Source organism: Macaca mulatta, chromosome 6, assembly GCF_049350105.2.
Source record: "Macaca mulatta isolate MMU2019108-1 chromosome 6, T2T-MMU8v2.0, whole genome shotgun sequence".
Classification (NCBI taxonomy): domain Eukaryota; kingdom Metazoa; phylum Chordata; class Mammalia; order Primates; family Cercopithecidae; genus Macaca; species Macaca mulatta.
This window is the reverse complement of record NC_133411.1, coordinates 44,206,192-44,260,385: the sequence shown is the minus strand read 5'-3', so window position 1 is coordinate 44,260,385 and position 54,194 is coordinate 44,206,192. Positions and strand designations below refer to the sequence as shown.

The following is a 54,194-nucleotide window of genomic DNA, read 5'->3' as shown; positions in this document are numbered from 1 at the left end:
GCAGACTTAACTGTGCGATGGTAATTTCTTTTTCTTTGGTTCTTTTTCTTTTTCTTTCTTGATACGGGGTCCGGCTCTGTCGCCCAGGATGGTGTGCAGTGCCGCGATCTCGGATCACTGCAACCTCCGCCTCCCGGGCTGAAGCGATCCTCCCACCCCAGCCTCTGGAGTAGCTGGGACCACAGGCACACGCCACCACGCCCGGGTAATTTTTAGTATTTTTCCTAGAGACGGAGTTTCGCCAGGTTGCCTGGGCTGATCTCAAACTCCTGATTTCTTAGTCTGACCAAGTCAGAGTTTAGCTATTTCTTACCCTAGCAAGTTGAGATGTATTCTAGTTTGAGATTTCTAGCCGTAACATTTCTGACTTTAACCATGCCTACATAATTTTAGTAGCAGCAAGTTTCTCTTTCGTAATAAGAACCCCCATTATCGCCACCCGTGTGGTTTATAACTCCTGTATTAATCTGGGTACTGGAGAATGCAATTTAAAAAATTTAGCAGTGCCTGGAATTTTTTATCATACCAAGTTAGAATTCGCAATACTCTCGCCCTGGCTATACTGGTGATTTTTCACTCATGTAGAAGTTGGGGTACGTAGGCTACAGATAATTTTTGGTGTCGCAAATACCAGTTTAACCGTGGCTGTTCTTAATCCGAGGAAACTTCGGATAGGCGCAAGAGGCATGGGTTTAGTGTTAACAAATATAATGGTAGGATCGCACCATTCGACACTGTTTGCAATTTCTTTGTAGGATTCTTTGTATGTATACTCAAAAAAAAAATTTTTTTTTTGGTGTATCTTGTCCTGGGAGCAAGGTTATTGGTGTATTTTATTTTCATTTCTATTTGCTTTTAAAAATTTAATTATTTTAAATTTAAATGTTACGGTATTTTTTCGTACCCACTGTCTTCCCCAGTAGAATAAATGTGGCGTATTTCTTCTACTGATTTTCAGTGTCACATCTCAGGTTCTTTCTAACTTGCCTTCACCCGTGAGCACTGGAGGCGAGCTGGTGCCCTATGGCTAGGGTTCTCTGCCGCGGCTCTGCTCTTATACCGAGCCAGCGGTTTCGCATTCGCACTTTCGCCACTAGGGGCGACTCAGTGTTTTCTCGGTTGCTGCACTCTTGGTAGCGCTGAAGAAAACAACGTTCCTCATTCACAAGACTCAAAAGTTCTTTGTGGTATCGCTTCCTGTGTCCTAGCACGGCTACTTTCCCCCCGGCTGGCTGTGTCACTGTCTCAGAACCGTAATTGGGCGAGACTTTGCTGGCAGGGCTTGGCCTTGGTTTTTCTGTCACAGGCGTATTTCACTGGGTAGGCGCTTTCTCGGTGGAAGCACCATACAACCTTCCAACCCCTGATATTTCTGAGACGAGTTTCTTATTAGCAATACCTTAACTGCGCCAAAAATAAAGTTTGCCGCAGGGTACACCGCTGGTTATTCAGTGTCGACACTTGATCTTGATGCACGATTTTGGCGCCTCAGCTCAGCTAAGTCCAGGTTGTTGTGTTTTTTGTTTGTTTTGCTTTTTTGTTTGTTTGTTTGTTTGTTTTGAGACGGAGTCTCGCTCTGTCGCCCAGGCTGGAGTGCAATGGCGCCATCTCTGCTCACTGCAACCTCCACCTGTCAGGTTCAAGCGATTCTCCTGTCTCAGCTTCCTGAGTAGCTGGGATTACAGGCACACGCCACCACTGCTGGCTAATTTTTGTATTTTTCGTAGAGACGGGGTTTCACCATGTTGGCCAGGCTGGTCTTGAACTCCTGACCTCAGGCAATCCACCCACCTCGGCCTCCCAAAGTGCTGGAATTACAGGCGTGAGCCATCGCGCCGGGCTAAGTTCGGGTTTTTGTTTCACCATGAGGAAGAAATGGGCACACAGACATCGAAGAGTGAGTGGAGTAGAATTTACTAAGCGACAAGGAGAGCTCACAGCAAAAAGAGGGGTCCTGAGAGCAGGTTTCCGGTTGCCCCCTTCATATTTGAATACAAAGGCTTTTATATAAAAGCTGATGGAGCTGGGTTCCCTGTTTGTATAAGGTGCAAATTGCTGGTGGCTCCACCCCCATTCCCCCAGTGCATATGCGGGCATATTTGGGCCAGGCCCCTGTGCAAGTTTTTATTCCGGAGGTTCTGTGGGGACCCTTCCCTTAATGTGTGCCTAAAGCAAGCTGGCTAACCCCTTTTCCTGTGTCTCAGTACTCCTGGTTCCTCAAACTGGAACTTTCTCAGTTGCAGCACCGCTGACTTGTCCAAGCCGGATTGATCTCCGTGGCAGCACCACTGGTGGGTCCAGCCCGCAGCCTTCTCCTAAACATTTTCGCTAGTTTCCGGGTCCTAGCACTGCTAGTGGTACCATAGAAGCTCTTCATGGGTCGTGAACTTGCAGGATATTTGCCAGCTCCATCCTACGCTGCCTCCCTAGGTTTAGCTGAGGGCCAAAAGGAACGGACTCCTGCAAAGGAACAACTTCGAGGGTTGGATATTTAGGAGCCACATTTATAGGGACTTTTCTTTTAAGAGAAACACAACTGGCCATTAGAAGCATGACACTGAGTAATAGATAAGTCCTAATCATAGTCTTTATTTTAAGACATGTTTTCATAACTGGTATATGCACTTATATTTGTTTATCCACTTGTTTATACTAATGCATTAAACCCTACAATTGACACACTAATTTTCAACAGTTATTATTTCAGAGATGCATGGTATCCATTTCCTGTTGTTCAATTTCTCTCCTTCCATGTGCCTTTACATTTCTATTTTTAAAATGTTATTTTTTTCTAAATTCCAACCTGCCGCCTTTCTTTTTTTTCTTTTTTCTTTTTTTTGATACTGACTTTTGCTCTTGTTGCCCAGGCTGGAGTGCAGTGGCGAGATCTCGGCTCGCTGCAACCTCCGCCCCACCCCCTCCCCAGGTTCAAGCAATTCTCCTGTCTCAGCCTCCTGAGTAGCTGGGACTACAGACGCGCGCCACCATGTCTGGCTATTTTTGTATTTTTAGGAGAGACGGGGTTTCTCCGTGTTGGTCAGGCTGGTCTCGAACTCCTGACCTCAGATGATCGGCCGGCCTTGGCCTCCCAAAGTGCTGGCAGGCTCTTGTAGTCCCAGCTACTCGGGAGGCTGAGGCAGGAGAATGGCGTGAACCCGGGAGGCAGAGCTTGCAGTGAGCCGAGATCATGCCACTGCACTCTAGCCTGGGCGACAGAGCGAGACTCCGTATCAAAAAAAAAAAAAAAAAAGAAAAAGAAAAAAAAGGAAGTGAGAATGGTCACATGGGAAGCCTGCTCCATACCCAAATCACAAAAACACTTTACAATTCCACTTTCACAATTTGTTGCCATTTTCTTATACTGATAATTGGTATTTAATTAATCTAACAAGAAGTGCATGACAAAGACAGTTTTATTCCCATGTTCCATTCAGATTGTAGCACCTAAGCTCCTTTATATTCAAATTCTGAACTGTCACTGTGTGAAAAAAAGTCTTCATAGCTAGACCAAATTAATGCCAACACCAAGTTTCTGGGTTTTAGTTTCTAACATCTAAGATGACAGAAAAGTTTCAAAGTCCAAAGGGTGATTGCTACTGCATGTTTTTTTTATCTCTTTCTGAAGACAACCATTTTTCTGTGCCTGACACATTGCAGGTTGAAGCTATGAGGATGCATAAATCTTTCTCCTGGGATACCTTCAGGAAGGAGTGAGTCTCAGATGTGCAGGCCCTGAGATGGATAGAGTTTGTGAGAGAATAGCCTCCTTGGGCCAAGTATGCACCGGTGATGTACTTTAGCCTTCAGTGTTGCTAGATCTTGAAGTTTTGCTGAATATTTGGTTTTGCTGGATCCAATCCATGTGAATTTCTGAGGTGGGCGGGCCCCACATTGGCAGAATTATGCAACTGTCTGAGAATGCCTGACCTGGAGCTGATGCCCTGAAATGCCGTGATTGTCAATTCAAAAGGCAAAGGGCTGGGGGTCTTCCTTATGGCCCACTAAATTTAATTTCCACCTCCACCCTGTGAATGTAAACTTTACACCATTGAAGGAACATTTATTGACGGTTGTTCTCTGCTCTCAGCAGGGAGGCCAAGCTCAGTTTCAAGAGAACCCCAGGACAGTGGACCACTGCTCCTTCCCACCCTGGTGATATCCACAGCTGTTCAAAGGCTCCCTGGAGTTCAGCCTCCAGCTCTGATCTGGGTCCCAGTCCCTTTCATGCCCCCGCCCACCTGTGTGTGTTTCAAATCCTGACTCCACCAACCTCAAATCTATTTCACAGGTGGAGAATATGGAAGAATGCTTTAATCTTCATGTACAAAAAACTATGAACTCTGAGAAGATCTAAAAGTAGAGTTCCTTAGCACATTGTTGATTATGCAGATAGAATTTTTCCAATTGAAAAACCTTGAAGGCATTCAGAAGATGAAGAACAAAATATGGAAGGATCTCCACTGCAGAGACTTCCAGCTCCAGGCAGGGCACGGTCCTATGAAAGTCCCCAAGAACAGCATGAGGGCTCCCACTGGGGTGCATGAGCTTCTTCCAGGGCATTGATAGAAAGGAGTGGTGCCATGAGCCATGACCAAGACTGGGGTTCCTTTGTTTTCTGGGTTCTAGTCTGTCCTAAGCCTTAGTTTTCAGCAATTTCTTCTGGGCATCCTGGGCTCTGCTCTGGGCATCTATCTGTCCAACTTTGCTGATTGGCATCTCCTGGCTGGGTCATGGCCCATTGTGTTGTGTTGTCTATAGCATACACTTAGTTTTCTTTTTTTTGTTTGTAAGTGATTTATTAGGAAGTAGTTTTTTAAAATGCTACTTTCTTTTTTTAATTTTTTTTATTATTATAAAGTTCTAGGGTACATGTGTACAACGTGCAGGTTTGTTACATATGTATACATGTGCCATGTTGGTGTGCTGCACCCATTGACTTGTCATTTACATTAGGTATTCCTCCTAATGCTATCCCTCCTCCCTCCCCCCACCCCCCGACAGGCCTGGGTGTGTGATATTCCCCCACCCTGTGTCCAAGTGTTCTCATTGTTCAATTCCCACCTATGAGTGAGAACATTCGGTGTTTGGTTTTCTGTCCTTGCGATAGTTTGCTCAGAATGATGGTTTCCAGCTTCATCCACATCCCTACAAAGGACATGAACTCATCCTTTGTTATGGCTGCATAGTATTCCATGGTGTATATGTGCCACATTTCCTTAATCCAGTCTGTCACTGATGGACATTTGGGTTGGTTCCAAGTCTTTGCTATTGTGAATAGTGCTGCAATAAACATACATGTACATGTGTTTTTATAGCAGCTTGATTTATAATCTTTCGGGTATATACCCAGTAGTGGGATGGCTGGATCAAATGATATTTCTAGTTATAGATCCTTGAGGAATCGCCACACTGTCTTCCACAATGGTTGAACTAGTATACACTCCCATCAACAGTGTAAGAGTATTCCTGTTTCTACACATCCTCTCCAGCGTCCGTTGTTTCCTGACTTTTTAATGATCACCATTCTAACTGGTGTGAGATGGTATCTCATTGTGGTTTTGATTTGCATTTCTCTGATGGCCAGTGATGATGAGCGTTTTTGCATGTGTCTGTTGGCTGCATAAATGTCTTCTTTTGAGAAGTGTCTGTTCATATCCTTCACCCACTTTTTGATGGAATTGTTTGATTTTTTTCTTATAAATTTGTTTGAGTTCTTTGTAGATTCTGGATATTAACCCTTTGTCAGATGGGTAGATTGCAAAAATTTTCTCCCATTCTGTAGGTTGCCTGTTCACTCTGATGGTAGTTTCTTTTGCTGTGCAGAAGCTCTTTAGTTTAATTAGATCCCATTTGTCAATTTTGGCTTTTGTTGCCATTGCTTTTGGTGTTTTAGTAATGAAGTCCTTGCCCATGCCTATGTCCTGAATGGTATGGCCTAGGTTTTCTTCTAGGGTTTTTATGGTTTTAGGTCTAACATTTAAGTCTTTAATCCATCTTGAATTAATTTTTGTATAAGGTGTAAGGAAGGGATCCAGTTTCAGCTTTCTACATATGGCTAGCCAGTTTTCCCAGGACTATTTATTAAATAGGGAATCCTTTCCCCATTTCTTGTTTTTGTCAGTTTGTCAAAGATCAGATGGTTGTAGATGTGTGGTATTATTTCTGAGGGCTCTGTTGTGTTCTATTGGTCTATATCTCTGTTTTGGTACCAGTACCATGCTGTTTTGGTTACTGTAGCCTTGTAGTATAGTTTGAAGTCAGGTAGCGTGATGCCTCCAGCTTTGTTCTTTTTGCTTAGGATTGTCTTTGAAGGGGGCCAGCCCCTCCACACCTGTGGGTATTTCTCATCAGGTGGGATGAGAGACTGAGAAAAGAAAGAAGACACAGAGACAAAGTATAGAGAAAGAACAGTGGGCCCAGGGGACTGGCGCTCAGCATATGGAGGACCCGCACCGGCTCTGGTCTCTGAGTTCCCTCAGTATTTATTGATCACTATCTCTACTATCTTGGTGAGAGGGATGTGGCAGGACGATAGGGTAATGATGGGGAGAGGATCAGCAGGAAAACATGTGAACAAAGGACTCTGTGTCATAAATAAGTTTAAGGAAAGGTGCTGTGCCTCGATGTACACGTAGGCCAGATTTATGTTTGACTTTACACAAACATCTCAGTGCAGTAAAGAGCAGTATTGTCGTCCGCATGTCTCACCTCCAGCCATAAGGCAGTTTTCTCCTATCTCAGTAAATAGAATGTACGATCGGGTTTTACACCTTGACATTCCATTCCCAGGGACGAGCAGGAGACAGATGCCTTCCTCTTGTCTCAACTGCAAAGAGGCCTTCCTCTTTCACTAATCCTCCTTAGCACAGACTCTTTACGGGTGTTGGGCTGGGGGATGGTCAGGTCTTTCCCTTCCCATGAGGCCATATCTCAGGCTGTCTCGGTGGGGAGAAACCTTGGACAATACCAAGGTTTTCTTGGGCAGAGGTCCCTGTGGCCTTCCACAGTGCATTGTGTCCCTGGGTACTCAAGACTAGAGAATGGCGATGACTTTTACCAAGCATACTGCCTGCAAACACATTTTTAACAAAGTACATCCTGCACAGACCTATATCCATTAAACCTTGAGCCAAGACAGCCCACGTTTCTGCGAGCACAGGGTTGGTGCTAGGGTTACAGATTAACAGTATCTCAAGGCAGAAAAATTTTCCTTAGTACAGAACAAAATGGAGTTTCTTATGCCTTCTTCTTTCTTCATAGACACAGTAACAGTCTGATGTCTCTTTCTTTCCCCCACAGTCTTGCAATGTGGGCTCTTTTTTGGTTCCACATGAACTTTAAAGTAGTTTCTTCCAATTCTGTGAAGAGAGTCATTGGTAGCTTGATGGTGATGGCATTAAATCTATAAATTACCTTGGGCAGTATGGCCATTTTCAAGACACCGATTCTGCCTATCCATGAGCATGGAATGTTCTCCCATTTGTTTGTGTCCTCCTTTATTTCATTGAGCAGTGGTTTGTAGTTCCCCTTGATGAGGTCCTTCACATCCCTTGTAAGTTGGATTCCTAGGTATTTTATTCTCTTTGAAGCAATTGTGAATGGGAGTTCACTCATGATTTGGCTCTCTGTTTGTCTGTTATTGGTGTATAGGAATGCTTGTAATTTTTGCACATTGATTTTGTATCCTGAGACTTTGCTAAAATTGCTTATCAGCTTAAGGAGATTTTGGACTGAGACGATGGAGTTTTCTCTAAATATACAATCATGTCATCTGCAAACAGGGACAATTTGACTTCCTCTTTTCCTAATTGAATACCTTTATTTCTTTCTCTTGCCTGATTGCCCTAGCCAGAACTTCCAACACTGTGTTGAATAGGAGTGGTGAGAGAGGGCATCCCTGTCTTGTGCCAGTTTTCAAACAGAATGCTTCGAGTTTTTGCCCATTCAGTATGACATTGGCTGTGAGTTTGTCATAATAGCTCTTATTATTTTGAGATATGTCCAATCAATACCTAGTTTATGAGAGTTTTTACCATGAAGGACTGTTGAATTTTGTCAAAGGCCTTTTCTGTAACTATTGAGATAATCGTGTGGTTTTTGTCTTTGGTTCTGTTTATATAATGGATTATGTTTATTGATTTGTGTATGTAGAATGAGCCTTGCATCCCAGGGATGAAGCCAACTTGATCGTGGTGGATAAGCTTTTTGATGTGCTGCTGGATTCGGTTTGCCAATATTTTATTGAGGATTTTTGCATCGATGTTCATCAGGGATATTGGTCTAAAATTCTTTTTTTTTGCTTTTTTTTGTTTTGTGTGTGTGTGTGTGTGTGTGTGTGTGTGTGTGTGTGTGTGTGTGTGTCTTCCAGGCTTTGGTATAGCATAATGTTGGCCTCATAAAATGAGTTAGGGAGGATTCTCTCTTTTTCTATTGATTGGCATAGTTTCAGAAGGAATGGTACCAGCTCCTCCTTGTACCTCTGGTAGAATATGACTGTGAATATGTCTGGTCCTGGACTTTTTTTGGTTGGTAGGCTATTAATTATTGCCTGAATTTCAGAGCCTGTTATTGGTCTATTCAGGGATTCAATTTCTTCCTGATTTAGTCTTGAGAGGGTGTATGTGTCCAGGAATTTATCCATTTCTTCTAGATTTTCTAGTTTATTTGCATAGAGGTGTTTATAGTATGCTCTGATGGTAGTTTGTATTTCTGTGGGATCGGTGGTGATATCCCTTTTATCATTTTTTTTTTTGATTCTTCTCTCTTTTCTTCTTTATTGGGCTTGATAGTGGTCTATCAATTTTGTTGATCTTTTCAAAAAACCAGCTCCTGGATTCATTGATTTTTTGAAGCGTTTTTTGTGTCTCCATCTCCTTCAGTTCTGCTCTGATCTTAGTTATTTCTTGCCTTCTTCTAGCTTTTGAATGTGTTTGCTCTTACTTCTCTAGTTCTTTTAATTGTGATGTTAGGGTGTCAATTTTAGATCTTTCCTGCTTTCTCTGTGGACATTTAGTGCTATAAATTTCCCTCTACACACTGCTTTAAATGTGTCCCAGAGATTCTGGTATGTTGTGTCTTTATTCTCATTGGTTTCAAAGAACAACTTTATTTCTGCCTTCATTCCATTATGTACCCAGTAGTCATTCAGGAGCAGGTTGTTCAGTTTCCATGTAGTTGTACGGTTTTGAGTGAGTTTCTTAATCCTGAGTTCTAATTTGATTGCACTGTGGTCTGAGAGATAATTTGTTATAATTTCTGTTCTTTCACATTTGCTGAGGTGTGCTTTACTTCCAACTATGCGGTCAGTTTTGGAATAAGTGCAATGTGGTACTGAGAAGAATGTATATTCTGTTGATTTGGGGTAGAGAGTTCTGTGGATGTCTATTAGGTCCTCTTGGTACAGAGCTGAGTTCAAATCCTGGATATCCTTGTTAACTTTCTGTCTCATTAATCTGTCTAATGTTGACAGTGGAGTGTTAAAGTCTCCCATTATTATTGTGTGGGAGTCTGAGTCTCTTTGTAGGTCTCTAAGGACTTGCTTTATGAATCTGGGTGCTCCTGTATTGGGTACATACATATTTAGGATAGTTAGCTCTTCTTGTTGAATTGATCCCTTTACCATTATGTAATGGCCTTCTTTGTCTCTTTTGATCTTTGTTGGTTTAAAGTCTGTTTTATCAGAAACTAGGATTGCAACCCCTCCTTTTTTGTTTTCCATTTGTTTCGTAGATCTTCCTCCATCCCTTTATTTTGAGCCTATGTGTGTCTCTGCACCTGAGATAGGGCTCCTGAATACAGCACACTGATAAGTCTTGACTCTTTATCCAATTTGCCAGTGTATGTCTTTTAATTGAGGCATTTAGCCCACTTACATTTAAGGTTAATATTGTTATGTGTGAACTTGATTCTGTTATTATGATGTTAGCTGGTTATTTTGCTCATTAGTTGATGCAGTTTCTTCCTAGCATTGATGGTGTTTACAATTTGGCATGTTTTCGCAGTGGCTGGTAATGGTTGTTCCTTTCCATGTTTAGTGCTTCCTTCAGGAGCTCTTGTAAAGCAGGCCTGGTGGTGACAAAATCTCTCAGCATTTGCTTGTCTGTAAAGGATTTTTATTTCTCCTTCACTTATGAAGCTTAGTTTGGCTGGATATGAAATTCTGGGTTGAAAATTCTTTTCTTTCAGAATGTTAAATATCGGCCCCCACTCTCTTCTGGCTTGGAGAGCTTCTTCTGCGAGATCCACTGTTAGTCTGATGGGCTTGCCTTTGTGGGTAACCCGACCTTTCTCTCTGGCTGCCCTTAGCATTTTTTCCTTCATTTCAACCTTGGTGAATCTGACAATTATGTGTCTTGGGGTTGCTCTTCTTGAGGAGTATCTTTCCAGCGTTCTCGGTATTTCCTGAATTTCAATGTTGGCCTGCCTTGCTAGGTTGGGGAAGTTCTCCTGGATAATATCCTGAACAGTGTTTTCCAACTTGGTTCCATTCTCCCCATCACTTTCAGGTACACTAGTCAAACGTAGATTTGGTCTTTTCACATAGTCCCATATTTCTTGGAGGCTTTGTTCATTTCTTTTTACTCTTTTTTCTCTAAACTTCTGTTCTCACTTCATTTCATTCATTTGATCTTCAATCACTGATACCCTTTCTTCCCATTGATCAAATCGGCTACTGAAGCTTGTGCATGCATCATGTAGTTCTCATGCTGTGGTTTTCAGCTCCATCAGGTCATTTAAGGTCTTCTCTATGCTGTTTATTCTAGTTAACCATTCGTCTAATCTTTTTTCAAGGTTTTTAGCTTCTTTGCGATGGTTTCGAACATCCTCCTTTAGCTCGGAGAAGTTTGTTATTACCGGTCTTCTGAACCCTACTTCTGTCATCAAAGTCATTGTCTGTCCAGCTTTGTTCCATTGCTGGCAAGGAGCTGCATTTGTTTGGAGGTGAAAAGGCACTCTGATTTTTAGAATTTTCAGCTTTTCTGCTGTGGTTTCTCCCCATCTTCATGGTTTTATCTACCCTTAGTCTTTGATGATGGTGACCTACAGATGGGGATTTGGTGTAGATGCCCTTTTTGTTGGTGTTGACACTATTCCTTTCTGTTTGTTAGTTTTCCTTCTAACAGTCAGGACCCTCAGCTGCAGGTCTGCTGGAGTTTGCTGGAGGTCCACTCCAGACCCTACTTGCCTGGGTGTCACCAGCGGAGGCTGCAGAACAGCAAATATTGCAGAACAGCAAATATTGCTGCCTGATCCTTCCTCTGGAAGCTTCGTCTCAGAGGGGCACCCGGATGTATGAGGTGTCAGTCAGCCCCTGCTGGGAGGTGTCTCCCAGTTAGGCTACTCAGAGGCCAGGGACCCACTTGAGGAGGCAGTCTGTCCATTCCTAGATCTCAAACTCTGTGCTGGGAGAACCACTGGTCTCTTCAAAGCTCAGTTGGAAATGCAGAAATCATCTGTCTTCTGCATTGCTTACACTGGGAGCTGTAGACTGGAGCTGTTCCTATTCGGCCATCTTCGAACAATCTCAGCATATACTTACTTTTCAGGTGAGTGCAGCTTTTCTGTGGTTTCAGCCATTGGCCTCAGAGTGTGGGTCTCAACAGCATTTTTGTCCCCTTTAAACTTCAGGAATGACTCTAGCCTATGTAAGCCCAGCATGGCAGCCTGAATGCACTGCACTTCATATGTGCATAGAACTGAGGACATTGGCAGCACTGGCTCAGAGCAGTGAAGTTGTCCAGTGCCCAGTCCCAGCTTACTTTAGGCTTAGGCCAGGTGGCACGTGGGACTCTGGACATGCTGCCTTCGACAGCTCTTCCAAAGATGATGAATGGGGCTCCATATTTTAGCCTCTAGATCAGGCCAAGCTATGTGGCTGGTCTAGGAAGGGGAGTAAATGATTCTGTCCAGTACGGAGTGTGCTTTTATAGTGTGTTCTGTCATATACAGAATGGCAGACACCAAAGTCCAAATAGTTGGGAGATTATCACTAATTTGTCTGGAAAAATTTCTTTAGGACCTGGTAGCATTCAGGTGAAAATTGTAGGCACAATTGAAAGTCAGCAGGGTTGTTATGACTGAATCATGCAAGAAAAGAAGAAGTGAGGGAAATTCCATGGAAGGTTAGAGTCCAGTTACTAACAGTGTCTATTGTAGGAGAAAAGAAGTTAATAGTTTTTTTGTCACCCATTACCAGAGTTATGGCTTACAATCTTATATCAAAACACAGATTAAGAAGAGAAAACCATTAAAAAATTATTTAACAAAGTTTTCCATGACAAGGGAGCCCTCAGAAATGAAGACTAAAGACCCAATGAAAAGCATATATTTCTATGCTTCGATTCTATAGGCAAGTCATGTAGAAGTATGATTGCACAATAAGTGTATTATGTAGTGCTAATAAATGGGCACTGGGGAACCCAGAAGTGGCTCTCTGTTCAGATTCTTTTGGCCTCTGGGTAAGGAAGTACTCCTCTGGAATAAGGCCTTTATGCCCTACTTTCAGGGGAGGTAGGTCAGAGCATTCCTTTATGGCCAGCTGCCACACAGAAAGGCATAATTGTAGTAATACTGACCTTCTTGCTTCTGTGGTTTTCTCAATTGCCAAGGTACCATGAAACTTCCTTGTGAAGTTTTTCAGTTCAGGAACTGGGTCACTATATTATCTAGTCATTATACCAGTCTCTCAGTCCTGAGAATAGGTCAGCCCAGTTACACAGTTAACAGGACTGTCTCAAGTCAGGGATTGCAGAATGGCATCCACCAAAGTTAGGGCTAAGCAATCATTCATTTAATAAGAGATATTTCCAGCAGGGTGTGGTGGCTCATGCCTGTAATCCCAGCACTTTGGGAGGCCGAGGTGGGCAGATCACCTAGGGAGTTTGAGACCACCCTGACCAACATGGAGAAACCCCATCTCTACTAAAAATACAAAATTAGCCGAGCGTGGTGGCGCATTCCTGTAATCTCAGCTACTTGGGAGACTGAAGCAGGAGAATCGCTTGAACTCGGAAGGTGGAGGTTGCGGTGAGCCAAGATTGTACCATTGCACTCCAGCCTGGGCAACAAGAGCAAGACTCTGTCTCAAAAAAAAAAAAAAAAAAAAAAAAAAAATAGAGATATTTTCATTGAAACAAGAGAAAAACAAAGGTTAATGATTGGAACTAACTATAAACTCAGTTTTGTGGGTCCAGAAGGCAGCCAGTCAGAAATTTTTAGATATTGAGCTTGAAGTATCTTCAGTTTGAATGGGGGCAGGCAGTGGCAATCTGACAGAATTTCCTGGTTTGCAGTTTGCATGAGGTATTCTGGTTAAATTTCTGACTAGTCCATGTATGAGTGGTGGTGATTTCTCTGCAGTCTATATTAACCCATCCAGCTTCAGCTGACAAGACTTCAGGAAAAGTATAGTTTAATTTCAGCAATTCAAAGCCAGAAGGGTAGAAGAAAAATCAGAAATATTAGTTTTAAGAGCCATAGCTAGGTTTTTTTTTTTTTTAGACGAAGTCTTGCTCTGTCGCCCAGGCTGGAGTACAGCATCACCATCTCCACTCACTGCAACATTCACCTCTGTGTTCAAGCAATTATCCTGCCCCTGCCTCCTGAGTAGCTAGGATTACAGGCATGCACCACCACACCCAGCTAATTTTTGTATTTTTTGTAGAGATGGGTTTTCACCATGTTGTCCAGGCTGGCCTCGAACTCGTAGCCTCAAGTGATCCACCTCCCTCAACGTGCCAAAGTGCTGGGATTACAGGCATGAGCCAATGCGTCCGGCCCCCCCTTTTTTTTCTTTCTTTCTTTTTTTTTTTTTTTTTTGAGACGGGTCTTGCTTTGTAATTGAGGCTGGAGTGCAGTGGCACAAACAAGGCTTACTGCAGCCTCGACCTCTTTGGCTCAAACAATCCTTCCATCTCCATCTTCCAAGTAGCTGCAACCACAGGCACATGCCTCCATGCCCAGCAAATTTTGAACTTTTTGTAGAGATGGTATTTCGCCTTTTGCCCAGGCTGGTCTCGAACTCCTGGGCTTCAGCAATCCTCCCACTTCGACCTCCCAAAGTGCTGGGATTGCAGGTGCGAGCTCTGACACCCAGCCCATTGCCAGATATTACAGGAAAAAAAAATATTCAAGATCCAGTCTAGATTTCAGGTAGATGACAAAACCTCAAAAACAATGAGCTAGAGTCTAATAACAGGGGCACTATAATTTTTTTTTCTCTGAAATTTTTTTTCTCTATACCTACTCCCTTTTTATCAAACATCATCAAAGTATTAGTACAAGTAATTTGTTTGCAAAATAAATTTTGTGTCTTTAAAGTTGGCCTACTGTTTACACAAATGCAGCAGGAATAGTGTTTTGCCACATAGGCTCTCTTTAAGTTGGCTTTTCTGGATATTTTAATAAGGAATCTCAAATTAGACTTTTAAAAGCCTCTCAAGGCTAGGAAACCATACCAGGATCTTGCTATCACACTTTGCCTGGAATACCTATAGATTTGGGTGAATTCTTCCCTTGTCAAGGTCCTCCAGATATCCTGATGTTCCTTAATCTGCCAGGAAGTGACATTTCTTACTCACCTGTAAGGCCAGGAACGCTTTTAAGTCAGACCAGTTTCTCATGTCTGAGTATGTTGTTTCTGTTCCTAAAAACCACAAAGGAAAGAAAACAGTGATATTACATTCAACATGGTAACAACTCTGAATCTTTGTTCTAACAGTGGAAATATAATATCTCTAGGGATTAAGCCTGGTCTCCAGAATGTACCCAAGGCCGTAGGAAAATAACATTCAGATGTTTTTTAACAGCACTTCCAAGGATGAGCTGAGGGGGTTTCTCAGTATAGGGGAAACTGTCACAAGGTGTACCCTCTTTTGTTTTGAAGCAGTAAAGGAAGTTCTCATTCTTCCCCATTCTTTGTTCAAAGCATATGAGATATGACCCAGCATTATAGTTATTGTCATGCTACCTTACATGCATGTGAATCTCTTAAGGCTAACTCAATGCTAATGTTCTCTCTCTCTTCTAAATCCCATGAGATCATGATGTATTTTTTAAAACATATATTGCTGGATTCAGTACGCTAATACATTATAATTTTTAACACCTGTGATCATGAGCGCTATTGGCTAACCAAAAAATTGGGGGATTGACAAGAGTGCAAAAAGACCCCTGTCTTTTTGTTGTAAGGATTGTTTTATTTCTCCCACAGTGGATATATTCTTCCCCTTTCTTTCCTCCTAAGTGGATTATTCTTAGAAGCTGTCATAGATAGAGCTTCCTAGAAGATGGTTCCATGTGATCAAGCGAACTGTTGTGTTCAGGGTGGGTTCAGTTCATAGAACCCAATGTTCATAAAAGTAGTGAGGGATTCTCTTTAAGAAAAAGAATAAAAATTTTGAGTACAAAATTACAGTCCTGTTCAAAGGGATCCTAAAAGCTAAGCTTCCTTAGCTGCATGGTAAATTCACCTCTGACCCTGCATGATACCCAGTATGGGCCAATGAGGTAGTGTTGTGGGAAACTCAGGACCAGAGAGACTGATATGGAGAACAGGAGGATTGTTTATTTGAGGTACCCACCAGCTCAGTGGATTCGCATCCAAAAAGCTAAGCCTAGAACAAAGACAGAGTGGGGTTTTTATAAGCTGGCTTATAAAAGTAAAACAAAAGCAGCTAATCATATGATAGGTCACATAATCTATAGCATAGCATAATTTGTGGCCTTGCATAGCCGGTAGTCTTGTAGCTGCATTGAAAGAGAAACAAGAACTGGCTAAATACAGACATTTGTAAAACATAATCATGCTTAAGAAGCCTGGACAAGGAGTAACAGTAAAAGAATTTGTCTTTCTCTCTCTCTTTTTTTTTTCCTTCAACCTTGCTCTGGAGCGGGGGCAGGTGTCTGGAGTCCAATCCTTTGACCTTGGCTTTCCAGACAGGGGTATCTTATAACTGTCCTTGTAGTGAGCTTGCTAGTCAGGGGAAAACTTGTTCTTTTCTTTTTAACCCTTGCCCTGCCTGTTACTTTTCTTGGAGTAAATGAATGCATATTTATTTTTAAATTTTCTGCTTCAGTTGCACAGCATTGAATTGTCTCTTGCTCCGTCCTATTCCAATTACCCTGTCTTTTAACTCTCACTTTCTTTAAAAAAACACTTTTGAATTAAAAAGTGTCACAAAGTTTTCACTTTAGCTAATGCTTCCTGTGGAAGCCAGGCCAATAAAATATGCCTCTCTGTTTACCTTACATGGTTTGACTTTTTTCTTCTGCGGACTGAATCCTAAATAATTCAATCTGTATTGAAAAGATTATGAGGATGCCTACAATGATCCAGGTCACTATTGACTGTTGAATGGGCCCAAGTGAGACATGATGCCAGTATTTAATAAATCTGCCTGAGCGGGGCAGAAAAATAAAAAGGCCCTTTTAAATATCAAGCAAGTATGAATATTTATATGCCCATTTTGTATATCACTCTTGTCAATCCCCCAATTTTTTGGTTAGCCAATAGTGCTCATGATCACATGTGTTAAAAATTATAATGCATTAGCGTCCTGAATCCAGCAATATATGTTTTAAAAAATACATCATGATCTAGTGGGATTTATCCCATGAACTCAATATTGGTTTAGCACTTGAAAATCAGTTAATATTATTCAACATATTAACATTAAAAAGGAAGTAAACCATGTGATAATATCAGTAAATGCAGAAAATCTTTTAAAAATTTAACCCCTTGTCATTATTAAAATGTATCTTAACAAATTAGAAAAAGTGGATTCCCGTATCTAAAAATATATATGAGATGTACAGTTAATATTCCACCTTGAAAAAAATAAAAATGTTTAACCTCAAAATATATTTATTTGACATATTTTCAGATGACTGTCAGAGAACCAGCGAAAGAAGTAGCCCTGCAATGCGGTGGTTTGTGAGAAAAATTTGCATCTGTAGAAAATCTGCATTGATTCATATAGGCCTTCTCTTGTCTAGATCTAGGAAGGATTAACAGAATCTGAAACCTTAAAAGTTTTCTCTCTCCTATAACCTGTTTTGGCATGATGCACTTTTTTCTGTAACCTCAAGATGGTATATAAGCTCCTGCACCTCACTGAGGGGCTGGGTAATCATATATTTTGTAGTGTTTTCTCCTATTCTGCCTCTGAGTCGATTTTAGAGCAAATGTTCAGAGTGCTAAGAGAAAGATTTCCCTTGGCCCCTGAAAATTTGGTGCTGTGAGCAGGAACAGAAAATTTGGCTCCTTTGGAAGCCCATAGTTGAGGGAAAGCAGGAGCTGATCGGCCAGCGTAAGGATAAAGAATTTTTACCAGCCAGATTCCAGGCCCCACTCTGTGGCATCTGGTCAAGTAGAGAGTAAAAATCACTCTCTATTTTTCCTGTCCAAATCTTGACTGATGGGAGAAAAGGATTTGTGTGACTAGTGCTGGTGTATCAACTCTGTTGTACTTTCTGGTAGTTTGTGGTATGAATCATGTTGTTTCATCCCTTTCCTGCCAGAATAATCTTTTCTTTGTCTCTATCTTTCTGTGTTGTTCTGTCATGAAGAGGAGTACAGGAGTACAGTACAGATGAGATTTTTCTCTCATCTTGTTTTGTTTTTTAATTAAAAAAAATTTTTTTGAGATGGAGTCTCACTCTGTCGCCCAATCTGGAGTGTGGTGGCACCATCTGGATGCACTGCAACCTCTGTTTTCAGGGGAACCGGCCCCCAATATTTCAACATAGGTTCTTTTCTATTTTTGCTAAGTGTCAGCCGGTCTGATAAATAAAGGGAACGAGTGCAAAAGAGAGAAATTTTAAAGCTGGGTGTCCAGGGGAGACATCACATGTCGGCAGGTTCCGTGATGCCCCCTGAGCTGCAAAACCAGCAAGTTTTTATTAGTGATTTTTAAAGGGGAGGGAGTGTACCAGTAGGGTGTGAGTCACAGAGATCGCATGCTTCACAAGGCAATAAAATATCACAAGGCAAATGGGGGCAGAGCAGGATCACAGGACCGGGGCGAAATTAAAATTGCTAATGAAGTTTCATGTCCCACTGGGCACACATTGTCATTGATAACATCTTATCAGGAGACAGAGTTTCAGAGCAGACAACTGGTCTGACTAAAATTTACTAGGCAGGAATTTTCTCATCCTAATAGGCCTGTGAGCGCTGGGGCAGACCGGGCCTTATTTCATCCCTCATCTGCAACTGTAAAAGACAGACAGTCGCAGAGCAGCCATTTTAGAGACCTATGCCTGGGAATGCATTCTCTTTCTCAGGGCTGTTCCTTGCTGAGAAAAAGAATTCGGGAATATTTCTCCTATTCGCTTTTGTAAGAAGAGAAATATGGCTCTGTTCTAATGGTTGTCTTCCTTGTTCCCCGAACATCGCTGTTATCCTGTTCCTTTTTCAAGGCGCTCAGATTTCATATTGTTTAAACACACATGCTTTATGAACAATTTGTGCAGTTAATCATCACAGGGTCCTGAGGCAACATACATCCTCAGCTTATGAAGATGACGGGATTAAGAGATTAAAGTAAAGATAGGCATAGGAAATCACAAGAGTATTGATTGGGGAAGTGATAAATTTCCATGAAATCTTCAGAAGTTATGTTCAGAGATTGCAGTAAAGACAGGCATAAGAAATTATAAAATTATTAATTATAAAAGTATTAATTTGGGGAACTAGTAAATGTCCATGAAATCTTCACAATTTATGTTCTTCTGCCATGGCTTCAGCCGGTCCCTCTGTTCGGGATCCCTGACTTCCCGCAACACCTAGGTTCAAGCGAGTCTCCTGCCTCAGCCTCCTGAGGAGCTGGGATTACAGGTGTGTGCCACCATGCCTGGCTGTATTTTTTGGTATTTTTTATTTTAGTAGAGATGGGGTTTCACCATGTTGGCCATGCTGATCTCAAACTCCTGACCTCAGGTGATCTGCCTGCCTGGGCCTCCAAAGTATTGGGATTACAGGTGTGAACCAGTGTGCGTGGCTAATTTTTTTTTTTTTTTTTTTTTTTTGACAGATTCTTGTGCTGTCACTCAGGCTGGAGTGCAGTGGCATGATCTGGGCTCACTGCAACCTCTGCCTCCTGGGTTTAAACAATTCTTGTGCCTCAGCCTTCCATGTAGCTGGGATTATAGGCATGTGCCACCACACCTGGGTAATTTTCATATGTGTAGTAGAGACAGACACCATGTTGGCCAGGCTGGTCTCAAAATCCTGACTTCAAGTGGGCCAAAGCCTGCCTTGGCCTCCCAAAGTGCTGGGATTATAGGCATGAACAACTAGTGCCTGGTCCTGTTTTGTTTTGTTTTTTAGAGACAGGACCTTACTATGTCACCCAGGCTAAAATACAGTGGTGCAATCATAGTTCACTGTAACTTCAAATTTCTGGACTCAAGACATCCTCCTGCCTTAGCCTCCCCAGGAGCTAGATTACAGGCACATGCCACCATGCCCAGCTAATTTTTTTTTTTTTTTTTTTTTTTTTTTTTTTTTTTTTTTTTGAGACCAAGTCTCACTCTGTAGCCCAGACTGGAGTGCAGTGGAGTGTTCTCAACTCACCACAACCTCCACCTTCTGAATTCAAGTGATTCTTCTGCCTTGGCCTCCCGAGTAGCTGTGATTACAGGCACCTGCCACCACACCCAGCTACTTTTTTTGTATTTTTAGTAGAGATGGTGTTTCACCATGTTGGCCAAGCTAGTCATGAACTCCCAACCTCAGGTAATCCGCCCACCTCGGCCTCCCAAATTGCTAGGATTACAGGCGTGAGTGAGCCATGCTGCCCAACCCCAGCTAATTTTTTAAAAATACTTTTGTAGAGACAGGTCTCCTTATGTGCCCAGGCTGTTCACGAGCTCCTGGCCTCCCAAAGCACTAGGATTACAGGTGTAAGCCACCATGCCCAGCCTGAAATAGTCAATATGCCAGAGGTATATTGGTGTATTGGGGTGGTGTATTTTGGTGTCCTACAGTCATATTTTGAGGGGGTGTGTCCAGAACAATCAACTGAGAGTTTAGGTTGGTATCTTGGAGTGTTAGGGGGAAGGGACACAGTAAAATCACACACACACACACACACACACACACACACAAAATATTAGAAGATAAGCTTTAAATTTACACCAAAAGTTGATTTAACACTGAATGCTAAAATTACATTTATCTATTCAACCACAGGCAGAGCTATACACACTCCAACTTCCTTAAGTGAGGTTGTGCAACTACATAATGGAGAGAATTAAGAAGCAAGCCCAGAACAAAGCTTGTGCTCACCAGTTTTTGGTTGAGAATGAAACAAGGTAAAGCACAAAATACAGTTGGCACACTGTCTATCGAAAATAATGATTTTTGTGCCACAAACCACACAATATGTGAGGAGAACTAAAAGGGGAGCCAAGGAGCTGAAAGTGTTTATGAGAAATTGCACCTTACAGATACTGGAGGAGTGAGGAAGATGATTTTCCCACTCACCCAACCATTTCGATGTATTGAACTACACTGTGAAAAAACAAATATGATAATATAAATAGGTTTTAAAAATCACAACTCAGCTTGGCACGGTTGCTCATGCCTATAATCCCAGCACTTTGGGAGGCCAAGGCAGGTGGATCACATGAGACCAGGAGTTCGAGACCAGCCTGGCTAACATGGCGAAACCCCGTCTCTTCTAAAATAACAAAAATTATCTGGGCATTGTGGCAAGTGTCTGTGGTCCCTGTACTCAGGAGGCTGAGGCACAAGAATGGCTTGAACCTGGGAGGCAGAGGTTACAGTGAGCCGAGATCATGTCACTACACTCCAGCCTGGGTGATAGAGCAAGATTCTGTCTCAAAAATAAATAAATAAATAAATAAACAAATAAATAGAAATAATTTAAAAAATAAAAAATAACTCTAATCTCTATGCAATTTTCAAGAGGCAAACAAGCTAAAATTACACCACCGGTTGAAAATAAAGGAGTGGATACCTGAATTTAATCAATTCTAGGGTAAATATTTTTCTTATTTTAGTGTCTCTGAAATAGGTATATATTTTAAAATGGGTGGCCTCTTACCATTGGGACATAGTATAATTTGCAGCATTTTCTTCTGTTAATGGTATATGTAATAATGTCTCAGGTGACGTATTCTTATGGGGTTCCTAATACTGGCTTTATTTTTATTTTATTTTTTGAGACAACATCTCCCACTCAGGCTGAAATGCAGTTGGTGCAGTCATGGATCACCATTCACTGTAGGCAGGACCTCCCAGGCTGAAGAGATCCTCCCACTTCAGTCTCCACCTAGCTGGGAGTACAGGCACACGTGACCACATCCAGCTATTTTAAATTTTTTTTGTAGAGGCGGGGTCTTGCTTTGTGCTTAGGGTGGTCTTGAACCCCTGGGCTAAAGCAATCCTCCCGCCTCCGCCTCCCAAAGTGCTGAGATTACAGGAGTGAGCTACTGCTCCCGGTCAGCTTTTCTGCTAAAATGCTCTGCTGGGGTGGAAATGAAAGCAAAGCAGTGGGCGGGCATTTGTTTCAAAAAGGCTCTGCCTGGGCTGTTACTTCTGGTGAACTGGTTGTACTTTTTAGGTGGAAACTATGCCATTTTTCCTTTATTCTCCCCTCTGAAAGACCAGGAGGCAATTGGAGGATCCTCAAATACCAGGGAGAAACCCGCTAGCAGAAGATGTAGTATGGTGGAGGGGAAGATCAAGGCAAACGCCTTGGGAGTGGGTGAGAATTGCTACCTCATATTGGGTCTCCTGACCTGTGAAGACCCTTATCTGGGCTCCTCTGGACATGTCCTGTGTCCAGGTTCATCTAGAAAAGAATTGGTTGCATAGCATCTTCAGGATGCGGCTGGGAGATGATGAGTTCGAGTGGGAACGCTCCTGGTAGGATCAGTAGGTCTCTTGGGGAGATTACATCCGGATGTTTAGATTTTGGGGGAAATGTGAAAGCTTATGGGAAAAGGACGATTTTCTTCCAGGCAGTGGCAGTTCCTTATTTCCTATGAGGAAGGAGTTTATAGCCACAGTCTGACTGAAAAGTGTGAGAATTCAAGCGCTTGAAAATTCGCCTGCTTTGCATTTCCCGAAAGAGAGAAAACGTCAGGGATCCATTTCACAGATCAAGGGTATAGGAAAGTGGAGGCAGTTTGAGAGGTTCCCTGGGGTTGGAGAGGGAGCGGACATCTGCCATCAATCCCTTCTCCTGTGCTGGAGTCTTGCAGTCCATTTTTCTCTCCGGTCGTCTTCTAACTCCTATCCCAAAATATGAAGGACATCTGACAAAGTTAATCATCGGAATCAAAGAGCGATTCCTTCAGAATTCCATCCCGCAGGAGAAGTACCGGGACAGCAGGTCTGTCGGCCCCTCTTGTAGGATCCTGAGGGTTCTGGAGGGGGAGGAGAGGCTGGGAGAGAGGGGTGGCCTGGAAGAGCCCAGTCACGGAGGTTGGAAGGGCTGTTTCCTGCGTAGGAAACTGTTGGCGACCAGAATGGTTTTTACTTTATTCCTGGGACCAGCTGGATCTGCTTGGTTCTCAGCACCTAAACCGACTCCTCTCCCCATGCGCAAGGCACTGGGTGGAATGCAAGAACAACGCAGACTTTCTGCCGGCCTCAGTGGCCCACGCCTGTGATTCCAGCACTTTGGGAGGCCCAGGAGGGCGAAACGCTTGAGCTCACGAGTTCAGGACAAGCTTGGGCCACATAGCGAGACCCCTGTCTACAAAAAATACAAAATGCAAGAAATGAGGGGGGGAGGTGGTGCGCACCTGTGGTGTCAGCTACTTTAGAGGCTGAGGCCAGAGAATCGCTGGATCCCAGGAAGTCAAGGCTTTACTAAGCTTTGATGGTGCCACTGCACCAGCCTGGGCGACAGAAGGGGGAAAAAAAAGAAAGAAAAGAAAAAGACAACAGAGCCAGGCATGGTGGCTCGCGCCTGTAATCCCAGCACTTTGGGAGGCCTAGACGGCTGGATTAAAAAAAAAAAAAAAAGCAAACAAAAACAGACTTCCCTAAGCCACTGGGGGACAGAGTGGGTAGAGCGGGCAGCACTTTGGTGGAACCGAGCGCTCAGTTGGCCCATCGCTGCACCGCTCCTTTCCCAGCGCCGGCGGTTTCTAACGCCAATGCCACTCCTTTGTCAGCGTCAGCGGATGCTCTCCGGCGGCAATATTCTTGGCGCCAAAAGTTGTCTTAAAACAGCACAGGCATTTGCCAGGGACAGGTGATCGCTGGGTCCCAGCGCCGCTGGTTTCACAACTTAGCATTTTTCCCCCTTACCCCGCGCCCCACCCCCCGCCCACCCGCAGCAAAATCCGTGAACGGAACCTGCGGTTTCTCCGCTGCACCTTCGCCCGTTGCGTCCTGCGAAACCAGTGGATTCGGTGGGGTTACCTGGCGTTTCTTGGCACCCGCACCGCTCTGCGCTTTGTGCTGTCCCAGGCCAGTCTCGGCACCGTTAGTTGCTCCATAAAGGCGATTGTCCGTCGTGGGTAGGAAAGATCGTCCGTCTGCTATTGAAAGACAGTTTTTCAGAAGTTTCCAGTAGAGCCCAACTGGCGGCTTCTCGATCGCAGAACCACTGGTTCCGCGGAGTGGCAGCGCGTGTTTCTCTGTGGCATCCCCACGGGTGTCGTCGAAATCGCACTGTGTGTTTGTCTGGCATCACCGCGATGTGGATAACGTTCTTCAGTGGCTGCGCGGTTTCCTTCACCGAGTTGCTAGTTTTGATCCGCGCTTTCTTCCAGCGAGCGGACCAGACACTTTTCCGCTGGGCTGTGCACAGTTTCTTCGGCTCCGTGAGTTGCTTTCTCCATCCAAGGCCCTAGTGCCGGCGTCACGGTCGCAGCACCTGGCGTTCCTATTGGCCCTTTCGCCAGTGGAGCGGAGTCGGCGGTTTTTCTGTTACGGTACTTGTTGTACGGAGTTTCTTGGTGGCCGAACCTCTCTTTTTTTTCTCAGAGTCGACGGTTTCTTGGTAACAGCACCGTTGGTTGGGCCAAAACGATGTTGTCCTTGACAACCCCGCCGGCTGCCGTCAAGCACAGGCTCCCGGCACTGCCATTTCCCCGAGCCGAGGTCTCTTGTTTGCTGCTCGGTGACTCCATTTCTCTGTGGCTACAGCACTCAGGTCGTGGATCTGAGAGATTCAAAGTCACAGCTTGCCCAGTTGCTGCGAGCCTGGAGTTCCCGGGCGGCCGCAGCGCCGGGCGTGGGGAGCCGGCAGCTCCTCAGAGTCGCTGACAGTGGCGCTGCGCGGGCGCGGTCCCATCCCAGCGCAGCCAGCAGTGCCGCACTGGCTCTGGCTCGGCCTCCAGAACCCAATCCTGTGGCGGCGCCGCTGGCTTCTCTGTAGGAGGACTGTGGGGTTTCGCGCGTCGTTGGCTTCTTGGGCTTAGCACGTTTCGATTTCGTAGTGCCTGAGATTCCTACTCCTTGTCCAAGTGGGGGAATAACCACAATGTGATTTCTCAGCCCAAGAAAGTCCCGACTTAGGACAAACACCGGTCTAACCCAGGCTGCGATTTCTAGGTCGCAGAAAGACACTGTTTCGCCATAGCAAGGCGAAGTTATCCTGTGACTCATTTTTCAGCAGCTCCGGGTTTCCTGTAGCCTCGGATTTCTAATTATAACAACCATGGGGTCAGCCCAGCCTCAAGTTTCTTAGTCCTAGCAAGTTCTGGTTTCCTGCTAGTAAGCCCTGCTTTAGCTGCGCAAGAGATGTTTAACTCCTGTACAAATGGGGATACCAGCGAATGCGTGTTTTTGTTTTTGTTTTGTTTTGTTTTGTTTTAGGTTTACTGATGACCAGTTTAGCAGTGTTGGGAGCTCTTATACCAAGTTTGGTTTTGCAATATCGAGTCCCGTTTTAGCTATGCTTTTGTGTTTTTTAAACTCCCGTGGAAGTCAGGAAATGCCGGCGAACGCAATTTCTGTTTTACCAAGCTCCCTTTGACAATAGCAAGTCCAGCTGAACGTGACTTTTTCCTCTGGTGGACCAAATCGGGATATACCAGCTACTACGATTTTTTAGTTGGAGCTTAACACATTTAACCGTTACTATTTTTGTTTGTTTGTCGTAGGAAATTTAGACAGGTGCAAACTGTAGGGGTATTACATCTGACAGGGATATCCTAATCATAGGATTGCATCGTTTAGCAATATTTGTAATTTCTTCTTTGTAGGGTTGGTTCCCTGTAAGTTTTGCTTATTTTAAAATTATTTTTGTGTATTTTATTCTTAGAACGATGTTACCGATGTTTGTTTTCATTTTTTACTTGCATTTCAGACTTTTATTATTTTAAAGTTTAATTTTTAATTTTTATTTATTTATTTTTTTGAGACAGAGTCTCGTGCTGTCGCCCAGGCTGGAGTGCAATGGCGTCATTTTGGCTTACTGCAACCTCCGCCTCCTGGGTTGAAGCAATTCTCTTGCCTCAGCCTCCCAAGTAGTTGGGACTACAGGTGTGCGCCACCACGCCTGGCTAATTTTTTTGTATTTTTAGTAAAGACAGGGTTTCACCATGTTAGCCAGCCTGGTCTCGAACTCCTTACCTTAGGCAATCCGCCCTCCTTGGCCTCCCAAAGTGCTAGGATTACAGGCGTGAGCCACCGCGCCCAGCCTGTAATGTATGTTTTTCCTGCTAATTTTGAGTGTCTCAGCCTCTTGCTCCTTGACTTTTGTTCTCTCAGGGGCCGGGGAGCCCAGCTCGGTCTTAGCCTCGCTGGTGTCAGGTCCCGGGTTCTGTCTGGTGGCTCTGCTTCCTATGCGGAGCTGACAGTTTAATATCAGCACGTTTGCCAGCAGTGCCCACTAGGCGTTTGCTCAGTTGCTGCTCCCAACGTGACGTTTCCTGCTCGCGGGGTCCTTATGTTTTCAGTGCTGTCACTTTCTCGGTCCTAGAACCGCTAGTATCTCCTAGGAACTTCCTGAACTCCGTTTTGCGGTGAAGAACAGTGATTGCACCGAGCTGCTGTATGCACTAGTAATTCCGTGGTACCGTTAGCCGGCGCTTTTTCTGTCGCAACACATTAAAACGAGTTAAAAGACCTTAAACTGATTAAACACATTAAACGGATTAAAACACATTAAAATGCTACAACACATTTTTCTGTCACAACATATTTAAACAGAGTGGGTTAATTCCTCCAAACACCGCTTCTTTCTTAGAGCACGCTGTTTCTCTCTAGCAGCACCACTTTTGGGGCCTAAACAGATGTTTGGCAATACCGGCGCTATCCGCTAGGTGCAGGCGCTTGCTAAGTTCAACGCGCCAGTTTCTCATTAGCAAGGTCGTTGGCAGGGCAGAGCCCTACGGACAGTTTTCCGGGGCTCATTTCCGGAAAGAGATAGTTCTTGGCCCTTGAAGGCTGTTTTATACCTGCGTTCCGCAGTGATCGTTCTCTGCAAGGTTTGCTTAGTGTTCGTTTCATTTCGGTTTCTTTTCTCGCTGTTTTTCTGTCGGAATTACGGTTTGTTTTGGTTCTATGTACTCTCTAAAATTTTATTGTTTTTCATATGTCTACTAATTTTCGTGCATTTGTTACTATTGAGTTTCTTAATATCTGGCTGGCCTCCGCCCACGGGCTCTGGAGAGCATAAATACCTAGAGTGATGGTAGTGCACAATGCACTCCTTGATCAGCGCAAACATTTGTTTCCTCCTGGTCTGAGGCTTAAGCGATGGAGCAACATTTTCTTGGCTTTATGAAGCCTGTTTCGGATTCCGCAGAGGTGGTGCCAGAGCCCCAGCCTCCGCCTATTGTGAGTTCAGAAGATTGTGGGCCGTGGTCTCTTCCTTTGTATCCAGTACTACGAGAGTACTCATTGGACAGCTGTGATTTGGGACTGCTTTCTGGTCCTTGCTGGCGGCTACCTGGAGTCTATCCGCAAAACGGACTCTTTCCTGGAGTCCAGGGCACCTTAGAACCAAGTACAGCCCAGCCCGGTGAGTTCAGTTGGCCCGGGACACAGAAGCAGCAAGAGGCACCTGTAGAAGAGGTGGAACCGGCAGAGGAACCCGAGAGACTCATGCTCCAGCAGCTTCCCTTGTGCAGTCCTCCCCACCCCTGGGACAGACAGCAGGACTCCGAGGTCTCTGACAGCTGGCACCTTTTGGAATGCCACCATCCTCCTGTCCTGAATTGGTGGCGCCACCTCCCGAGTTTCTCAGGCTGCCTGGAGTGGATTTGTCGCCTTGGTTGTGCCGGGTTCTCTGTACTCTGGGCGTGCTGCCCACAGATCTGTGGAGCTAAGCAGCCTTAGATAGCAGCAGAAGACTTTTGGGATTCTCCTCCATAAAAAGATTCTCCATTACCAAACGTCTCCACCTAGAAAATAAAAATGCATTAAGATGTGCCTTCATTGCTGGTTGTCAATTTTTAAAATATCTTTTGCTGATGAATCTCCCCTTGTTTCGGGTCGCTTATTACTTGCAGTTTCCATATATTTTAAACATTTGTATTTATTTTATTATATATTTCATTTTTATCTGTTTCAACTTTGAGAAATCTATTTTATGATTGTAGAATTCTTAGAGTTTTGGCAAATTTAAAATTTGTTTTTTCCATTTTATTTTCAAATCTTACTCCTACTTTTTTCTAATTACTGCTTTCTAAATGTATTTTTTTATTTAATTGTATTTCACATATTTTACGTTATGTCTTTTTAATTTCAATTGTTAATTTTATTTTTGTTTTAACGGCTGTCTTTTTTTCAGTATAGCAATTCATTGTGTTTTACACTCAGGAATTTTATTGGCGGTCATAAGACTGAGGGGTTTATCAATCTTTGCTATTTCTCATGGTAAGGAAGGAGACCACCCCTCATATTGTCTTATGCCTAATTTCTGCCTCCAAAGAAAGAAGAAATAAAAACTAAAAAGGCAGAAATGAAATCCACAGGCAGACAGCTCGGCCCGGTGCCCTGGGCCTGGTAAATATCGACCCCGACCTAACTGGTTATGTTATCCATAGATTCCAGACATTGTATAGAAGGACATTGTGAAACTTCCAGCTCTGTTCTGTTTCACTCTGACTACCAGTGCATTCAGCCCCTGTCACGTACCCCTAGCTTGCTCAATCAGTCACGACCCTTTCATGTGAAGCCTTTAGCGTTGTGAGCCCTTAAGAGGGACAGAAATTGTGCACTCGGGGAGCTCGGCTCTTGAGAGAGGAGTCTTGCCAATGCTCCCAACTGAATAAACCCCTTCCTTCTTTAACTCAGTGTCTGAGGAGTTTTGTCTGCGGCTCGTCCTGCTACAGTGGAAGGATCACACAATTATTTATATTAATACAACTGCACAGATAACCAGTTCTTAATATTACTTACCAGGCGAGGCAGCTTGGCTCACGCCTGTAATCCCAGCACTTCTGACAGCAGAGGCACAAGGATTGCTTGAGCTCGGGAGTTTGAGACTAGGCTGGGCAACAGGGTGAGACCTGTCTCTACAAAAAATACAAAAATTATCCATGTGTGGTGTTACGCACCTGTAGTCCCAGCTACTTGGGAGGTTGAGGTGGAAGGGTCCCTTGAGCTCAGAAGATAGAGGCTGCACCGAGCCAGATGGCACCAATGCACTCCAATGGAGCGAGACCCTGTCTCAAATAAGTAAGTAATTTAAAAGATTACTTATTCATGGGTCTCAGGGCTAGCAGTGTTTCCTGTGTCTTTTTCTTTGGAATAATAATTTAGTGTGGTTTATAAAAGAACTACCAGTTACTTAATCGTACCACAACTTTGTTTAGTAATTCCGGTAGACGGAGCAGGTCCGGGTTGGCCTTGCCTAATTTGTCTGTCTTTTCAGTTTTAAACCTCCTACATGTCAGAATATAACCCTGATTGTGGTTTCTCTGCATAGGGAATCCAGATTTAAGCAGAACAAGTATCAGTTTATTTCGCCTGTGATAAAGAGCCTTAAGCCTGTGTTCAAAATATCTTATTCTGAGCGAGTCCTGGATTAGGGATTTCTTAGACTAACAAGTCCATGCTTCCATTCAAAGTACCCCCGTGAATGTGATTTCTTAGGCTCTTATAAGTCCAGATTGAGTCAAAACCAGTACTAGCGTAGCCATGCCTGCGACTTCTTAGTCCCAGTAACTTTTGGTTTCATAATAACTTACCCGGCTTTAGTTATGCCTGAGTTTTAAATATAGAAGTCCGGGCATGTCGGTGGAGATATTTTAGGAGTAGCAAGTAGCAGTTTAGCAGTGCCTGCAGTCCCTTAGTTAGAAGTCCTGGTGAGACCAAGCAGATATTGATATAGGTGTGACAGCGATATCACAGCTGTGAAACCACATTGTTTAGAAGTGTTTAGGCCAGGTGCGGTGGCTCAAGCCTGTAATCCCAGCACTTTGGGAGGCCGAGGCGGGCGGATCACAAGGTCAGGAGATCGAGACCACAGTGAAACCCCGTCTCTACTAAAAATACAAAAAATTAGCCGGGCGCGGTGGCGGGCGCCTGTAGTCCTAGCTACTCAGGAGGCTGAGGCAGGAGAATGGCGTGAACCCAGGAGGCGGAGCTTGCAGTGAGCCGAGATCGCGCCACTGCACTCCAGCCTGGGCAACAGCGTGAGACTCCGTCTCAAAAAAAAAAAAAAAAAAAAAAAAAAAAAAAAAAAAAAAAGAAGTGTTTGCATTTTCTTCTTTGTAGAGTCAGTTTTCTATGTTTTGCTTGGTTTTGAATTTTCATTTTATGATTTTTTCCCAAATGTATTGTTTTTATTTTCAGCTAACTTGCCCTTTTGAAAAACAACGGTTACTAATTTTTCTTTTGTCAACCCTTGGCTTTATGCTGTCTGGTTTGCGATGGCCTATGATCCCTGGAACTAAACACTCTAGTCTTTTCGCCTTACTGGCCTTTCGTGGATGGCATTACCACGCTAGATGCTCCTTGTTGGTTGCACTGCCGGTTGCTTCTGTGAGGCTTGCTAGAGCCCAGGATGTTGAGGTGCTGGGTGACCCCGTTTCCTCAGTTGTGTCTTTGATAGGTTCAACCACTCTGCGGGTTCTTGGTTTATTCGGCTGTGTTTTGGAACAAATGCTGATTCTTCCTGGGAGCTGAGTGTCTCTCAGTCGCGTTCTTGGCTGTTTTCTTCAAAAGCGGCCGTTTTTCCTGGTAGCACCGCTTGTTGGCGACATCAGATGCTTTCCCCCATGGCAGTACTGGTTGTTGCATGGAGTGGCCGGTTTCTCACTCGCACTGTGGCAGCTCGCAATTATTCTGTGGGGGCGCAGCTCTCAGCAGCTTTCCTTGGTCCTTCGTGTCAGCTGTCCCTGTACCGGTATTTGTGGCGGTATTTCCGTCTGTGTTTTTTAGATAACAATGCCGTTCCTTTCTCTAAAACCAGCTATGTCTGAAACCGGCAATTTCTCTCGGGCACAGAGTCCTCGGTTTCGCAGAGCCTGTTGTTTCTAGGTTCCGGAACTGCTGTTTGCTCCGTTCCAGCGACATTGCACCCAGTACTGTTAGGTGCTCCCTGTTGGAGTTTTGAGACAGCGTTTTGAGATAGATGCACGAGTACTCCAGACCTGACACCTGAAGAAATCATTATCATTTCAAGCTCAGTAGGGGCAATAGAATGAGTGGTGTTAGAGAAAGCAAGCAAATGCTTGAAGAAAGGGCCACTCCACAGTATTTTTGGCTTTCTCCCCACCTTTTTTTTTTTTTTTTTTTGAGACAGGGTCTGGCTTTATCACCCAGGCTGGAGTGCAGTGGCACAAGCATAGCTCACTGCAGCCTCAACCACCTGGGCTCATGCAATCCTCCCTCTCTGTCTTTCAAGTAGCTTGGACTGCAGGTAAGTGACACCATGCCTGGCTGGCTGATTTTTCAATTTTTTGTGGAGATGAGTTCTCACTCTATTACCTAAGCTGGTTTTGAACTCCTGGCCTCAAGTGATCCTTCTGCCTCGGCCTCCCAAAGTGCTTTTGTTGCAGGTGTGGGCCACTGCAGCTGGCCTATTTTTGACTTCAGACAAAACAATTCAATACCAGGTCCAGGTGAAACAAAGCAAGACAATAAATTACTAATCCGCATCTCTGAACAGCTGGTGTCAGTTCCAGTGCCTCAACTCAATGGGAAGCCTGCAGGCAAAATTAGTTCTCCAGTGCAGTCCATACAGGTTACTTCTTGCAACATAGTGCTGACTGAAGAGTGGTATGCGGATCTAAAGAGGCAAACTGATACTAGCTAGCAGTGTCTTCATGTTGATCAACCTAGTCAGAATGGTAACTTAGTTTTTTGGGTTTGTTTGTTTGTTTGAGACAGTCTTGCACTGTCACACAGGCTAGAGTGAAGCGGCATGATTTTGGCTAGTTGCAAACTCCACCTCCTGGGTTCAAGTAATTCTCCTGACTCAGCTTCCCCAGTAGCTGGGATCACAGGCATGCGCCACCACACCTGGCTAATTTTCCTGTGTTTAGGAGAGACCAGCCTGTGTTGACCAGGCTGGTCTCCAACTCCTGGCCTCAAGTGATCTGCCCACCTTGGCCTCCCAACCTGCTGAGATTTCAGGTGAGAGCCACCCCACCTGGCCTACAAGAGTAACTTTTTTTTTTTTTTTTTTTTTTTTTTGAGATGGAGTCTTGCTTTGCGCCCAGGCTGGAGTGCAGTGGCACAGTCTTGGTTCACTGCAAGCTCTGCCTCCTGGGTTCACGACATTTTCCTGCCTCAGCCTCTCGAGTAGCTGGGACTAAAGGCGCCCACCACCACGCCCGGCTAATTTTTTGTATTTTTTAGTAGAGACGGGGTTTCACCTTGTTAGCCAGGATGGTCTTGATCTCCTGATCTTGTGATCCGCCCGCCTCGGCCACCCAAAGTGCTGGGATTACAGGCGTGAGCCACCGCACCCCAGCCGTAATTTTTTTAAACAAATGATTTAGCACTGCCTGGAATCATTTTAGTCATACCAAGTATGATTTCGCAATAGAGAGTCTCGCTCTGGCTATGCTTGTAGCATAGCCTCATGTAGAAGTTGGGGTGTCTAGGCTACAGGACATTTTTGGTGTTGCAAATATCTGTTTATCCATGGCTATTTCTTCTTAATCCGAGGAAATTTCGGATAGGCGCAAGAGGCACGGGTTTAGTGCTAATGCAAATACAGTGGCAGATCGCTGCGTTCAACACTGTTTGCAATTTCTTTGTAGGGTTCTTTGTATGTTTTGTATACTCAAAAAAATTTTTTTTGATGTATCTTGTTCTGGGAGGGAGGTTACTGGTGTATTTTATTTTCATTTGTTTGCTTTAAATATTTCGTTACTTATTTTTTATTTAAATGTTATGCATTTTAGCTTTTCTTACCCACTGCCTTCCCCAGGATAGTAAATGTGGCATATTTCTTCTACTGAGTTTGAGTACCACGTCTCAGCTTTATGCTAACTTGCCTTCTCCCGCCCGCGGTGGAGCCGAGCTGGTGCCTGTTCTCTAGGGTTCTTTTCCGCAGTTCTGCTCCTATGCCGAGCCAGCGGTTTCGCATCAGCACTTTCGCCAATAGCGGAGACTCGTTGTTTTCTCGGTTGCTGCACTGTTGTTAGCGCTGAACAAAACAACGTTTCAGCCGGACGCGGTGGCTCACGCCTGTAATCCTAGCACTTTGGGAGGCAGAGGCGGGTGGATCATTTGAGGTCAGGAGATGGAGACCAGCCTGGCCACCTGGTGAAACCGGTCTCTACTAAAACTACGAAAATTAGCCGTGCGTCGTGGCGCATGCCCGTAATCCCAGCTACTCGGGGTGGGGGCTGAGGCAGGAGAAGCACTTGAACCCGGGAGGCGGAGGTTGCAACAAGCCGATATTGCGCCACTGAACTCCCGCCTGGGCAACAGCGCAAGACTCCTTCTAAACAAACAAACAAACAAACAAACAAAAAACCAGAACGTTTATCGTTCTCAAGACTCAGAAGTTCTTTGTGGTATCGCTTCCTCTGTCGTAGCACCGCCACTTTCACCCCGCTGGGTGTCTCGCTGTCTCAGCACGGTGATTGGCCTAGACTTTCATGGGAAGGGCTTGTCCTCGGCTTTTCTGTCACAGGCGTATCCCACTGGGTAGGCGCTTTCTCGGTGGAAGCACCGTACAACCTTCCAACCCGCGATATTTCTCAGAGACCACAGTTTCTTAGTGGCAATACCTTAACTGCGCCAAAAATAAAGCTTGACGCCGGCTGCACCGCTGGTTGTTCAGTGTCGGCACTTGATATTGATGCAGGATTTTGCCTCCTTAGCTCAGCTAAGTCCGGATTCTTGTCTCAAGATCAGGAAGAAATGGGCACGCGGATATCGAAGAGTGGAGTAGAATTTATTAAGCTTCTATAAAAAGGGGGGGTCCTGAAAGAGGGTTGCTGGTTGCCTCCTTCGCAGTTGAATACAAAGAATTTTATATGAAAGCTGATGGGGCTGGGTTCCCTGTTTGTGTATGGCGAGATTTCCTGGTGGCTCCACCCATCCCCATTCCCCCAGTGCGCATGTGGGCCCTTAGTCTGCTGCAAGCGTGAGTTTAGGCAAGTTCCCTGTGCAAGTTCCCTTATCTGCACAAAACACCTGTCGGAGGTTGTCTGGGGACCCTTCCCTTACAGTCTCCCTAAAACTGGCTAACTCCTTTCAGTATGTCCCAGTACCGCCGGTTCCTTGGACTGGCACTTTCTTAGTCGCAGCACTGATCATTCGTCCAAGCAGGATTGATCTCGGTAGCAGCATCGCTGTGGGTCGAGCCCGCCGCTTCTCCCGAGCAGTTTCGTTAGTTTTGGGTCCTAGTACCGCTAGTGGTACCATAACGGCTCTTCATGGTCGTGGAGTTGCAGGACGTTTGCCAACTCCACCCCACGCTGCCTGTCTAGATTCGGCTACGGGGCAAAAAGAACAGACTCCTGCAAAGGAAGAACCCCGAGGGTTGGATATTTAGGAGTCCTTTGCAGTCCTTCGTCCCGGATGCTGCACTTGGCTTTCTCCTCCCTCTTGGAGAAGAATGCATATTTACTTCTCTCCACTCTCCGGGTTGCATTGTCCAGGGATCTAGACTACCTGACATTTTAGAGCTTCTACTGGATCATCCTTTAGAAAGAATTATCAGTTACAATAGTGTCTATCCATCTGCTTTAAAAAGATTTGCCTTCACGATTCTTTGTCAATGTTTGGTGTCTTTCTCAATAAAATAACAGAGAAACATCAAATGCCTTTGGTTTCTTTTGTTTTGTTTGATCGTTATTGTTTTAGGATTAGGACCAAGTCAGAGGTGTGTGGCTGGGTAAGGAGTGCAGGTAGGGAACAAGCCGGGGCACCTCCTGCTTACATTCCCTGATTCCTCGACCCAAGCACATACTTGGTAGGGCTGTCTTTGACCAAAAGCTACCATCTTTGCAAGTTCTTCCTGGGCTCTGACAAGTACCTGGGAATTGGTGCCATAGTCCCCAACTCTACAAATTGCTTTACTGGAAGATGGGTTGTCAGACCAAGTTGACTAGTTGAAAGGTGACTGGGGCAGGTTAGGTAGGCAATGGTTACCTAAAGACTGTAAAACCAAGTGACTAGACCTACATACCTTGGTGGTGAAGACCTAGGAAACCAGGTCTCATGCTTTGACTCAAAACCCAGCTCCATCACTTACACAATAGAAGGTGTAACATTTCAGAAGTAAATTCAAATCTTTTTTTTTTTTTTTTTTTTTTGAGACGGAGTCTCGCTCTGTAGCCCAGGCTGGAGTGCAGTGGCCGGATCTCAGGTCACTGCAAGCTCCGCCTCCCGGGTTCACGCCATTCTCCGGCCTCAGCCTCCCGAGTAGCTGGGACTACAGGCGCCCGCCACCTCGCCCGGCTATTTTTTTGTATTTCTTAGTAGAGACAGGGTTTCACCGTGTTAGCCAGGATGGTCTCGATCTCCTGACCTCGTGATCCGCCCATCTCGGCCTCCCAAAGTGCTGGGATTACAGGCTTGAGCCACCGCGCCCGTCCAGTAAATTCAAATCTTATGCTTCATATTCCTGATCAGTAAACTGAATGGCATATTACACTAATCATGGTGTCCATGTTTTTTCTAGGTTATACTATTGAAAGATCTTAGAACACTCTAACACAGTGTAACTGTTCATTATATATTACTTACAATTACTTTTTATGATTTTTTTCAGTCATTTTTTAAATACCCCAAATCACCAAACACAAGCCTGAATCCACTAAAATGTCCTAACACCCTCATTTTGAGACAACTCGTGGTTCTCCATGCTAAATTCTTCGTGAGGAGTAATAAATTCCGTTTACTGAACTACAAATTCAGTTTCTGGTGGTCTTTGGCTAAAGCATATTCACTCACACGAGAAATTAATGAAAATGACATCTAGCAGGGACGTTAATGGTTCTTTAATTACTTTGGGTTCATTTCTGATTGGCCTTTATTTCTAATAAAGGTATCAAGAAAGGCAAGAAATAAGAAAGTTTAGAGGGTGCTAGGAATTTTTTTTAACAAAATATTCACTTCACCACCCAGATTTGTGGAAGGAGAAGTAGTTTCAAATAGTTCTGTAATTATTTGAAACTGGAAGTATCAAATAGAGTCCCATAAGAATAAGTTTCCTTATTAGCAACTTGGAAGTTCCTAGAGTTATGAAAGGTGACGTTTTGTATTTTTCTTAAAGAGTATAAATTTTGCATCTATACTTATTTGTAAGGAGATCCTGGCCAGAAATATGATAAGGCTATGTATTGTGACTATTGTTTTCTTATTATTAGAAATTCTTCACTCTTTAATTTTTGTCTATCACCATTCTTTCCATGTGGGAAAACCTTTAAAGGATCCAATCCAAGGCCAGGCGCGGTGGCTCACGCCTGTAATCCCATCACTTTGGGAGGCCAAGGTGGGTGGATCACGAGGTCAGAAGATCGAGACCATCCTGGCTAACATGGTGAAACTCTTGTAGTCCCAGCTACACGGGAGGCTGAGGCAGGAGAATGGCGTGAACTCGGGAGGCAGAGCTTGCAGTTAGCCGAGATCATGCCACTGCACTCCAGCCTGGGTGACAGAGCGAGACTCCATCTCAAAAAAAAAAAAAAAAAAAAGGATCCAATCCTCAAAGAAAAAAAAAACCCTTTGATTATGATTGTGCATGATAAGTTTAATTGATGCACCTATATTGTCTTGAAAATAGTCTTTCTTTCTTTCTTTCTTTCTTTCTTTCTTTCTTTCTTTCTTTCTTTCTCTTTCTTTCTTTCTTTCCTTTTGAGACGGAGTCTTGCTCTGTCGCTCAGTGGCGTGATCTCGGCTCACTGCAACCTCTGCCTCCCGGGTTGAAGCGATTCTCCTGCCTCAGCCTCCCGAGTAGCTGGGACTATAGGCACGTGCCACCACAGCCAGCTAGTTTTTGTTGTTGTTGTTGTTGTTGTTGTTGTTGTTGTTTTAGACAGAGTCTCGCTCTGTAGCCCAGGCTGGAGTGCTTTGGCTTGATCTCGGCTCACTGCAAGCTCCGCCTCCTGGGTTCAGTCATTCACCTGCCTCAGCTTCTGGAGTAGCTGAGACTACAGTCGCCCGCCACCACGCCCAGCTAATTTTTTGTATTTTTAGTAGAGACGGGGTTTCACAGTGTTAGCCCGGATGGTCTCGATCTCCTGACCGTGTGATCTGCCCGCCTCGGCCTCCCAAAGTGCTGGGATTACAGGCGTGAGCCACCGCACCCTGCCTGAAGTGAAATCTTTACTGCTGCAATTGTTTGGTTGAAAGCATGGAAGAGGTGGAAGCCCCGGTAATCCACTGTGCTGCACACAGCAGAAGCCTCCGTCTAAGCAAACGCCTGCTGAACTGAGGCTCAGACTGATGCCTCAATTCTTGTTTATTTATTTAGAGACAGGGTCTTGCCCTGTCACCCAGGCTAGAGTGCAGAGACGTGATTACAACACTCCATCTCAAAGAATAAAATAAAGTGAAAGTTTAATGTATACTAGTATGCTAGCCAGAATTGAATTCTTTGTTTTAATCTGCATTTCTTTGATTTTAGTGAGCCTAAACTTATTTTTCCTATAGGTTTGAAGGAAACTTTTCTCTTCACAGAAATTAACCTTTTGTCAGCAAATTAAAATATTTTTCTGAATTTTTCTTTAACTTTCAAATTTAATTACATGCTTTCTTTTTAAAGGGGAAAGTGAGCAAAGAATATTTAGCATTTATATATTCAAATGTTTCAATCTTTTTCTTTGAAAGTTCAGAGCCTACATTGTTTTTTTCAATTAATTTTTTAACGTGATAAAATACAAATAAGAGAAAATTTACCTTTTTAACCATTATTAAATGTACAGGTCAGTGGCATTAAGTATATTCACAGTGTTGGGCCACCAGCAAACTGAAACTCTATACCCATAAACAAAAACTGCTCATTACCCACTCCCTCCAGTTCTTGCAAACCACCATTCTACTTTGTTTCTATAAATTTGTCTACTCTAGGTACCTCACACAAGTGAATCATGCAGTATTTTTGTCCCTATAAATTTGTCTACTCTACGTACCTCACACAAGTGAATCATGCAGTATTTGTCCTTTTTGACTGGCTTGTTTCACTTAACCTGTTATCCTCTGGGTAAATCCATATTGCAGCATATGTCAGAATGTTCTTCCTTTTAGAGGCTGAATAATGTTCCCTTGGATATATATATTCCATTATGTTTATTCATTCATCCATTGATGGACACCTGGATTTCCTCCATTTTTTGGCTTTTGTGAATAGTGCTTTTATGAACACAGGTTTATAAATATCTATTCAAATGCTTGCTTTCAAATGTCTGTGTATATCCCCAGCAGGAGAATTGCTGGATCACATGCTAATTCTATTTTTGGAGGAACTGTTATGCTATTTTCCATAGTGGCTGCATCATTTTATATTCCTGACAACAGTGCACAAAGATTCCAAGTGCTCCACATACATACTAACACTTATCTTCTGTTTTTTTGTTTTTTTTTTTTTTAAATAATAGTCATCCCAGTGGGTGGGAGGTGGTTATATTCACTTTTGCACTTGGAAAACTGGCAACAAAAGCCAAGGGCATGGCAAAGTGTAATAAAATGTGTAAAAAAAATTAAAAAAAAAAAAAAAAGCCGGGCACAGTGGCTCACGCCTGTAATCCCAGCACTTTGGGGAGCCGAGGTGGGAGGATCACGAGGTCAGGAGATCGAGACTATCCTGGCTAATATGGTGAAACCCCGTCTCTACTAAAAATACAAAAAATTAGCCGGGCGTGGTGGCGGGCACCTGTAGTCCCAGCTACTTGGGAGGCTGAGGCAGGAGAATGGCAAGAACCCGGGAGGCAGAGCTTAAAGTGAGCCAGGATTGTGCCACTGCACTCCAGCCTGGGCGACAGAGTAAGACTCGTCTCAAAAAAAAAAAAAAATTACTTACTTTGAATTTAGTGGTGTTTGAGCCAGGAGATGTGCCGACTACCTCAGCTTGTCAATAGGAAGCTATGGCTCTGGGAGGTGCCTCATCTCTCTTTAGAAGGTTTCACAGGAAATAGTAAGAAAGGGTGAAAAGAAAGGCGGAGTGTGGTCGCTCACATCTGTAATCCCAGCACTTTGGGAGGCCAAGGCGGGCAGATCACCTGAGGTCAGGAGTTCAAGACAAGCCTGGCCAACATGGTGAAACCATGTCTCTACTAAAAACATAAAAATTAGCTGGGTGTGCTTGTGGGCACCTGTAATCCCAGCTACTTGGGAGGCTGAGGCAGGAGAATTGCTTGAATCCGGATGGAGGTTGCAGTGAGCCGACACAGTGCCACTGCACTCCAGCCTGGGCAACAGAGTGAGACTTCGTCAGAAAAAAAACCACAAAAAAGCACCTAGATACTTTCCATTCCCTTATTTTGCTTTCTGATCCGTAAATGTTTTCTTTTTTTATTCTCCAAGACACCAAGAAATAAATTTTTAAAAAAATTCTGCAAGTTACTTAAGTTTTTAAAAGATCTGTTTATATAAGACCTGAATGAAAAATACAAGTTAGTTTTAATTATTATTTATTCTTAATCATTTTGTATTTTTTCTTGTATTGTTTTATTTTATTTGTTTGTGTGGTTTTTTTTTTGTTGTTGTTGTTTTTGTTTTTGTTTTGAGATGGAGTCTCACTCTGTTGCCCAGCCTGTTGTGCTGTGGACCGATCTCGGCTCACAGCAACCTCCACTTCCTGGATTCAAGCTATTCTCCTGGCTCAGCCTCCCAAGTACCTGGGAATACAGGTGGGCACCACCACCCCCAGTTAATTTTTGTGTTTTTTAATAGAGATGGGATCTCAACATGTTGGCCAGTCTGGTCTCAAACTCTTGACCTCAAGCGATCCACCCGCCTTGGGCTCCCAAAATACTGGGATTACAGGCAAGAGCCACCACACCTGGCCCTACTTGTTTATTTTAAAGATGGGAGTCTTACTGTGCTTCCTTATTTGTTTATTTTAAAGATGGGAGTCTTACTGTGCTACCCAGCCTGGTCTCAAACTCCTGGACTGAAACAGCTCCCACCTCAGCCTCCTGAGTAGCTGCTACTACAGTACTACAGGCAAGAGCCACCACACCCAGCTCCTTAGATGTTTTCAGTGTAAATTTCTTACAAAACTTTTTTTTTTTTTTTTTTTTTTTTGAGACGGAGTCTCGCTGTGTCGCCCAGGCTGGAGTGCAGTGGCCGGATCTCAGCTCACTGCAAGCTCTGCCTCCCAGGTTTTTACGCCATTCTCCTGCCTCAGCCTCCTGAGTAGCCGGGACTACAGGTGCCCGCCACCTCGCCCGGCTAGTTTTTTGTATTTTTTAGTAGAGACGGGGTTTCACCGTGTTAGCCAGGATGGTCTCGAACTCCTGACCTCGTGATCCGCCCATCTCGGCCTCCCAAAGTGCTGGGATTACAGGCTTGAGCCACCGCGCCCGGCCTTACAAAACTTTTATAGGGGCTTTTCCTTTTTTAAAAAATAAACAAAAAAACAACAAAAAAACACTGGCCATTAGAAGTATGACATTGAGTAAGAGAGCAATCATTGTCCTTATTTTAAGATATGTTTTCATAACTGGTACATGCACTTATATTTGTTTATCCACTTGTTTATAATACTGCATTAAACACTAAAATTGACAGAGTCTATTTTTTTTTTTTTTTTTTTTTGGAGACAGAGTCTTGCTCTGTCGTCCAGGCTGGAGTGCAGTGGCATAATCTTGGCTCACTGTAACCTCCACCTCCCAGGTTCAAGCAATTCTCCTTCCTCAGTCTCCTAAGTAGCTGGGATTACAGGCGTATGCCACCACGCCCAGGTAATTTTTTTCTTTTTTGAGATGGAGTCTTGCTCTGTTGCCCAGGCTGGTGTGCAGTGGCACGATCTCCACTCACTGCAAGGTCCGCCTCCTAGGTTCATGCCATTCTCCTGCCTCAGCCTCCTGAGTAACTGGGACTACAAGCACCCGCCACCACGCCTGGCTAATTTTTAGTAGAGACGGGGTTTCACCATGTTGGTCTCGATTTCCTGACCTCGTGATCCACCCGCCTCTGCCTCCCAAAGTGTTGGGATTACAGGCGTGAGCCACCGCCCCCAACCAATTTTTGTATTTTTACTAGAGACGAGGTTTCACCATGTTAGTCAGGCTGGTCTCAAACTTCTGATCTCAGGTGATCTGCCCACTTTGGCCTCCCAAAGTGCTAGGATTACAGACATGAGCCACCGTGCCCAGCCCACAGTCTAATTTTAAACAGTTATTACTTCAGAGACACATGGTATCCATTTTGTGTTGTTCAATTTCTCTCATTCCAGCTCCCTTTACATACCTTGTTTTAAAATATTATGTTTTCCCCATTCCATCCTGCCTTCTAAAACCATCTCATCATAATCTCAAGTCTTTCTGGCCCTGCATGCTATATTTTCTGATATCATTTCCAATTTTCTTATCGTTTCCTGTGATTTCCATTTTTTGCAATTCATCTTTGAAAAATTGTAGAGTTTGGCAATCTTCTCATTTTGTTTTTGTTGTGCCTGTGATGATTTTTTCAATGTCTTTCCTTTAAGCTCTGTTGGACTTAAGCGCCTGTGATTTCTAAAGTCGTTTCCAACAATCTGATTCTATGCTGCCCTCAAAGCCCTCATCTCTATGGCTAACATAGGAAATGAAAGCTCAGTTCCCAGAGTACCCAAATGCCAGCCACTGTCATCTGGATGGAGCTCTGGAAACTGAACTGTTCTTTATTTTGGAGCCCACATTGACTGTTTCCTTTGTGGCTAAAATAATCAGTGAAGATAGGGAGGAAAAGAAAAGCAGACTGAGACTTCAGAACAGGAAGTGAGAATGGTCAGATGGGAAGCTTGCTCCATGTATAAATCACAAAAACACTTTCCAAACCTGCTTCGAAAATGTATTGCCATTCTCTTATACTGATAATTGATGTTTAATCAATCTAACAAGAAGTGCAGTCTGGGCGTGGTGGCTCACACTTGTAATCCCAGCACTTGGGAGGCTGAGGTGGGCGGATCACCAAAGGTCAGGGGTTTGAGACCAACATGGAGAAACCCTGTCTCTATTAAAAATACAAAATCAGCTAGGCATAGTGGCACATGCCTGTAATTCCAGCTACTCGAGAGGCTCAGGCAGGAGAATCGCTTGAACCCAGTCGACAGAGGTTGCAGTGAGCTGAGATCTCACCATTGCACTCCAGCCTGGGCAACAAGAGCGAAACTCTATCTCAAAAAAAAAAAAAAAAAAAAAAACTGCATTTAAAAAAACTGCTATTCCTGCCTTCCAATTAGATAGTAGCACCTAAGCTCCTTTATATTCAAGTTTAGAACTCTCTCTGTGTGAAAGGAAAATGGCCTCATAGCTGACAAAATTAATGCCAACATTGAGTTTCTGGGTTTTAGTTTCTCATATCTAAGGTGACAAAAAAGTTTTAGTGTCCAAAGGGTGATTGCTACTACATGTTTTTTCATCTCTTTCTGAAGACACCCACTTTTCTGTGCCTGTCACACTGCAGGTTGAAGCTATGGAGATGCATAAATCTTTGCCTTGGGATATCTGCGGGAAGGAGTGAGTGTCAGATGCCGCAGGCCCTGAGATGGTAGAGACCGTGAGAGCATAGCCTCCCTGGGACAAGTATGCACCAGTGACATACTTGAGCCTTCAGTGTTGCTGGATTTCAAAATCTTGCTGGATATTTAGTTTTGCTGGACCCAATCCATGCGGATTCTTGAGGCTGGCGGGCCCCAGGTTGGAAGAATTCTCCAACTGCTGGGAATGTCCAACCCGGAGATAATGCCCTGGAATGCCATGGTTGTCAATTCAAAAAGCACAGGTCTGGGGATCTTCCTCATGTCAGCCTACATTTAATTTCCAACTCCACCCTGTTAATGTAAAATTCAGACCATTGTAGGAATATTTATTGATGATTGCTCTCTGCTCTCAGCAGGGAGGCCAAGCTCAGTTTCAAGAGAACCCCAGGACAGTGGACCACTGCCCCTTCCCACCCTGTTGGTATCCATAGCTATTCAAAGGCTCCCTGAAGTTCAGCCTCCAGCTCTGACCTGGTTCCCGGCCCCTTTCATGCCCCTGCTGACCTATATGTGCTTCCAATCCTGACTCTACCCACCCAAAATCAATTCCACAGGTGGAAAATATGAAAGAAGGCTTTAATAATCATGTACAAAGAAATATGAATTATGAGCAGACCTAAAATTAAAGGTTTTTTTGGCATATTATTGATTGTGTGAATAGAATTTTTCCAAATGAAAAACCTTGAGGGCATTGAGAAGATGAAGAACAAAATATGGAAGGATCTCCACTGCAGAGACTTCCAGCTCCAGGCAGGGCACAGTCCTATGAAAGTCAACTAGAACAGCATGAGGGCCTCCACTGGGGTGCATGAGCTCCTTCCAGGGCATCATTTGAAAAGGGTGGTGCTATGAGCTATGAGCAAGTTCCTTTCTTTTCTGAGTTCCAGTCTGTCCTAAGCCTTAGTTTTCAGCCATTTCTTATGGGCAGCCTGGGCTCTTAGGCTTGCTCTGGGCATCTATCTGTCCACCTTTGTTGACTGTATCTCCTGGCTGGTTCAGGACCCATTAGGCTGTGTTATCTATAGCCCTACACTTATTTTTCAAGTGAGCGTAGCTCTTCTGTGATTTCAGCCATTGGTCCCTAGACATATGGGTCTCAACAGCATTTTTGTCCCCTTTAAACTCCAAGAATAACTTTAGCCTATGTAAGCACAGCCTGAATGCACTGCAGTTCATATTTGGACAGAACTGGGGACGTTGGCAGTGGTGGCTCAGTGCAGTGAAGCTGTCCAGTGCCCAGTCCCTGCTTATTTTAGGTTTAGGTCAGGTGGCATGTGGGCTCTGGACATGTTGCTTTCAAGACAGTTCTTCCAAAGATGATGAATGGAACCCCATATTTTAATCTCCTGATCAGGCCAACCTATATGGCTGGTCTAGGAAAGGCAGTAAATGATTCAGTTCAGTACTGAATGTGCTTTTATAATGTGTTCTGTCTTATATAGAATGGCAGACACCAAAGTCCAAACACTTGGGAGATGATCACTCATTTGCCTGGAAAATTTTCTTCAGGACTTAATACAATTAAGGTGAAAATTGTATTTTTCAGAAAGACACAGTTGAAAGTCAAAAGGGTTGTTATGATTGAATCAGGCAAGAACAGGGTAAATGAGGGAAATTCCATGGGAAATAGAGTACAGTTACTGCCGGTGTCCATTGTAGGGGAGAAAAAATAATACTTTTTCCTCACCCATTGCAAGGTCCATGGCTGACACTCTCATAACAAAACACAGATTAACAAGAGAAAAGCACACACAAATTATTTAACAAAGTTTTCTATGACAAGGGAGGCCTCAGAAATGAAGACCAAAGACCCAGTGAAAAGTATGTATTTTTATGCTTGGATTCTATGGACAGTCATGTAGAAGTATGATTGGACAAAAAGTGTATTATCTAGTGCTATTAAATTGGGTGCTGGGGAACCCAGAAATGGTGGTCTGTTCAGATGCTTTTTGGCCTCTGTGTCCAGGGATGGACCCTCTGGAATGAGGGTTTATGCCCTACCTTCAGGGGAGGTAGGCCAGATAATTCTTTAATGGCCAGCTACCACAGAGAAAGGCATAGTGTGTATGGTAGTAGTGAACTCGCTTCTGTGGTTTTCTTAATTGCCAAGGTACAATGAAACCTCCTTATGAAGTTTTACAGTTCACGATCTGGGTCTCTGTGTTATCCAGTTAGTCATTAAATGAGTCTCTCAGTCCTGAGAATAGGTCAGCTCAGTTAAACAGTTAACAGGACTGTCTCAAGTCAGGTGGTGGGATGCAGAATGGCTTCCACCAAAGTTAGGCCTGTATATGACACAAGCAATCATTCATTTAGTTAGAGTTATTTCTGGCTGGGCACGGTGGCTCATGCCTGTAATCCCAGCACTTTGGGAGGCCGAGGCGGGTGGATCACAAGGGCAGGAGTTCGAGACCAGCCTGGCCAATATGGTGAAACCCCGTGTCTACTAAAAATACAAAAATTAGCCAAGCGGGTAGTGGCGCCTGTAGTCTCAGCTACTTGGGAGGCTGAGGCAGGAGAATCACTGGAACACAAGAGGCGGAGGTTGCAGTGAGCCAAGATCGCGCCATTGCACTCCAGCCTGGGCGACAGAGTGAGACTCCATTTCAAAAAAAAAAAGAGTTATTTCTATTGAAACAAAAGAAAAACAAAGGTTACTGGTTAGAACCATCTATTAACTCAGTTTGTTGAGTCCAGAGGGCAGCCAGTTGAGAAATTTCTAGATGTTTAGCTTGAATTATCTTCAGTTTGAATGGGGGCAGGCAGTGGCAATCTGACAGAATTTCCTGGTTTGGAGTTTGCATGAGGTGTTCTGGTGAAATTCCTGAGTAGTCCATACATGAGTTGTGGTGATTTCTCTGCAGTCTACATTAAACCATCCAGCTTCAGTTTACAAGACTTCAGGAAAAGTGTAGTTTAGTTTTAGCAATTCCAAGTCAGAAGGGTAGAAGAAAAATCTGAAATATTAGTTTAAAGAGCCATACTGAGCCTGTTTTGGTTTTTTGTTTTTTTTTTTGGAGACAGAGCCTCACTTTGTCATCTAGACTGTAGTGCAGTGGCACGAACACGGATTACTGCAGCCTCCACCTCCCTGGTTCAAGCAATCCTTCTACCTCAGCTTTCCAAGTGGCTTGGACCACAGGCATGTGCCACCATGTACTTTTTGTAAAGATGGGGTTTTGCCACGTTACCCAGGTTGGTCTCGAACTCCTGGGCTCAAATGATCCTCCAGCCTTGGCCTCCCTAAGTGCTGGGATTACAGGCCTTAGCCATGGTGCCCAGCCCATAGCCAGATCTTAAAGGCAGCAAATAAATCAAGATCCAGTCTCGATTTCAGGTAAATGACAGAACCTCAAAAACAATGGGCTAGAATCTAATAATAGGTACACTCTAGGGTTTTATTCTAAAATTTTTCTCTCTCTAATTACCCCCATTTCTATCAAACATCATCAAAGTATTTTGTTGTTGTTGTTTTGTTTTGTTTTGTGTTGAGATGGAGTTTTGCTTTTGTTGCGCAGGCTGGAATGCAGTGGCACGATCTCAGCTCACTGCAACTTCTCTGCCTCCTACGTTCCAGCAATTCTCCTACCTCAGCCTCCCAAGTAGCTGGGACTACAGGCTCATGCCACCATGCCTGGCTAATTTTTGTATTTTTGGTAGAGACAGGGTTTCACCATATTGGTCAGGCTGGTCTTGAGCTCCTGATCTCAAGTTATCTGCCCGCTTTGGCCTCCCAAAGTGCTGGGATTATGGGCCTGAGCCACTGTGCCCAACCATCGAAGTATTAATAAGAGTGAGTTTTTTTTTTTTTTGAGATGGAGTTTCACTCTTGTCACCCAGACTGGAGTGCAATGGTGTGACCTCTGCTCACTGCAACCTCCGCCTCCCGGGTTTAAGCATTTCTCCCCTGAGTAGGTGGGATTACAGGCACCCGCCACCATGCCCGGCTAATTTTTGTATTTTTAGTAGAAATGGGGTTTCACTATGTTGACCAGGCTAGTCTCAAACTCCTGACTTCACGTGATCCTTCCACCTCGGCCTCCCAAAGTGCTGGGATTGCAGGCGTGAGCCACCGCGCCTGGCCAAGTAATTTATTTACAAAATAAAGTTAGTGTCATTAAACTTGGCCTAATTATGTACACAAGTGCGGCTGGAATAGTGGTTTACCACATAGGCTCTCTTTAAGTTTCTGGACCTTATCATAAGGAATCTTAAATTACACTTTAAAAACCCTCTCATGGCTAGGAAACCAAGGCAAGATCTTGCTATCATACTTTGCCTGCAATACCTATAGATTTGGGTGAATTCTCCTTTTGTCAAAGGCCTCCATTTCCTGATGTTCCTAGGCCTGCCAGGAAGTGGCATTTCTTACTCACCTGTAAGGCCAGGAACCCTTTTAAGCCAGGCCAGTTTTTCATGTCTGAGTGTGTTGTTTCTGTTCCTAAAAACCACGAAAGAGCTTTCGCTCATCTGCCCTGGCCCTCTGCGGACCACTCCGCCCGTGCTGTGCCTGGGCGCCGGGGTGCTCTCGGCCAGCGGCCTCTGGGAGCGCCCACTGGAGTGCCCCAGGAGCCGGAAGGCGGCGGTCCTCGCCAGGACCCTCCAGTGGGCCCAGGGGGACAAAAGTGGCTCTCAATCCAGCACGTGCACATTGAAGCAAGTTTAAGGATTTAACATGAAGCACAGAAGCAGATAGTGCCTAACAGCAAGCGGTAGTTGGTACATATTTGGTGAATGGGTCAGCACTTCCTTCTCTCACTGCTGCTGAGATGGCAGAAATTAGTCGAATTCAGTACAAAATGCAATATACTGAAGGCATTAGTCAGCGAATGAAGGTCCCAGAAAAGTTAAAAGTAGCATCGACAAACGCCGACCTGGAACAAGGATTCCAAGGAGTTCCAAATGCTAGTGTGATAATGCAGGTCCTGGAGTGGATTGTTGTCGCAGAAAATAATGAATATGTATCATTTTCAAGACTAGCAGATTTTGACCTTATTCAGTCAACTCCCTTTAAATCCCTGACACTAAAAACACCACCTCATGTACTTACACTAAGTGAAAGACCACTGGATTTTCTGGATTTAGAAAGACCTGCAAAACCCCTCAAAATGAAGAAATCCGTGCAGTTGGCAAACTAAAAAGAGAGCAGTCTATGAGTGAAAATGCTGTTCGCCAAAATGGATAGCTGGTCAGAGATGATTCTCTGTATGGCATTTCAAATATAGATACAACAATTGAAGTAACGTCAGATGACCTAACTGTTGTAAATGCAGCTTCACCAAAACGACAGATAATCAAACTAAATAGACGTTTACAACTTCTGGAAGAGGAAAACAGAGAACGTGCTAAAAGAGAAATGGTCACGCATTCAATTACTGTAGCTCTCTGGCTGCTTAATAGCTGGCTCTTGTTTCGCCGCTAGAGGTAACATCAGCTTTCAAAAGTATTGTCTCAGCAGCTGGAAATATAAAAGATTTGCAAACTTCAAAAACAATATGAAAGAAATAAAACAGTGATATTACATTCAAGATGGTAACTCTAAATCTTTATTCTAACGATGGAAATATATCTTGGGTTTAATCCTGGTCTCCAGAATTTACCCAAGGCCACAAGAAAATAACAGCATGACACTATCTAAAAAAGAAAGAAAAACAAAACAAAACAAAACCGAAACCAGACTTTCCTAAGCTTTAGGGGACAGACATGAGAATCGAGAGTGGGTAGAGCTGGCAGTACTTTGGTGGCACCGATCGCGCAGTTGGTCGGTGACTGTACCGCTCCTTTCCTGGCTCCAGCGGTTTCTCAATGCCATCGCCACTCCTCTGTCAGAGTTACCGGATGCTCTCTGGCGGCAACATTATTTGCGCCAAAAGTTGTCTTTTGCAACAGCACAGGCATTTGCTGCGGGCAGGTGCTTGTTGGGTCCCAAGGCAGCTGGTTTCACAACTTCGCTGGTGTTTCCCCCCACAACCTCCCCCGCCTGCGCCACGTAGCATAAATCGGTGAATTGAGTCTGCACTTTCCCCACAGCACCTTCGCCGGTAGCAACCTGCGAAGCCAGTGGATACAGTGGCGGCTAGGTTAATTTCACCGAGTCTGGTGTTTCTCGGTACCCGCACCGCTCTGCGCTTTGTGCCGGCCCAGGCCTGTCTCAGCACCGTTGGGTGCTTCCTAAAAGCGTTTGTCTGTGGTGGGTCTGATAGCTGCTGTGGGAGGACTGTTTTCAGAAGTTTCTAGTAGAGCCCAACTGGCACTTTCTCAATCGTCGAACCACTGGTTGCGCGGAGCTGGATGTACTTTAGTGACAGCGCATGTTTCTCTGTGCCATCCCCATGGGTGTCGTCCAAACCGCAGTGTGTGTTTCGCTGGCACCATCGCCATATGGGTAACCTCCTTCAGTGGCTGCGCTGGTCCCTGCAACAAGTCTCCGTTTCTTATCCGCACTTTCTCCCAGAGAGCCAACCAGACACTTTTCCCCTTGTGTCTACTGCTAGTTGTGCTGTGCACAGTTTCCTGGTCTCTGTGCGTCGCTTTCTCCATCCGAGGCCCTCTAGTGCAGGCTTCACGGTCGCAGGACCCAGTGTTCCCATTGACTGTTTCGCCAGCGGTACCGAGCCGGAGGTTTTTCTGTCACAGCACTTGTTGTACGGAGTTTCTTGGTGGCCGAACCTCTCTTTTTTTCTGAGTCGATGGTTTCTTGGTGACAGCACCATTGGTTTCATCAAAACGAATGTTGTCCTTGACAACCCAGTCGGCTGCCGGCACTCACAGGCTCCCAGTACTGCCATCTCACCAAGCCGAGGTCTCCTGGTCGCGGCACAGCTCGTTGGTGGGAGCCTTCATTTCCTCGATGGCGGCAGCAATCAGGTAGCCAATCTGAGGGATGCCGCGTCGCAGCTGCTCCAGTTGCATCGAGTCTGGCGTTCCCGGAGGAGGCGGCGCTGGCTGGGGGGAGCCCGCCGCTTCTCAGAGACTGTGGCAGGGGAGCTGCGCGGGCGCGGTCTCTTCCCAGCGCCTCCAGCGCCGCTGCACCGGCTCTGACTCGGCCTCCAGAAGTCCGCTCGCGCCTCTGTCGCAGGACCCTGCGGTTTCGTGAGTCGTTGGCTTCTTGGTTTTAGCAAGTTTCGATTTCGCGGTGCCTGCCGTTTCTGCCTCTGTTCAAAGTCGAGGAATAGCCAAAATGTGATTTCTCAGCCCAAGGAAGTCCCGACTTAGGACAAACACTGGTCTAGCCCTGGCTGCGATTTCTAGGTCGTAGGAAGTCACTGTTTCGTCCTAGAAAGGCAGAGTTACCCTATGACCCCCCCCCCCCTTTATTTTTTCCCCAGCAGCTTCGGGTTTCCTGTAGGCTCGGATTTCTCATCAAACAATCCCGGAGTTAGCCCTGCCTCAAGTTTCTTGGTCCTAGCAAGTTACGGTTTCGTACTAGTAAGCCCTGCTTTAGCTGCGCAAGGGATGTTTAACTCCTGTAGAAATCTGTGTAACAGCAATTGCGATTTTTTTTAGGTTTAGTGATGACCAGTTTAACAATGCCGGGGAGCTCTTATATCATGTTTGGTTTCGCAATAGCAGGTCCCGCCTTAGCTATTCCTGTGTTTTTAAAACTCTCCTGGAAGTCAGGAAATGCCGGCCAATGCGATTTCTCCGTTTTACCAAGCTCTGTTTGACAGTAGCAAATCTCGTTCAACTCGACTTTTTCTCTTGTGGACCGAGTAGGGATATACCAGCTCCTGCGATTTTTCACTAGTAGTTAGTGATTTTTCACCACGACTGGTTTGTTTTTGTTTTTGTTGAAGGAAATTTAGACTTAGGTGTAATACGTACGGGTTCAGCTCTGACATAGATATCCTAATTGTAGGACTGCATCGTTTCGCAAGGTTAGTAATTTCTTTGTAAGGTTGATTCTTTGTAATTTTTGCTTTTTTGTGTCTTTTGCTCTGAGAACGATGTTACCAGTGTGTTTGCTTTTTCATTTTTACTTGCACTTTAGACTTTAATGATTTTAAAATTCTTTCTTTCTGTTCTCTTTTCTTTTCTTTCTTTCTTTCTTTTTCTTTCTTTCTTTCTTTTTTTTTTTTTTTCTTTTTTTTTTTTTTTGACAGAGTTTCACTCTTGTTGCCCAGGCTGGTGCAATGGCATGATCTCATCTCACCACAACCTCCACCTCCCAGGTTCAAGCGATTCTCCTGCCTCAGCCTCCCGAGTAGCTGTTGACTACAGGTGCCCGCCACCACATCCGGCTGACTTTTTATATTTTTAGTAGAGACGGGGCTTCTCCATATTGGCCAGGGTGGTCTCAAACTCCTGACCTTAGGTGATCCACCTACCCCGGCCTCCCAAAGTGCTGGGATTACAAGCGTGAACCACCATTTTATTTTAGCTATGCCTAAAATTTTAGCTACGCCTAAAATTAGATTTTTATTTAAATGTTATGTGGTTTTTTCTTTTAATTTTGAGAGTGTCTCAGCTTCGTGTTCCTCGACTTCCATTCTTTCAGTAGCTGGAGAGCCCAGCTCAATCTCAGTCTCGCTGGTGTTAAGTCCCGGGTTCTGTCTAGTGTCTGTGCTTCTTACGCGAAGCTGACGGATTAGCATCAGCACTTTTGCCAGTAGTGCTCACTTGGCGTTTTCTCAGTTGCTGCACCATTGTTAGCGCCTAAAGTGACGTTTTCCTTTCGCAGGACCGGCAAGTTCTTTGTGCTGTCACTTTCTGGGTTCTAGCACCGCTAGTATCTTGTAGGAACTTCCTGAAGCTTGTTTTTATGTCGCAGAACGGTGATTGCACGAGCCTCTGTACCTGCTAGTAATTCCGTAGTACCATTAGCCAGAGCCTTTTCTGTCACAACACATTAAAATGGGTTAAAATACATTAAACGGATTAAAACATATTAAAATGTCAAAAAACATTTCAACTGAGTCGGTTCATTCCTCCAGGCAGGATGTTCAGGTGGAGAAGCACCACCTTTTTCTAAGAGTCTGCAGATTCTCTCTAGCAGCACCGTTTGCGGTGCAAAAACGGGTATTTGTTTGGCAGCACCAGCGCTATACGCTGGGTGCTGGCACTTGCTACATTCAGTTTCTCCTTAGGGAGGTCATTAGTAGGGAAGAGCCCTAGCGCACAGTTTTCTGGTGGCAGCAGTGCTTATTGTTTTTGTCCCCTGAAGCGCTCTTTAATCCCGGGGTTCTGTAGCACTATTTCTGTCTAAGGTTTGCTTAGTGTCCGTTTCATTTCGGTTTCTTTTCTCGCTATGTTTTTCCGTCGGAATTACGGTTATGGTTTTATGTACTCTCTAACATGTTACCGTTTTTCATGTGTCTACTAATTTTCGTACATTTGTTTTCTTTCCCCTCCCTCCCTCCCTCCCTTCCTTCCTTCCTTCCTTCCTTCCTTCCTTCCTTCCTTCCTTCCTTCCTTCCTTCCTTCTCGGCTTACTGTGATCTCCGCCTCACAGGTTCAAGCAATTCTCCTGCCTCAGACTCCTGAGTGGCTGGGATTACAGGCCCGCGCCACCATGCCTGGCTCATTTTTGTACTTTTAGTAGAGACGGGGTTTCACCATGTTGGTCAAACTGGTCTCGAACTCCTGACCTCGGCCTCCCAAAGTGCTGGGATTACAGGCGTCAGCCACCGCACCCAGCCTATTGAGTTTCTTAATATCTGGCTGGCCTCTGCCCACGGGCTCTGGAAAGCATAAATACCCAGAGTGAAGGGGTGACCAGCCCCTCCACAACCTGTGGGTGTTTCTCATCATTTGGGATGAGAGACTGAGAAAAGAAATAAGACACAGAGACAAAGTATAGAGAAACAAAAGTGGGCCCAGGGGACCAGAGCTCAGCATAGGGAGGACCAGCACCAGCACTGGTCTCTGAGTTCCCTCGGTATTTTTTGATCACTATCTCTACCATCTCAGAGAGGGGGATGTGGCAGGACTATAGGGTAATGGTGGAGAGTCAGCAGGAAAACATGTGAGTAAAGATCTCTGTGTCATAAATAAGTTTAAGGAAAGGTGCTGTGCCTTAATGTGCACGTAGGCCAGATTTATGTTTGACTTTACACAAACATCTCGGTGCATTAAGGAGCAGTATTGCCACCAGCATGTCTCACCTCCAGCCATAAGGCAGTTTTCTCCTATCTCAGTAAATAGAACCTAAGACTGGGTTTTACACCAAGACATTCCATTCCCAGGGATGAGCTGGAGACAGATGCCTTCCTCTTATCTCAACTGCAAAGAGGCCTTCCTCTTTTACTAATCCTCCTCAGCACAGACCCTTTATGGGTGTTGGACTGACGGTCAGGTCTTTCCCTTCTCACGAGGCCATATTTCAGGCTATCACATGGGGAGAAACCTTGGACAATACCTGGCTTTCCTAGGAAGAGGTCCCTGCGGCCTTCTGCAGTGTTTTGTGTCCCTGGGTACTCAAGGTTAGAGAATGGTGATGACTTTTACCAAGCATACTGCCTTCAAGCACTTTTTTTTTTTTTTTTTAACAAAGCACATCCTGCACAACCCTAAATCCATTAAACCTTGAGTCAACACAGCACATGTCTCTGCAAGCACAGGGTTGGGGCTAGTGTTACAGATTAACAGGATCTCAAGGCAGAAGAATTTCTCTTAGTACAGAACAAAATGGAGTCTCCTATGTCTACTTCTTTCTACATGGATACAGTAACAGTCTGATCTCTTTTTTTCCCTCACAGAGTAATGGTAGTGCTGAAGGCTGTCCCTCCTCGATCAGAGCAAACATTTGTTTCCTCCTGGTCTGAGGCTTAAGCAATGGAGCAACATTTTCTTGGCTGTGTGAAGCATGTTTCAGATTCCGCAGAGGTGGCGCCAGAGCCCCAGCCTCCGCCTATTGTGAGTTCAAAAGATTGTGGTCCCTGGCCTCTTTCTATGTATCCAGTAGCAGGAGAGTACTCATTGGACAGCTGTGATTTGGGACTGCTTTCCAATCCTTGCTGGCGGCTACCCGGAGTCTACCCGCAAAACGGACTCTTTCCAAGAGTTCAGGGCATCTTAGAACCAAGTACAGTGGAGCCCACGAGTTCAGTTGGCCCTGGACACAGAAGCTATAAGAGGCACCTGTAGAAGAGGTGGACAGCTCAGAGGAAGCCCACAGATTCACGCTCCAGCAGCTTCCCTGGTGCAGTCCTCCCCACTCCAGGGACAAATAGCATGAAACCCAGGCCTCTGAAGGTGGGCGCCTTTCAGGGTGCCGCCATCCACCTGTCTTGAAGTGGTGGTGCCACCACCCGGGTTTCTCAGGCTGCCTGGAGTGGATTCGTCACCTTGGTTGTGCCCATTCTCTGTACGCTGGGGGTGCTGCCCAGGGACCTTTGGAGCCAAGAAGCTTTAGATAGCAGCAGGAGCCATTTTGGATTCTCCTCCTTGAAAAGATTCTCAGTTACAAAATGTCTTTATTTAGAAAGTAAAAATACATTTAGATGTGCTTTCAGTGCTCATGGTCAATTTTAAAATTTTCTGTTTCCTGACGTTTCTCCATGGTGTCCGGTCGCTTACTGCAGTTTCTGTTTATTTTAAACATTTATGTTTATTTCATTATATGTTTCATTTAACAATTTTATTTCTATCCGTTTCAACTCTGAGAAATCTATTTTATGATTTTAGAATTATTCAGAGTGTTGGCATATTTAAACTTTGTTTTCCATTTTATTTTTAATTATATTTGTACTATTTTTCAAGTTATTGCTTTTTAAGTATATCATGTTTGTTTTCATTTAATTTTATTTCACATCTTTGGGTTATTAGAACGTCTTTTTAATTACTAATTTTATTTTTAACAGCTGCCTTTGTTTTTACAGTATAGCAATTCATTGTGTTTCACACTGAGGTATTTTATTCGCAGTCATAAGATTGAGGGGTTTGGCCGGGCACGGTGGCTCATACCTGTAATCCCAGCACTTTGGGAGGCCGAGGCGGACGAATCACGAGGTCAGGAGATCGAGATCATCCTGGCTAACACGGTGCAACCCTGTCTCTACTAAAAAATATACACACACACACACACACAATTAGCTGGGGGTGGTGGTGGGCGCCTGTAGTCCCAGCTACTTGGGAGGCTGAGCCAGGAGAATGGCATGAACACGGGAGGAACTAACAGTGAGCCGAGATCGCACCACTGCACTCCAGCCTGGGTGA

At 44.5% G+C, this 54,194-nt stretch overlaps 1 protein-coding gene and 2 pseudogenes across 2 annotated transcripts; all 3 read left to right on the top strand.

The window, feature by feature from the left end:
• Positions 1 to 20,798: 20,798 nt before the first annotated feature.
• Positions 20,799 to 28,227, top strand: LOC106998741 (annexin-2 receptor). Its single transcript, XM_078004703.1, has one exon. It carries the CDS (start codon positions 26,693 to 26,695, stop codon positions 27,272 to 27,274), a length of 582 nt encoding a protein of 193 aa, XP_077860829.1. The 5' UTR covers positions 20,799 to 26,692; the 3' UTR covers positions 27,275 to 28,227.
• An 18,547-nt stretch (positions 28,228 to 46,774) lies between these two features.
• LOC699370 (mitochondrial fission factor pseudogene) lies at positions 46,775 to 47,460 on the top strand (annotated as a pseudogene).
• A 47-nt stretch (positions 47,461 to 47,507) lies between these two features.
• Positions 47,508 to 53,753, top strand: LOC701398 (annexin-2 receptor-like; annotated as a pseudogene). Its single transcript, XR_013418317.1, has 2 exons — positions 47,508 to 49,130; positions 52,736 to 53,753. The product of XR_013418317.1 is annotated as an annexin-2 receptor-like (transcript).
• Positions 53,754 to 54,194: the final 441 nt, after the last annotated feature.

Excerpts from the sequence above, each read along its gene's own strand:
- LOC106998741 (XM_078004703.1), top strand. The coding sequence starts at position 26,693 with ATGGAGCAACATTTTCTTGGCTTTATGAAGCCTGTTTCGGATTCCGCA.